Source organism: Cyrtonyx montezumae, unplaced genomic scaffold (genome assembly GCF_038088225.1).
Source record: "Cyrtonyx montezumae isolate F1298 unplaced genomic scaffold, pur_monq_1.0 scaffold_17, whole genome shotgun sequence".
Lineage (NCBI taxonomy): Eukaryota > Metazoa > Chordata > Aves > Galliformes > Odontophoridae > Cyrtonyx > Cyrtonyx montezumae.
Genome location: NW_027071903.1, coordinates 24,988,658 through 25,059,436, shown reverse-complemented (window position 1 = coordinate 25,059,436; position 70,779 = coordinate 24,988,658). Strand labels below are relative to the sequence as shown.

The following is a 70,779-nucleotide window of genomic DNA, read 5'->3' as shown; positions in this document are numbered from 1 at the left end:
ACTGGTAATTTAACCCAGCAATAGCAAGGGGAAACTGGCTTGAAAATGAGAAGGTCATGTTGAGTTGCTTCTCTGGTTTCCCAGGCTAAGGCCCCCTGTGTGTCCCTGAAAGACCTAGGTACAGCTAAAATTAAGTCACTCCGATATTTTTTTATAGTAGATATGTTTGGGTATAATCCTCAAGGGATCCACTTGCTTTCTCTGTGCACTGAAATGTACTACTGCGGGAAATAATAGCACTATAAATACAGCCTTGTTTAGCTAGGTCATTACCTTAGGGGTATTACTGATAGTTCTCTAGGGACTAGAGTTGCAGCAATGAAAAATCTAGCAGGGAAAGGAAAACGCAGCGCAGGGTGATCCCTTTGGAAATGATGCTTTGGTTACGAACTTTGAGTTATGCAGCGGCCCGTCATGACAGCAGCAATCAGGTTTAAAGAGCTCGCGTGTACAGGCCATGGTAGTAATTAGTGCAGCATTCATACAGCCTGATCAAATGCTTTGTTGCAGATTTCTTTTGACCAGCTTTTGCCATCAGTTCTTTGTTTGCTTCCCTGTATTTATTTTTCCTTATGCTGGAAAATAGAACAGCACACAAGACTTTGATGATTCAGACAAAAAAAACATAATTTTGTTATATTTCAACCAACAAATTTCCATGCCAATGTATTTAGACATCTTCCAGAGTATTTAATATCCTTGGTACTCTGTATTCAGACAAAAATGTCACTCTTTGAAGAGCATTAATCTCTTTTATTTGATTTTCTCTTACCCTTTGTAGGAACAAAACTCAGTGAGCTGCTGACTCTGTTTCCCCTGTGAGAGGCTGCTCCAACTTAGTAAGAAAGTGGGCAAAGTGTGCAAGAATTGAGAATGGTTTCTACAGAAAGTTAAAGGGCCTAAGTATCACAAATCCAAGATCCCAAGTTTCTGTGGGAAAAACTTCAAGCTTAATGTGCTGCTCCTTTAGCCAAGGAGTTCTCACAATGTGAAAGCCTTAAAAGGGATTTTGAGCTTTGTGTTTTGTGTGATCACCTCTCCAGGTTGGGAGTGGAGATGCATTCTGCCCTGGGCTGCACGGGCCTTTCTGCTTGCGTGTTGGGAAGCTCTGTGTCCAAAGCAGTCAGGAGGGAGTTGTGCAAAAGGATGCGTGTTGTATTTTCCGAAGAGGAAGCCAGCTTACGTGCTGGGACTCTTTATCCATCCTCTTTCCTGTCTGGTAATTTGAGCCCGTGTTATCTCCTTAATGTCACTTAGTCTGTGCTGGTTAGACAGGAGCAGCTTTGCTTCTTGAATTCCTCTTTCTTTGTAAATTTTGCTCTGAAATGCAGTTTCTGCATTGTGGCAGTGTTGAACAAGCAGGTACTGTTTATCCTCTGCATACACCAGTGCTGATATAAACCTACCGAGCTGCTCCACGTGCAGTGTTTTATGCTGTGCAGACAGCACGTGGGGTGCATTTAGGGTCATTACTATCCTTAGCATGTGGTTCTGAAACATCTGACAGCCAGCAGGTCTGGACTGCGGCACCTTTGACTTCTAATTATTTACAGCAACTGAAGCTGTGCTGCTGAAACTTCCTCGTGAGTAGTCAGTGTCTGGGCCCCATAAACAGCAAGGAATTGATTCTCTGTGAATTTGTCATTGTCCTGCTGTTGCTTCTCAGCTGTTACTGTTCTAGGACAATAGGAACTCGGGGAATGAAAATAGCTTTCCACTGCTGCAAGCAATGTAGTAATGCTGATGTGGAAGAAGCGAGTGGACAAAGTGTGCTGTGAACAGTGTCTGAACATGCATAAGCTCTCAGCCACCTAGAGAAATACTCTGTGACAGTGACAAATCTACTTGCTCTGACCCCCAAAGAGATCCCTTATCACATTTTTCTGAGATTCCCTTGTTTCTTTCCCAGGTGTCAGTACCTTTTGACTCTCAGGCTGTTACCCAGTTGCTAGCAATAGGTTGATGGGCCACAGTATGCAACTACAGACACTTGCAGGCTTGTCCACAGCACATGTCCTGCACAGGATTCAGGTCTTGAATTACCAAGTTTGTTTTCTCATCAGTGGCCTCTTGAGTGCTTCTTTCTAAGTTCTTCATTCGAGGAACTAACCAGCACAAAGAAGAGCAGAAATCATTTTACCATTGTGCAAACACAAATCCAGCCTCTGTGAGAAATGCGTTTTAAGGATCTTTACAATCCTAGCACAAACAAGAGTCACTTCTCTATGGTAAATCATATTTGGCACAAGCATTATCTAGTTTCATTGTTCACATCTGACCTCATACGTTTTTTTCCTTTGGCCTCTGTTTCAGATCCCTCACTCGTGGCTGCCTGCTGCTGTTCCGAATGGGTGGCTGCACTCACTCCCCAAACACCTGCTGAGCTCTGAAAGTTTTATCACAGATCAGTCAGCATCATGTGGAGGGACTGGATTATACCCAAACCAAACCACTTCATTTCTCTATTTTTTCCAGGTGGATTGTTGAAAAAAGCCTTCCTCAAACAGGCCTCCCACAGCCATCTGTAAGAATCTAGCAGAGACCAGAGATTAAGTAAGTCTGCTTTGGTTTTAACTTAATAGTTTACAGAAACCCCAACCACAACAATAGAAAAAACACTGCTCCTCTTCATTGAAAAGCTTTCAGCTTTGTGCCTAAAGACTCCATTTATCTGATCATGTGCAATTAGGCTGACTTTCATGCGCTTTCCTTCTTGTGTCAAAGCCATAAGACAGCCCAGAGTCTGATACCAGCAGACCTCACCCAGTACTGTCTGCCAGCCACAGCAAACTGTGATTTCTTGCAAATAATTAAATCCCTGGGGAGAATCAATAACTGTCTGCCTAATACTGCATTTAGATAAGAAGGAAGAACTGTAACATAATGCAGGAGAATTCCTTTGAAGAATCTGCGTCTCTCTAAAAGCATTTTCTACTGAGGGCAGATGGCTATCAAATCTGCCTCTCACCAATTAAACTGAGGGCTGAAGTTGCTGCTACAAGAGCTTCAAGAGGTCCAACCCTTCATCAGCTTGTTGCCCCAACCTTCTGCCTGATTGTTCAGGCTGAGGCTGTGACCAGGCACGTCCCAAAGTGCCACAGATCTGGTGTGCCCCTCGTACCCCTGGCCCCCCTTCTTACCTGTATAGGAACAAGAGATGAAGGCAAAGCTTTCTCCACATGGTCCCCATTGCCACCCCTGCATGCAGAAGGTCCACTGTCACAGCGTGCAATCATCCCCACTCAGCACATATTCACACATTGCCCTTACATCAGGAGAAGATGCTTACTGGATGCACCCTGAGACTGCAGTAGAGCTGGGGGTGCTTAACCCCTCTGTGTACATCAAACTGCTCTATCTTGAAAGAGATGAGCACTTGCAGCCTCTGGCACACTTAATGGGAGCTGTGGTAAGAGCTTAGTAATCATGGAAATTAAGCCTTGAGTTGTACTCTTGGGAAAGAAAGGAAGTATCTTACCCTACTGTGAATCTTTAAAAGCCTCAGTGGAAGTGGTCTGTAATAGCAGGAATTCATTTGTTAATAATTTTTTCCTTGCTTGTCCTGTCACTTAATTCAGTGTGATGCCAGTGCTGGTGCTCAGGTTGGGGAAAAGCAGCTCAGTGACTCGGGAAATTGGGTAGTATCACAGGTTCTTAAAAAAGCTTCCTAGCTCACTTCAGTAAAGATATGATAACAGATGTACCTGTTTATTAGCTTGACTAGCAGCTTGCTTCCTTTGGAGTATGTGCTGTACATAAAGAATAGCAGCTGAGATATTTTTAGGAGAGGAAGTTCAGAGAAAACATATAGGAAAGAGGGCTTAGCTATATAAAACACCAATAAGCAACAATTTTGCACTGTCAGGGAGAAGAAAAATGTTTTAATGGGTTTCCCAGGTTACCAAGAAAATACAGAACTATGCCTTGCTGTTCTGTATGTCTGGAAGGCAGAGGGCTCTGCTGTTCTTCAGCCTCACCTGGCTCCTGGTGGCAGCACTGGTAGCTCTGGTGCACAATGGCAGTGTCCTGTACATGTCCCTCTGCCTTCAATGGCTGGCTTTCCTACAGCTGTTCTCAGCACACGATTGACCAGCCATTGCTGGTCAATAATTAAGTGGTTTGACAAGGCAGGCAATGTTCCAGTGGTTGAGGAAAAAGGGTGGGAGGCTCCGGTGTAGCCATCACCTACTCTGAAGCCCATTGCCAGAACAGATGGTATGATTGCCGAGTACTTTGCACTTTTCATCTTCAAAGCACCTTGCAAGCATAAACTGCCTTATTAATGTGACTTCAGGTGAAATCAGGGTGAGTTTTAGCAGCAGAATGGGTCCTCAGGAGAGAGTTAAGTGGCACGAGAGGCAATGTTCTGTCACACTACCATTCTAGCACAATGTCAGAGCACAGATGAACTGTGTGAGTTGGACCAATGCATCCTTTGCACGATAACTTGCCAGGCAAGGTGGGAGGCTGGAGCACACCAAGTTCAGCCAAGGTCTTGGCCCACCTGCAGCAGGGCCCTTCAGCAGCAGGGAAGTTTTGCAGAAGTCCTCTGTGGTTAGAGAAGAGGACAGGTAAAGAGGAGAGAGATACAAGGGAGAGAGCTTGGAGTTGTGCAGCTCTCAGTTGTTTTTGGTGCTGGTAAGTTCCTGTTTCTGCAGTAGTATTATTGAGTATTATTAATTAAACTTTATTTTTAAATTAAGTCATTAAACATTAAAGGGATGACTTCTACAGTCAGATCAGATTGTTTATGTGAAGGCCCCTACCATTCCCAATGCTCAGCTGGCTGTTTGACCTAAGACCTTTACAAAGAGGAATGACAGCAGCCACCCAAGTCCCCTGCGGTCACAGTTACAGTTTGAAGGAAATGCCAGTGTGATTTGTCTGTGCTGTCATAGAAAGTTCAGAGCTCCTAATCCTGGAGCAGATCCAAGTTCTCTCATGCTTTGTGCACAAGCCCATCCTCATAAGGGCTTGCTGTTTCCTGATGCTCCTGGAAAGTTGTCCCCTGCACTGATGTAACCAGCAGTCATTAGCCTTCACTAGGCTTCATTCAGGCTTCAATTTCCTATCAGTAGAGTTCTAGGAACAGATAAGGTTGTTGATGTGCCAAATTCTTCCATGGGTCTTTTCAAGCCAGAATTGGATCGGCATTCTCTGCTTAGCCCGCATTATTCAAGGAAGGAGAGGAAGAAAGGGAAGGCAGAAAGCAGCAGTCTGTCTCATCTTTCTTTCCTTTGCATGTATTTTCTGGACAAACGTTCCTACTCTGACTCAACATTAGTAAACTCCTGTCTCCCAGTGTGTAATTGTTCTCTGCTGATAGAGAAGGAAGAAGGCTGTCGTCATAGGCAGCTGGTGAAATGGCCTCTGACATCTCTGTTAACTTGTTTAAACAAATACATCTTGAAACCAGTTCTGTTCAAGAGGGCAGTGAGCAGACGTTAACCCTGTGAGTGCTAGTAAGTTGTTGTGTGCTGTGTTCTACTTACTTGAGGAGGTGTAGATACGTTTTCAGAGAGCTCAAGCTCCAGTCAGCAGCTAATCTTTGGTTAGCAAGATGTAGCTCCAATGCAGTAAGGTAATGTGCAGGCACTGTGTGCTGCTCTTTAGCTGAATATAATTCAATTCACCAATCCACATTTTCCAGTATTTTCATGAGTGTGGTCTCCTTTGGGCAAATGGTAAGATTATTCCCTTAGTGCTCTTTTTTGTTTGAGAGGGCCATGATACAGAACTAATATGAGTAGATAAAAATGTCCAAGGAAACCCACGATGGTGTTTAATAGCAGTATCCTCATTCATTATGCAGGCATACTCTGCTTTCTCCCAGCAAATTCATGGCACCCTTTGGTCAACCCCTTGGACTGCGCACATTCTAATTGCATCTTCACGTGTGTCTCAGAAGGTGAAAGAACTGTCATTTGTGAAGAAGCAGCTGAAAGTCAGGAGGGATTTCGTGAATTGTTTTCTGCTACTTCTGTTTCACTGACCTGTTCCAGCTTACCTGAGAGATCTGCTGCCAGTTCTCCAGGACCACATACAGGTGGGATAGGAGGGGCAGCGTCCTCCTTTGGAAGTCCTTTGTTTTCCAGGCTTCTAGAACAATGTGATGAGTTTCCAAATGACTGGCAGAAGATTTCAAAGTGAAGCAATGTCCAGGCTTGTTCTGTGCCTGACATCCAACCAACCAGTTCTCACTGGCATCTCAGGCGTCCTGTGAAATTCAGAGGCCTGTGCTGTACCCTGTTTGCTGAGGGCTTTTGGAAAGTCCCTGACAAAGACCTTCCTTGGTGTATTGAGATACAGTGGTCTTTTAAGGATTGAGGTTAGCTAAGTTGTAATAAGCCACCGGAAAAGATTTTTGGGTTCTGTTGAGTTCAAGGGAAAAAAAAACAACTTTAATCCACAAATCATATCCCACTGAAGGAGTTTTTTGTTCTGCTTAATTGGTGAAATGGCAGTTTGACTGTGTTTTCATTTCTGTTCAGTGCTTAGGAAAAACACAGGCCTGCCTGAACTCTGGGAAGGGCTGCAGAGGAGCTGATTAAAGGAAAGACCTCCTCCCTTAGCAGGAGGAGCCGCCAGGATACTGTCTGTGAGCACAGGATGGTAACTGCTGTGTGGCACGCTGAGTAGGTCTTGGATGGGTTATAGGCAGCCTCTGGGCTTTGAGAGCCCTAGCTTGCATTTTTGCAAACGCTTTGCATTCAGTAGCTCTGTTTGTGCCCACAGGATCAATTTACATGAGATACTCAACAGTTGGTATGCTTTGCTCCTGTAGGAATCTGTCTCTTTGATTCCTTTCCAATGCCCATCGGCATAACTGGAGAATCTCTCCAAGAATCTCCTTGTTACATTACCATACTTTTAGTGCTAAATTGCACTTTCTTCTCTTTCAGGTCAGAAATCCTTCCCAGAATGCATCCTCATTCTTTTTCTTAAAATGTAATTTTTATTTTTATTTCATGCAAACATGACCTGCAAGCTTTTCAGCTAATAGAAATGACTCCTGTGACCTTGACATCAGAAAGAAGCTCTTGTGTTGCTTATGGTTTTGCACAGAAACAGTTTACACAGTTTGTTTTTCTGAAGCTTGAGATTAAAAGGAATCATAGTAGCAGAGCCTTCCTTAAATCAATTTGGATTAGTTTGCTTTGGATGAATTGCCACGGGGGAGCACAGTGTGTCCAGGTTACTGTCTGTGATCCAGGCAAATACAGCTAAGCAGCCACTGAAGTGCCCCACACTTTGAAGCTAACAGGCAGACACAGCTTTCTTAAAGCACTTCCAAGGTTCAAAGCTCAGCTGGTGTGAACTGGCCTCAGCCCATCTCACATGGCTTTCCATTCCCAACGTGACCTCTGTGCTTGGAAGGGAGAGTTGCTCTCAGGAAGCTGGCTGCCAGCTGACAGCCCACCCTGCACACTGCAGGAAAGCATCAGCCCCTCTCAAGCAATATCAGCCCTGGAGAGATCTAGGTGAGGAGCAGCTGGCCATCTGGAGATAATAAATCTGTTCCTCACAAACAGCATGAGGTGATGTGCTCCTGTCCAGGCTGCTCCTGTGCCCATTGGGAGCACTGGTGGGCTCCAGGAGCCCTGCTTGCAGCTGGAAAGCTGTAGAAGTGTTCTGTGGCAATCAGTTTTGAAATTTGTGCTTGAATATCTCATTTCCTGTCACTGCACAGAGGTTTTGCACTTAGTGGAAACAATCATGGCTTGTATTTGATCTGTGCTTCAAAGCAAGCATTGTGCTGCCACAAAGAAAAGTCCTGTTTCTGCTGCAGAGCCTGTCCAGGCCTGGCACCCAGTGGGGACAAACATTGGCACTGACCTGGGTTGTTCTGCCTGGTGCAAGCAACATCTGCAGGGTAGAGGGGAGGCTTTGGTGCAAAACAGTATGTAGGGTGAGTGGCCCTGAACTGGTAGGTCTTGGTTGGCGAATGAGTTCACATCCTACCCATAATCCCTGAAAAGTTTGTTGCTAACACACTCTTTCCACCAAAGTGGTCACTGGTTTCAGTGCATAGCCTTGGGGAAGAGATGACTGTCTTGACTCATGACTGTCTTGGTTTCCCTTTCACTAAAGAAGCACAGTGATGCCTCCTTCACTGTCACACTGAATCTGCTCTGTAGATGATGATGAACTCCGAGGTGGTGGTTTGTAAGTACAGAGTCTGTCACAGTGGGATGAACTCACATGAGGCTCCTAAGAAAAGGAAACCAATTAATCTCTGATTTCACCATTGTGAAGAATCTTTTTGGATAATATGTCAAATCAGGAGGGTTACGCTGAGCCAAGAGCAGTCTTTTCCAGACCTTACGAAAGCTCCTTTTTTGCTGTTACAGCCCCATCTGAAGCTGCATGAAATACAGCAAGTCACTTCCAGCATGTCTGAGCAGGCAAAAGACCAGTGTTCTTATAAGCCAGGAGCCGTCAGACTGGCAGCTATAAGTGCAGGCACAGCTCAGCTGCTCTGTGCTGCCTGTGCAGGCAGGATAGCACTGTAGCTCATGTGGACAGCATGGTGTTCTGCACAGGTGATGGGAATTGGCCTCAATAGCTGAATAATTACATGCACACTTGCTGCAGTAAGTTTCTACTGTAACCCCAGCAGCTGTGCTTGTGTGAGAGGTGCCTGCAGTGTAAGTGAACCCTAGTGCACCATGCCCTGTAAAAGAAGTTCTATTTTGAGCTTACTGCTCCTTTAGTTGTCTTTGCATCCAGTTATGTTGGTGCCTGTGAGTATTCTATAGCCCTCTGATCACTGCTTTCTTCTGGTAGGTGTTTTAGCTCTTTGGAATTTTAGCAGAAAACTAAAATGAGTTGACATATTACTTGGAGGTAATTTTGAGAGGTAAAAGCACCAGATAAGGCAATTTATTGTTCCTGTCCTAACTAGCCAAGCATTATTCTACTCAGTCATCCTTCACAGCCGCCGCTGGATGCAGCCCAGCACTCCCACCCAGCCGCAGTTACTGTACAAACCCATTGTTCCCAGCTAATTGCTTCTGCCTGTAACAAAGTCGACTTTCACTGAACGGCAACACAACGTGACACCTAGCATCACGTTGCCTTCTGCCTCGTTCTTCCGTGGCATGTAGCAACCTGATACGGCTACGAGCAAGATAAATGCACGTGGCTGCTAAAGTCAGCAGGACTTTCCATTAAACAGAAAAAATGCTAACATGATGTGGTTTTGCCTGAGCCTTCACTGCTGTTTGAATTAACAAGACCAAGCTCGGTGCACCTGGTCTTCTTCTCTGCCTTTAGACAAGCTGAGTGGTATGAATTGCCTTATGAAGAACCAGCACAAGGCAGTGGGGTAAGCTTTCTGTAGGGTTGGAAGCACAGGAGAAAAAGCAGTTTAAATGGATCTTGGGAAACCTTTGTCTTAGTTCAAGCTGGGCTGAACTAGCTCTGTTGCAGACAACTTTTTTTTTTTTTTTTGGCTTTCTACCTTACCTTACCTTACCTTGGTGACTAGTAACTCCCAGGCTTTCTTGGTTTCTCTGCTTCCCCATGCCAACAGCTGATCAGCAGTGAGGTTCCCTTTGGACTTGCAAGTCATAAAATCATCAGGTCATCCTTGAGCAACTTTTCCCTCTGGTTGCTCTCACTACCCTCCAAGGCTCTTGCTTGACAACTACAGCATGTCAGCATGTAAATTACCGTCCCATTGTCCAGCACTTTCCTTAGGCTCTGGCAATGTATTTGCAATATGAGTGGAGTGGGAGCGTTTAGAGAACCTCCAGGCACACCCCTTCCCCAGCAGAGCACTGCCCTGTCTGTCCCAGCCTGCTCTGGCACGTGCAGGTGAAATTAAAGCATTTTCACTGGAATTCCCAGGTTGTCAGGTTTTATGTGTTTTGTTTTGAAGGATTACAACACAGGACCAAGACGTGATTGCAACGTGATTTGTTCTCTGCAGCAGAACCACTGCTGCTGTAAGTCACTTCCCTTGCGGGGAAAATAACTTGCAGATGGGCCCACAGTCTTTTGAGAGCCATTTGCATCTCGCAGCTCATATGACATCCATCAGCAGCGGGTATCTGTTCAAGTGAAAAAGGGAGTGTTCCTTTTGTGTGTCTGTATGCAAATCTCTAATAAAAGAAATGCTGGGGAGTCCCTGGCACGTGACTCCTTGTGACTCACAGCATATTTCTCATTTTAGTATTGTTTCCTTTTAGGCTGGGGTTGTAGATTTTTTTCCACTTCGTCTCTAAAAGCAGAAATTATTTTTCTCCATTCTGTGAGATGGTGTGTGCAGTAGCAGTGGAAGTTTCTTATGCAAAAAACTTTTCCAGTTTCTTTGTAATTGGAGTGAAATTTGGATGCACAGAAGAATGATTCATCAGTTGGGTAGGAAGTGATTGGACAAGGTTCACAAAATTCTCATACTGAGTATGAGTATCAAAATGTCCTTAACTTCATGAGCAAATTTGGAAGAAGAAGCAAACCTGTGTTGCCTGCCTTGCTACCAGCTCCCTACAGACAGCTCTCGGCACATTTTTCTTTCCAGACTCTACAACACAACCCAAGTCCAAGCCTTCTGCTCTCAGCTGCTCTGAATCTGCTTGTACCCACGTTTTTGGTCAGGCTGCTTGCTGTCTGGAAGAGTTTGATTTTAAGTTGTGTTGAGCTGTGGTTTGGTGCTGCTGGTGCCTTCAAATGAGGTTAATGTTAGCTTCCTCACTCCATATTCTGTGCATATGTTACTACTCAGTATTTGGTCTGTAGCAGATTATTTTCATCTTCAAATATCCCCAAGTGCTTCAAAATTTCCTATGAATGTTGATTTCAAAAATGAGTTCAGATTGTTAGCACAAGTAACTTGTTAAAGTATTTACCAAGGAACAAAGACAGGAGGGTGGTAATCCTGATTGACGTCAGTTTGTTGTGTCATTTTATGTAAACTGAATTTATGAAATCTCTATTTCCTCCTGTTAATACTGGAGCACTGCTAGTGCTCTGCCTCAAGAGAAACATTGTCATTGTCCATTGAGAAGGCTGTAGGGAATAGTTCAACTCCTGTAGGATGCAGTAGTTGATCCCTTTACATAACACCACACAAAAAATCACGACAGGTCAGCGGAAACAATTTGTGGGGTGCTGTGTGTGTATTCTGTATGCTTGAAGGAGAGAACCACAGAGAAGTGGCAGAGAAAAAGAACTAGTAAAGTAACCACAGCTGGAGTAGGAGTTCAAAGGGTTATTCTGCAAGGACCATCCCACTGAAACTATTGCTGATTAACTGGTCTTATTGCCATTTTCTGGCTTGTGTGGCTTTTGTTTCTGATTAGCCTGGAACTTGTCCTCTAAGACAAGAGGGAATGGCTTTAAGTTGTGCCAGGGTAGGTTCAGGTTGGATAGTAGGAACAAGTTCTTCTCAGAAAGAGTGGTGAGGCGTCAGAACAGGCTGCTCAGTGAGTGGTGGTCACTGTCCCTGAAGGTGTTCAAGAAAAGGGTAAATGTGGCACTGAGGGACGTGGTGGGGATGAGTGGATAGCTGGACGAGATGATCTTAGTGGTCTTCCAACCTTAATGATTCTGTGTGTTTCCAGAGGTATTTTCCCTCTAGGACAGCAATCTCTTTCCCATTGATCCGAAATAACAATTTCACTTTACAACTGTAGTGTTCCTTAATTTAAATCACCTTTCCCAAAGAATGAAAGAGAATTCCTTGGGTTAACTGGTAACTTTCAGAAAGCATGTTGGAGTAAAGAATCTGGCTACTGCCGCCAAGTTCCTTTTACATGCGTGGAAACATGACTTCCTATGTTTCTTATAGATAAATTTTAGGAAGTTGCAATTCTTTCTCTCACTATGCTGTGCTCTGCTTATTCTGGAAGTTGTAGTAGCTCCAGATTGGTTATGTTAAGGCTGCTGACAGCTGCAGAGGATCCTTTCTCTGTGTCCCTACGGGGATGATCTTTACACAGTGTTGAAAATAATCCACTGATGATGCTGATTTGTGTAACCTGAAGCAAACAAAGGAGAACACAAATACAAAGCAGGCAGAAGTCCTGCTTCTTACAGAAATGCACTCAAAGTTTGAACATCCCGTGCCTTTGTTCTCCACTGAAGGATGGCCAAATAGCTGATTAAGAAGTTATTTATTTTCTAAAGATGGATGTCTATGCCTTGGTGAGAGAACATAAATCCTATCCTATTACACTTGCTAGGTAGACCTGATAGTGACCATATTTTTTTTAATTCTGTTTGCCTGAGACTTTTTAAATAGCCCTTTGGAGAGCTGATCTACTTTGGCTAGAGCAGTATATCAGACTGCCAGCTCAACTTTTGTCCTTGACTGTGGATGGTCAGGGTTGAAGCTGGAATAAACTGGAGAGATTTTGTCTTCCCTCACTGCTGGGTCCCATGTGCTGCAGCAAGTAACTCCTATAAAGAGAATTATCTTGGGGCTAATAGGCACTCAGTAGCTACACTGGGCATCATATCCCCCTCAGCAAAGCCTTGGCCGCAGGGCAATGCAAGTAGCAGTGTGTGATATCACTGATTTGTGCACGCAAAGTCTACAAATAGTCTGAGCTATGACTTCCTATTTCTTCCCTCATCTGGAAGCATGATATATGAAATCAGTGCATTACTTTCTCTGCTGCAGAGCTTATGTGTTTTAGAGAAATGTGTCTCTTGCAGCATGCTTCATGAGGCGTGCTTGGTGAGGAGTGATGGAGCTGGAGCACAAGAGATGTGGCAATCAATGGTGAGTGCTGTAGCTGGATGAGGCCCTCGGTTCTCCCTGCTGCTGGTTTTGGAGGTATGTAGGCTAAAATAGGAAAGAATGTGACTTCTGTGTGGTTTGTAGTGTAGCTGTCCTATCCGAGGCAAGGGAAGGCTATTTCAAGATGGACCTTAAATGTTGGTGGGTGGGGTCTGGGACAATGGCTGGCAGCAAAAGGGCTTCGTGTGCTTAGAGGGTGTGTGGGAGGACAGTGGAGTGGCATCAGATATAAAGCTACATCTGTTATAATGAATTTCTATAATGTTATGTTAGTAGTGGTTTTCTTTTTTAAAACTCTTCTTTTTACTTTGAAATGTCATAGTGTTTAATATTCTGGTATGTAACTCGGGATATAAATTAGTGATTTGTTTGGGAATTTCTTCAGATCTTTAGGGATGCTGCAATTTTTCCTTGACAACATAATAATACATAAGAGTCCATCTTGGATGCAGACTGTGGTAATTAGCTCGTTTGGGTATAAAGTTTTTCTATTAGTTCTTTGAAGCTCTGCCAGCTGACAGGGCCCTGCAACTCAGAGGGCAGTGTGAGAAGTAGAGCACTGCAGGTTACTTTTGTGTATGTTAGTCTCTAAAACTACGTGTGGCAAATGTTGCAGGCAGCAGAGATCCAGCTGGATTCTGTGGGTTCAAAGACGGTATCAAGAAGCCCTGTGTAAACACTGCAGTTTTGTCAAAATATTCCGATTCAGTCCTCCTTCCTGAGGGCAATGCCGGATAAGCTAGGCCACCATGGTCTAAACAAAAGAAGTGAATGTGAGGATGATTAATGATTGCCTAAATCAGAAATGGATAGGATCTGTATTTTCTTTTGACTATATTGTTGCTCCTGTGGTGATCACAAAACTGGATTATTTCCAAAAGCATATATCTTTCAGGGGCTTGGGATGTTTACTTTATTTTTACAGAAATCTAGAAGGGTGCTGATCAGAAGGTACTTCACATAGGGAAGAATATACCTGGAGAAGACAGTGAAAAAGGGATTGGAAGTCAGCTCTGGTAGAACATTCAAAGAATCAGGTTCCTCAATTATCTGATGCATTTGTGAGCATGTTTCTGATAGTCTTTCAGAAAATGCTTCAAGATTTAGGCTCCTTTTCTTGTAGCAATGCAAGTCTTTTCTAACTATTCAGATATATTTCCTTTATTTATTATTACCAGCATATGGTTTTCCTTACTATGCATGCTTTCTCCCTGTAAGTAACGCCTCATAAGTATTCAAGATTATATCTTTAAATGAAAATATAATATCCCATGTTTGTCCTAAAGAACAAATGGCTACAGCACAACATATTATTTACCTCTCCGTTTGAGACAACAAAGCTGGAAAAGAGCTTTGATGTTCAGTAGTAACTACAAGCAAATGGAAGGAATTTTTAGAACTGCTTCTTTCTTGACTTTTATTATCTGACTGTTTATTTGCATTATGTTTCTTAAGACAGTTCTGACTTTTATAGTCAGCATTTGTCTCCTCAAAATGTTGCAGACCTACCAGCTCCTTTCCACATTAGTGACTTTAAGAGCTGAGTTAGTTTTCAGCATTGTCACCAGCCACTGGCTGAGCTGGTATGGGGATCTTCACTCATATGCCAGTAAGAGTACACTGAGAGGTTGCTGTGGTTATTCTTCATTATGTTTGACCACATCACAACCCCAGAGAGGCTACAGCTTGGATGAAATCAGCTCATGGAGGAAGAAAAGCTGCAAAGGCAGACAGAGTGTTATCCTGGACAGAAGGAAGTGCTGTGCAGGCAAGGTGTGGTGTCTCTTGGATGAAAGTGCAAAGCTGTAATTGCCAAATTCCATCTGTAAGGAGTACTGTTGGGTCTCTGGGTGCTGCTAAACTTTCTCACAGTAGTATCCACTTGTCACTTTTTTTTGTATCTAGAGTTGGCTCAAAGTCTTGACCCATTTCACGAATTTTGCCCGAATGCTCCCACAAATACATCAAGGTCTATGACATCGTGCTGTTTGATGTCTGCTGGATGCTTTCTGCCACTCCTAGTAGCACCTATTGGAGACAGGCAGGGTGAAAATGGAGGATCTGACTACCTTCGTGGTTAGTGTGCCTTCTCTGTGGACCTTCTTCTGTAGTCCAGTCTTTGTGAATCATCTCCAAGAGAATGATGAAACCCTTCACTGAATTAATTGAGAATTCAGAAGGAGTACTATAGTGCTCATCCTCCTCTCCTGCTCTTTCCTTGGTGTCCTTGTGCCAGCAAGTGTCAGAAAAGGGTTAGACTACACTGATCATCAGTCTAACTCAGCTGGACCCTCTGTGGCTGAGTGCTGTTAAAGTCACACGCTTTCCTCCTGTCCTGGAAATCCTCACATACTAGCATTGTCATACCAGAATTTGTGAAGAATTTGATTTTTTCCTTAATGTGAAGCTAACTCTGGAGAAAATTAGGTATTCACATGGCCCACAGAGAAAGCAGAGCTTATGAGGACTTCTGGGAGCAGAGAGCAGCAGCAACAAGTTTGCCTGATGTAGCAGCACAGCTTGGTTCTGCTATTCAGATCTCAGAGCCTGCTGCTGTAGGAAGAACAGTGCAGTACCTCAGCCCTGCCCTGCTCTTCTGCTCGGGTTCTGCTCAGCTTTCCAGTGTGCCTTGCTGGCTCCTGACACACCTCACAATGGAAAATTCTTCCATGAGCACGGCCTCACGGGGAGGAAACAGCTCATTTTGTGAAGTATACTGTTTACCGGAAAGCAGATGGATCATCTCCAAAATACACTTCACCAAAAGGAAGAAAAATACTTGAGGTGTTTCAGTTTTTATACCAGTGCCCAAATGTTATGTAGTTTGTAGCTAACAAAAACACATATTTTAAGTGGGCTAAAAGTGTCCTATCCTGCACCAGGAAATTGGTAAAACTGAGTTTCAAATTGAAGTAAAAATATCCTAAGTGTGTAGGGCTCGCCAAGATTCATTTTACTGTGGTACTCTATAGACACACTGCACTGCCCTGTGCTTTGTGGTGGGAGTGTGAAACAAAGGCAACGTCTCCAGTGACGCTGATAAATTCTGTGCTCCTTTTCCCCAATCATTATAATGCAGCGGCCACTTAAAGGCTGGAGCATGGTCTGGTTCTTACACAGGGCTGGTTTCATGATGGCTTCATCTGTAATTACAGTTTCTGCTGGCGTCTCTTTGGTGTATCAGACTTTTTGGTCAGACCTCAGGCTGAAGGGAAAGTGGCTCGCTCCTTAACTCAGGAGATGTGAGTAGGAGTGTTTACATGGACTCAGTGCAAGATTAGCACTGCTTTTGATTTAGATTATCTACATCAGATGGTGTCCTGTAACGTGACACTCATTCGTTCAAATTCAAAGCATTGTGATTTGGCAAAAACAAAATGCAGCTGCATACAGTACTGAATGAGGAGCTTAGGCCAATTCTTGCCACAGCAAGGAAGCTACGCTGCAAGGACAAGTGAACGTGTGCAATTGAAGTTCTGCCCGGCCGTGGGAGCAGCAAGCAGCACAGAAATGCTTGTAATGTTCATTAAGTAGATGCTCCTTGCTTTATACTGTTTAACTATCTTCTTTTGATGTGTGAAATGTAATAGGAAACAGAGAAAAGGCAACAGAAACCTCTGGGGACTGAGTCCAAGGACAGGGAGAGCAAGTAGGAAAGTGTGTGCTTCTCTAAAGGTTGGTGAAATACCTGGGGGACATCCAGCACTTCATAGGCATCATTTCACACCATACCAGAACACAGAGGATCCTGCATGTGTCTGTGTCTGAATCAGCTCTTTAATCTCTATCAGATTTGGCAGAGTTAGCCAACTCTAACATTTCCAAAGAGTAGGTGTTCTCATAGTGGATAAAAGCCTTCATTGTCAATCCACAGACATCCATCTGTCTGCTCCAGAGGTCAAATCCTCAAACAGTTTGGTAATTCTAGCATCATCATCTTCATGTGATTCCAGTGCAGTGTGGTTAGTTTCAGGTTATGACTTTCACTTGAAAGGGCATCCAGGGCTATGGCCAATTCCTCTGAACTATTTTGTTAAGCAAACTCTCATATCACTCAACTCTGCTTGCAAAATGTTCAGCCAGTTAATATTTATCCTATTGTTACTAAAACTCACAATTCAGTGTGTCTTAATTCAGAGTATCTATGTCAGTAGTAATTGCTGGCTACTTCCTGGAGCTAAATTAAAAGCAGCTGTTGCTTGATCTAAATGGCTAACGGACATATTTCCAAAGGCAGCCAATCACTTAAAGATGCAGCTAAATTCAGCTCATATCATCTACCTGTTTGGATGGCAGTTTCAGAGGTGTTCTACCAGCTGTAGGCTTTCCTAGGCTTTGAGAATGTTTTTGGTGCTCTGCGTTAAGGGCAAGGTTTGTGTCAAGCTGTCTGCAACAGAGTCTGAGTAAGCCCAGGCCACAGTGTGAAGAAGGGAGAGATGTTTTACATTTGTCTGCCCTGGCTCTGGAGCATAGTGCAGGAGAAGACCTGCAACCGATGTCTACCTCCTGAATGCTTCCTGCTCCTCACTCCCTATCTCTTTGCTCCGGCCTTCATCGGGTCAGGAGTCACAGACACATCCCTGCCATGATGCCCATGTCCACAGCTCACACGTTTCCCCTGCAGACACCCCTTGGCACAGCTCCTGGGAGGAGGAGGCAGCACCCCTGCCCACCCCCAGCTCGGAGAGGTGTTGCAGCAAGGTCAGGCGTGCACGGCCATGTGATGTGGTTCCTGCACTGAACAATTGGAAAAAAATGACTGCCATAATGGGATGCAGGCTCATGAGCTGAATCAGCCTCAGCAGGGCTTTTGTTGTTTCAACTGTTTCTTGTATTGAAAACTCAATTCTGTGACCATCTGTGAAGGCTGGCTGAGGACCAGCGGTGAGGAACCCATGCTGACAGTCGGTGCTAACCGGGAGCAAGCCCTGCTGCCAGACAGGGGGAGCTGGGTAGGCTGAGCCCTGCCCCTGCCCCCGAGGTGCTGGATGCAGGGGAAGGGAGATGGGCAGCTTCGCCACTGTGTGTCACCGCCGCCAGCCAGCACTGCTCCAACAGTGCGTTACTGTGGGGGAAAGAGAGATGGCGAGAAGGTGGCAGCTGTCAGCCCACTCTTCGTGCTTTGTCTATTATGGTTTATGCCTATCAAATGCACGCAGGCTCTGCTGCCTCAGAGTATCACTTGCAGCCGCAGCCATCGCTGCCCTTTGTCTGGTGCGGCAACTGTGCTGTGCTGAGCTCTCCAGGGGCTTTCAGCAATGGGCAGCTCGCACAGGGCTCATCCCCTCCTAAGTGGGAAAATGGTGGTGTGATCATGGAGCAGCCCATGCACCTGCCTGTGGGAGCTCCCCACTGCCTTCACCGCCATGCAGTGGAACTGGATATTTACTTGCTGCACAGAGCCCGTGGCGCAGCAGGGACAGCTGGTACAGGCTGCCAGCAGCGGGGCAGGTCAGAATCAGATGAGTGATTCTCCTGCCCTGTTTAGCCAAAGGAAATGAGTTAGCCAGCCTCACCCCTGAGAGAAAGCAGACTAAGTTTGCAGTTAGAGTTATACAGAAAGTCTTGCTCTGCAAATATGTGGTGGGTGCAATGGGCAGAAGGGGCAGCAGGAGGGACTGACGTGTTCAGGGGCAGCCAGGATCTGCCACTCCTGGTTTTCTGCCTCCGCTGCCGCAGGACACGCACTCTGTGAGGGCTGTGCAAAGTGCTGGTTTCCTTCACGTGAGGAACGGGCACAGATGCTTCTCCCTGTGCGTGACTGTCTCTGTAGCACTCGGAGGCCCCACGGGAAGGAGCGCTGCAAATGTCAGGTATTAAAACTGCAGGAGGAGGCCCGCAGCAGAAGAAATGATGGCTGGTTGCTTTTATCCCAGCAATCTGCCTGTTTCTGAAACACTGGAGTGAAATAGAGGTGGAAGCTCAGCCAAGCATTGCACTCGAGTAGCAGCTTGTGTTTACAGTTTAAGACTGTAGATGGGGAGTGTGTGCACATGAAGTGTGTGTGCATGTGCAGAGCCGGCAGTGCCAGGTACACACACAGCAGATGCTCCCTGGGTGTGCAGCCACACTGCTTTGTGCCTGAGTCCTGGCGAGCCGCCGGTGCTTTGCCTTGGGACCGTATTGGAGTGGCTTTGAAGCACAGCAGAGGGAAAGTGATGTACACAGGCAAGAATTTGTTTTTGTTGTCTGCAGGCTCCTGTGCCGAGCTCCTTGGGGCCATGAGAATTTTTCTTCTGCAGGTGTCATGGATGGTAGAAATAAGGTGCAGAGCAGGGAGATGCCTTTGACTTTAATCTTCTGGAGCTTCTGCTGCCATGAGCACAGGCAGTTTTAGCAGCTCTTGAGAATGCACTGTGGGACTCAAGGTACTTGGTGGCTTTGCAGAGTTCAGAGGAACTTCAGTATGTTTCTTTAAAGTGAGAAGGGGCAGGAGGGATGTTCCAGGCCCTTGTGCTTGCTGAAAGAAACTTGAACATGTGAAGGGATATAAGCAGAAAGCTGGGAGCCAAAGAAAAATTCACTGTTGTTCTGTAGAGCTGTAACCACTTCTGGAATAGGGTGGGTACCAGTAGAAAGACTCAGAAAAACCACACAAAGGGTGATAATCCCCTTTTCATGCTGAGCATTAGTATTGAATTCTGATCCATGCAAAGTTTTGTGTTGGTTGTCTTTTCCATGCAAAGTGTGCTGGTACTGCTGCCTCTCAAAGAATCACCTGTCTCAGAGTACTCTGCTCCCAGGCATTGTGCAGGGCTAAGGAACAGCATTGCATGGAGACAGCTTCTAAAGCAGCCACACAGTGCCTTCTCTGGTTAAGGCTGTCCATGATTTCTGGCCCTGAGAGCCTTGCCATGACCTGGCTGCAGTTGGGCTCTTCTGATGGCTGTGGGGCACCTCAGAAGGACATTTCAGCACAACTCTGCTTCCGTGGAGGAGCTGGAAGCTCTGTGCAGCTTGCTCATTGAAATGCAAACCTCATCACAGCGCAGCTCTGCTGGCATCCCCTTTGACAAACCAATAATCCATGATAATAGGGAATTTCATCTCCATCCTTAACCACTGCCAGGCACAACTATTAGTGTCTTCTTATTGCACATGGTTACATGGAGCCCTCAGCATTTCTGAAAGCAGGAGGCATGCAGGTTACATCTGCACTGTGGGTGAGCTGTACATTCACCGCTCCTGCAGTCAGCCAACAAACCCCTCCAGATCCAAGGCCAGAATGTTGCTGCTGGCACCTTCTCTCTTTACTCAACACTGGAGCAGACTGTCAGGGTGAAAAGCTGGGCCTGCTGGAATCAGCGGACAAAGTCCTGCTCATTGTACTACAGTCAGGATTTTGTGGTTGAGCTCTTCATTTCTGAGTGGGCAGATGAAAAGGGCCTTTCTTCTCTGAGAGCCTTTTTTGGAGCACAGACCATGTAGACGTTCTGCTTTTGATTGCTCAAAGGGTAGTGCACTGCTGGCTGCTGCAGTCTCTTGGTAAAACTCACTTGTGCCCTCATCTGATGAAGCAAACAGTGCTGCAAGAACCAAACTCCTCATTCTCTTCGCCAAGCATGAGCTCTCCTACAGGCAGCCCTGATTTGTTCGCAGGTGTGTGGGTAGAGCACTGCTCATGCATATAATAGCAATATAAAAGTATTGCATACTGTCAAAATACAAAGGTTTGTGTCCCCATCCTGGCAGCTGCAGCAGGCCGCGACACTGCGAGATCAGCCACAACAGTCTCCTAAAACTATAGCAGCTGTCACACAAGATGCATGGTCAATTCTGAATCAGGAGAAGCCCTGGAACTAGCAGCTCAAAGGAGATTTCTGACCAAGTACAGACAGAACAGCTGCTATGCCTTATCTACTTCGAAATAAAAACTTGTATCACTTTAAACACTGTTGCTCATCATGATGCAATCGTGGCATGAGCATTGCAAGGCACAGTGAGGAGTACAGCTCTGCCTCACGAGGGATGTGCTGCACTGCCCGTTGGCCTCTCCTGCTCCTGCGCTCAGAGCAGAGCCGTCGGAGCCAACTGTTCTGGAGGGCAAAGACCCCACACCTTGCTGGTGTCACTGCAGCAAGAAGGGTTGGCTTTCCTTCCACCGGGACCTGCCCTGATTTGCTCTCACTGTCTAAAGAGCAATTACACAACCCTTTATCTCGCCTCTTTTCTGATGAAGACCTCAGCTGTACCTGTCTGGGGGAGGGGTTGGGTTTTTTTGTTTGTTCTTGGGGTTTGGTGGTTTTTCTGCTCTTCAGAACCCCTTTATTTCCTAGAGTCTGTGATGTGTCTGGCCGCTTGTTTTTAAGAAAGACAACACCTTGATCACAGGGAACCTTAGAGATAAGTCCAGTCATGTTGTTTCAAGTGATTTCCTCTTACTCTTTTTGTGGTAAATGTTGGTAGACCCCCCCACTGAAACACTGGCTGAACCTCTAGCCTGGTACATACTTTTTCCACCGGAGAAATCCTTCTAAAATGTCTTTCCTTGTGCTCCTGAAGTGCCAGCAATGACAGCCCAGGTGAGGGGGAGGTGGCTGGAGCTCAGCTGTGCGCTGGCAGCGCAGTGGGGCTGCTCGTTGGGACCTGAATGCCGCCTGGTGCTACATGCCCATGCTGTGCCTTGCGGGGCTGACGCGCACTTGAGTCATTGCTCAGATCTGCTCCTGGCACAGCCTGTGTCAGCCTCCATCAAATACAGAGAAAGTAGGAGCAGAGGACAGAGGCTGTCTCCTCTGCAGCCAAGGCATTACAGAGTCAGGTACTTTTTAGCAGTGCCTGAAGCAAGCAGAAGGCCGTAGCTGGGGCATGCTGGAGAGAGGCTCTGCCAGGGGCTGCTGTACTGCAAAGGGAATGCTGGACTGGCAGTGCCCAGGTCCCAGAAGGGCAGGCTGTGCCCCTCACTGCTTCCCTGCACTGGCATATGGATGACCCCTGCCTGCTTCTTTGTGTGGGGGCTGCTCCACACAGCCCCATGGTGCTGCACTTGTGCTGTGCAGGCACTTTCCCTAAGTTTCCCATCGCAGGATGGCTTCTGGATTGAACTCAGGCTTCAGTAAAGGTTCTGTCTCTGTTGCCCTGTTTTAGTAAACCAACCAGCACAGCCCGAGCCTTTCATTTTCTTCCCCAGCACGTTTCCCCCCTCTTCCTTTCTGCTGTCATTTGGCTGAGCAGAGCTCTGCTCAGTCACATGCTTCCATGGATCTTCCTGTGTGCCTTCTGTTTTGATAGCGGTAATTCAAGGCCAGGAATTCCCATCCCTCTCACTCCTGCACTCATATCTCTCTGCCCCCCAGGCTCTGTGCAGATGGAGGGCAATGCCCATTAGAAGTTCCCCTGAACAGCCCCACAAAGTATTCCAGCATGAACTGGGTGCCACAGGAGGTCCATTCCCACTCATTCCCACTGCACAGGCTGTGTTCTGGTCACCACGGTACATGGCAGTGGGGACGTGTGGCCCTGCTTATAGTACCAATCTCACCATCACTTCTTCTGAATGGCATCATCCCTAATATGCAAAGGTGATGAGGTGTGGTCTGAGAAGTTGGCAGGAGGGCTCCAGCCAGACAAGGATTCTGGGTCCCTAGTCTTTGTTGTCACAGGGTCACTGTCATAGGCTTTGTCTGTTCACCTCTCCTTAGCTACTGCTGGGGAAACTGGAGTTATGCTGGCAGAAATCCGAATAAGCTCAGCTCATGAAACCTGGGCCTTTTGTGCCTCCAGTTGGGAATCTGCCCAGCTGCTGTCTTGGTGTTCAGGAGCAGGCTCCTGAAGCAGACAGGACTTTGGCTATGATCCAGAGTGCAGGAAAGAGTGAATTATATGCAAATGGTCAACAGCTCCTCCACAGTACAGCTTGTTCAGCAGGGGTTGGCAGGCTCTGATCCCTTGGTCCTCTGGGAGGAAGGCACACAGTGTTTGGCTGCAATGGGAGGGCTAGGTGCTCCCCATGGCACAGCTGGCTGCTGGGGTGCAGGAAGCAGCTGCAGACCTCCATGGGCCACGAGCAGGGGAAGTGAAGGCTCAGTGCTTAGTTCTGCTCTAGGCACAAGGCAGCAGCACATAGGCAAGCCAAGCATTTGCTGGAGCAGTGCTCAGCGTGGTGCCAGCTGCAGCAGGAGCTGCCTTCACAAAGAAAAATGTGCATTCATGCATGTCTGTGTGTGCACTTGCATGACCAAGACATCAAATTGGATAATTTATATTTGGCTTATGACCTGTTTTCTTGCATTTAAACATTGCCAGCTGTGTTAATTGTGACTGCATCACACTGAACACTTCTGTTTCTCCCTAACCTGTTATTTCACCCACTGGTTGTTCTGCCGAGTTCACAGGAGTGTCAGAATACAGTCTCTTCCACACAGCACTCTCAGGTAGGAAATTGTTCAGTAGAATATACATATTTTTAGCACTTCTTACTTTGGAATGGCAACGTCTTGGGTTTGTTAGAGCAGAAAGATCACCTGGCTGCCATCAGTTACTGGGGCTGAGATGGGCTGAAGAGCAGGGAAGCAAGTAGATAAACAAATAAATGCATGTTATCGTCCTTGGGAGCTTTAAAAAACATATGCCTTCCCTTCAGTCCTCCAGACTACTGAGCTTTATCAGTTTTTACTGCACACTACAAATGCTTTTTGTGTAATGACAGCTCTTTAATTAGAACTTGGAAGCAATAGCATCTGCTGATGATAGCGTGGTCCCGCACGTTCATATTCCTCAGTTTTATTTCCAGCTCTGCAACTAAACTGCTGCATGCCTCAAGGCAAGTGACTTCACTTCTCCATATCTTTTCTTCCATGAATGGGTTTAAAAACTCCATTGGAGACTGAGGGACAGAATAACGGCACAATCTCGGGTTACTTTTCCAACCCTGTACCCACATATCAGTGCAGCTGATGGAGGTCTGGAAATCACCTTGTCCATGAATACTCCTGTGAGATAATCCAGGTCTGAACAATGGAAATTTTATAGGCTTTAATTAAATGTCTGGGCAAGAAACAACAGCTTCGTAGTCATGAGTCCTCACTTGCACGGAATGCCATTTAATGCACAATCTCTCCTTACCACAGAGATATTGAAATCTGTCAATCCAGAGTGCATTGCTGCAGTGACAAAGAAGAAGAAAAAGCCTTCTCGTTCTGAAAGCAGTGCTGAGTTCTGTTTGTAGAAGGATTCATTTCCCAAGAGGGATATTATATACTAACGATTATGGAAAAAAACAGCCATACAGTTCAGAAAAAGACGCTGTGACTGATTCTGCAGTCTGCATTCTCTCTCCTCACCTCAGTGGGGGCAATGGCTGTTGATGCAGGAAGATGACGGTGGTTGCTGTGATACCTTTCCTTAAACACTTTGTTTGAGGATTGCCAGCTTGAACAACAGGAATAGAGCATTTATCCCTATAGAGAAAGGTAGCAGAGTGTTGTGCAGTCTCTGACAAAGTCCCCACAGTCTCTGTTGGGAGGGATTTCAAATGAAGCCACAGGAAGGTTTTTAAGCAGCTTCAGTCAGCTCCAACTGAAGCAGTGTCAGAGGTGAAGTGCCCAAGAAAAGGAAGGTCGGATCAGTGCCAAAAAGTGGCAGAAAGGAGAGTAGCTTGGTATTACGTATGCTTACAGACAAGCGATGGAGTACATCACAAGCAAGTTTCCTTTTTTTTTATTCTTGCGTTAAAATGTTCCCAAAATCTGTGAGCGCTGCGTAGCAGAACGCCTGATATTTTGTAATGCTGCAAAAGCTGACCTTAAACGACACCAGAAATCTCACTGGGAGCTTTATCCGTTTGCAGTGGAAACATAAGGTCTTTAATACTAAGAATGTTTCAACAACTTTCTGGGATTTTTTCCACTTTGGCACAGCTGCTCCCTGACAGATTGCAAAAGAGAGGAATGCAGTAGCAGCAGTGCGGTGCTGCAGGACGTCAGAGCACGTCCGTGCACCCACCCCGTGCACGGGGTGCCAGCCCCTCGCAGGGCTGCTCAGCTTTGTGCAGCCCGCAGCCTCGCTTACCCCCTCGGCCTCACCACTGCCTCTTCTGTTTCTATTTCTGTGGAAGTGAGCCAAAACCCGTGCCTTTCTCTGAGGGGGCTCCTTAGCCTTTCCGTCTAAGAAAGGGCTCCTTGTAGTTATGTGGAAGCGATAATGCTACCGGAAAATTTATGCCCGGATTTTTCCCTCATAGAGAAGGAGCATCTAGGTGCCAGATTTAGTAACAGCAGCACTGTAACTGAACTGTTTATCATGGTGTATTAAGGTTATGTAGAGGAAATGTCAAGGGAGACGGCTTCCCCCCCTTTCTAAAACTACGAGTAGGTTTCAAATTGGCGTTTGTCTAACAGAGCTTAACATTTTAGGAAGGGATGATTTCTTGAATCAATTAAAGAGAAAATGCTATCTTTGCTGCAGTTGGCACAGCCAACATTGACGAAACCCCTTGTTCAGCACCAAAACATCTCCTGTTGTACAAACAGTCCCCGGGTTTCCCTATGGAGCAGGGTCATGGTGATGTTCTGGCCAGCTGCAGCAGCCAGGGGAGAGCAGGCTGTTCCAGGCCTTCCTGGGACCCAGTACTCCCTGTCTCGCAGAGCAGCAGATTGCAGAATCAATCCTCTGTTGTTCAAAAGGCAGAAAACATGTTTTCCCTCCTTTTAGCCTTGCCTTTCCTTCATCCCCTGGTGATTCTTAATCAGTTTATCAGTGACCAATGCTAAGCCAGGCTTGAGGTCCTCAGGAATCAGCTCCTCATAGGATTTCCTGGGCCTCGTGTGCTTATTTTGAAGCTGTATGCAAAGGTCTTCTATTGTAAGAAAAACAAATCAAGTGAGCCGTTGCCCCTTTATAAACAAACAACCAAAGCAAGTGTTTGTGTTGTGTAGTGGGGAGCACTGCCTTCTGCATCTGCTAGGGATAACGGTTACAGATATTTACAGCATAAAGAGACTTGCAGCTTCAATTCATGGAACCATGGAATGGTTGGGTTGGAAGGGACCTATAAGAACATGTAGTTCCAATCCCCTGCTATAGGCAGGGACACCTCCCAAGTTGTTCACATCCCCATCCAGCCTGGCACTGAGCACCTCCAGGGAGGGGAAATCCACAGCTGCTCTGGGCAACCCGTTCCACTATCTCACCGGCCTCACAGTAAATAATTTCTTCCTAATATCTAGTCTAAATCTACTCTCTTCCAGTTTAAAGCCATTTCTTCTCATCCTGTTCCTACATTCCCCTATAAGAAGTCCCTCCCCAGTTTTCCTGTAAGCTGCCTTTGGGTACTTTGTTCCTCCGGTCCCTAAGGCCAGGCCTACATCAGAAGCTCATGACAATAAGGAAATGCTGGTTAAAGACAAGGTTTCTTTTATGCCATTTCTGAATCATCAAAATCCCATTGTAGGTGTGTAATTAATTCAACATATTTTTATCCTGTTTGAGTTATTTTACTTTGTGAAGCAGAAGATGCTTTCCAGGAAAAGTACCCTTACTCAAAAGATCATCATTTTACTGCACCGGGTGTTAGAGACAAAGCAGCTGCATCAAAGCTTTCTGTATCCTAAACTGAATCTTCAGGCCAGGGAAGTGAAAGTGTTTCGGAAGCAGGTAGCTGGCAAACTGCCTGCAGTTGTTGGGAACTGAAGTCCCATCCATTGCCATTGTCACTTCTGACAGTGTGACGGCCTGCTCTTTGTCCCCCAGGCCAGCAGCCTCTGCCTTTCTGATAAAAAAGAATTTGGTTAGAAGCAGCATGCACGTTCTTTCCCAGGAAAAAAAGATATCTTTCACTTACATGTACTGTTTAAGTGAATAGCATAACTGAGGTATAAAAGCAAGTCTTCAGTAGAGAATCTAAGTGCTTTTTTGATTCCGACTCAGCAAAATGTTCAAGCATGTGCTTATCCACGCTATAGATCTGACTGGTTTAAAAATGAAAGAGAGAAATGAAGCATAGTAGCTGGTTCTCCAGTGATGATTTAAAGCCTTTCTTCCCTCTGTGATTTTCTTCTGTCTATGGTTTGTGGAGGGAAGAAACCAAACCAACACAGATGAGTAGCTGGTGGCCTCTCTGGCAGTGCTGAGCTTCTCCCGGGTAGAGCCAAGCAGCCTTTCAAACTAGGAGGAGAGCAGCAGGCACCAGTCACAGGAGGGCCTTGCAGTGGTGTTTGTCAAGCAAGGTTTTGACATGGACCCTGCTGGCCACATTTGGTCTACTGTGCTTTTGAAGTCAACGTGTCGACCTTCAGACAGCACTGAAAAGGGCTGGGAGAACTATTCTGACTCCCATGCTGGGGCCAAGTGCCATTGTGTCCTACATTTCTGACATTGCTGAGCTTGAAGCAGACAGGGAGAACAAGCTGCTAAAAAGAGTAAGCACAATAGGTGCCCAGCTCGGGTTACAGCATTTCCAGGAAGGAAGGCACAAAAGTGGTGGCTGAGCAAGCAGACCACAGGGTGCTCAACCCACCACCCCCACCTATGGGGGTGTATCAGACAGCTGTACATGCATTGGAAACGTTCACGGTTCTTAGTCCTGTCTGGCAGCAAGCAGCTGCAGTAATTAAGGCAAATAATGTCATCATCATGTACAGGCTGTGTGGAAAACAGACTGAGAGCCCTTCTGAAAGCTGGGGAGGGATTTTTTCAAGGGAGTGTAGTGACAGAACAAGGAGTAATGGTTTTAAACAGAAAAAGACTATATGTGTATTAAATATGAGGAAGAAATTCTTCACTGTGAATGGGGTGAGGCCCAGGCCTGGGCTGCCCAGAGACCTGTGGGTGCCCCATCCCTAGAGGTGCTCCAGGCCAGGCTGGATGGGGCCCTGGGCAGCTGAGCTGGGGGGAGGTGTCCCTGCCCCTGTAGGTAGGGTAGGAACCACATATCTTTGAGGTCTATTCTAATACAAACCACCCTATGATTCTTCCACTGCTACCAGAAATTTGGACAGCTCAGAAATAGGTTGTTACAGCAATGGATGTCCAGGGTTTCTGTTCTGTGCTAGACAGTTTCTGCTACTCTGAGAAGCAGGACGAGACTTGTGGCTTGCCCATTTTCTCCTTGTTTCAGCTCTTCCCACGGTGCTGACTGGCTCTGGGCTGGGAGAGGCACTGGGAGCCAGCGGCTGTTTTCCTCTCAGTCTGAACCTTGATGCCTTGCCCACGGAGATTTGAATTTTGAGCAAAACCTGGACTAAGGTAGTTATTTTGGGTGGAGATTCTGTAAAAGTCTGTGGTTTCAGCAGTTTTGCTTTGAGTTTTGGGTGAAAGCCTGCACTCCAAGCGAGGTTCATGTGCTGCCAAGGAACCTGCAAAGGCAGAAACATTGTCATGAACTTCTGAAAATCATGCTTCCTTCTGCTCCTCACCATTTTTAAATCCAAGCACCGGTGCTGGTTCTCAGGTAGTTACAGGTCCTCCTGTGTGAGTGGTAACTGGTCTCTTACCAAGCTCAGATTTTGAGAGGGCTGTATATTATTACTAAGCTCCATCTTTATTTAAATGCTTATTTGTCTTGCATGCTGTATCCTGGAGAATTTTGCTTCATCCTATGAAGGATAAGGCTGTGGCTGAGCCTCTATTCCATGGCAATTTCAGAGTCTTTTGGAAGTGTCCAGGCTGAGGTTCATGCATAAGGAAAGGGGGGACCCATATGTACATGGTGGACTTCCTTCCCCAGGGAGAAACTGCTCAATCACAGCTTTGTTCCGTAAAAGGTTAAATGAAATACCAAATACTAATCCTACAAAATACTGGGGGAGCCTGCTGATACAAGATCCACATTTGTGGCATCTTATTAATTGTCACTGCATCTTATTAATTGTCATCCCTAAAGCCTCCCCACATATGCATCTAGAATAAAAGAACTCTGTAACTTCCCAGGCTGAGGGCAGAGACACTGCTCCATTTGTACTCATCCAGTATGCTCTCCATGCTGGAGCTGGAAGTCATAAGCTGGCATGTGTCCATCTAGTTTGGACTCTGATCTAAGCTTATTACGGCAGTTTCCTCTGTAGCTGTGTACAGTGCTGATTTCACTGCTGCCTTGATGAAAGAATATCTGCTTGGCAGCTTAAACACTACCTCTTTGCTTCCAAAATGCCCTTGTGACCTTCTCAGAAGATACGGGCTAATAAGGCAGGACTGTAGGTACTTGCTGATCCCCACCTGTGCTGTGGGAAGGAAGCGTGTGCCTGTTTCAATGGGAAGTCGTCTGGGATGCAGGAAGCCTGCTCCAGAGCAGGCATAGCTGGAAGGCCCTGGGAGCATCTATGAGCCATATGTAACTTGGAGCACTACTGAGTGTGTTTCTTGTCCCAGGAGAGAAAATGAGGAAATGAGCTCCATTCATCTTTGCAACCAGTGAGATTTTGTCTTGGGTAAGTGGGGTAGGATTCCTTGTGTTGACAAACCTCTTGGCGAAAGCAGGGATTAAAATGAAGCTTAATGCCTTGCTAACTCTGCTTATAGTGAACTCAATAGACAGAGACAAAGGGTTTTGAGAATAGGGTATCAAAAGCAAATCTGTGACTAGGTGGTCCTGGAGAGATTCAACTGAGGGATATCTAAACTGTTTATTCTTTCCCTGGGGTAAGGAGAGTCATGAATAAACCAGTGTGTGTTTTGATTGATAGTTAATGGCTTCATTCAGTTCTGTCCCTTATCTCTCCATGAGAAATCATTCCTGAACAAAACCCTGTCCAGACTGAGTGTATAAATGTATTAAACAGTTTCTGTTTGAACATGATATGCTGATCTGAAGTACTCTGTAAGCATACAGGTACATTCCAGTAATGATAGCATCTGGTTCAAAACGAAAGGAATACCATGCTATTTTGGCTGTTTGTAATAATCACTAAGGGCAGCCACCGTTTCCCTGAGAACAGCTGCTATTTCATTTTACTGCAAGAGCATTTATACAAAGGACTTGATGGCACTTTAATCTGCCTGATCCCCAGATACAATGCAACTTCTGTTGAATAGTTTCCCTTCCCTCTTTGCTCTATTCCCCCTCCTTCTAACAGTTGTTCAGCTGCTTGAGCTCCTGAGAGAGGTCTTGCTGCCTTCACCAGTCCTTGGCACTGTTCATACACAGCACCAAGACTGAGACAGACAAGGTGACAATGTCACAAGAGTATTTCCGTGTTTGGGGTGGCATATCTGTTCTGGCCTTTATGCTTCTAGACTCTGATCCAAACCTCTTGAGTTAGACTGATAACTAAAAATCAAGACAATTGGCAGCAGGGTGAATTGCTGCTTATGGAATTGCCTCTGATAGACAGGCATGTGCAGTGGGCACTTATCTTCACAAAACCTGTAAGTCTCTACCAGGGCAGTCACATCTGTGCTGCCAGGTGTCAGCTGCCTCTCAGCTGTGACCTGAAGGCTTCAGTGTTTTACTGTCCAAGCTGCTGAGATGACTCTTGCTGGGCCAAGGAAGGGAGGCTGAGCAGGTAGAGCAGGTAAAGCAGGGAGGTGAGTTTCTCAAGCAATAGCTAAGCCTGCTTTAGCATCTCTGTTGAAAGTATCAGAGCTGTCGGTACTGATGACAAAACAAGAGCCAGCCACGAGCTCTGGAGGGAGATGCCAGCCAAGAGAACATCCCACAGAGAACTTCTCTCACAGCTCCTGCGTGCTGAGCTGGCAGAAGGCTGCGGGCTGCTGGGGGCCTGTGCTTGCAGGCAGGGCAGTCCTCGCAGGTGGCAGCACCAAGGCCAGGTGCCAAGCTGCAGCATTATCAGCATCATCAGGTGGGTGCTCCAGGCTGAAGTGCCTGGCCTGCGTGCAGCTGCTCTTACAAGGAGAGGTGCTGTTTGTATACCAGGGCTGCCAAGGGCCATGTGGCTTTTGAGTTTCTTCTGCTGAGTTTTGCAGACTGACCACGGGTGCTTCTTGCTGATCATGCAAATGGACAGCCCAAAACCTGAGTCTCAAGTCCAGAAGCACAGGACAGCTTAGGACCCTTTGTTACCCCATGCCCAGCAGAACTTGAACAAGGCATGGTGTGCTTTGTTCCCCAAGTCCCTCAAGAGTTGCCCTGGGAGCACAAGTACCCAAGGGAAGCTGGGCCACAAAGAGGAGAAAGGGAGCGGGATGTTCAGGCTTGGCCAGCCCTGATGGCAGCTTGGGGCCTCCTGGGAGCTGTGGGCTCTGCTATGAGTGCTCATTCCCGTAAACTGACCTAATCTCTCCTTGGCCCTACCCGCTGTGCTGTGACTAACGTGTGCAGGTTGCAGTTAGAGGGCTGATGTCTGAGTAAGAGTGGGGTTTTTCTGTTTGTTTGGTTTGGCTTTTTTTTTTTTTTTTTTTGTCTTAATGAGGCACTGTTAAGTCTGGGCCAGCTACTCGGGGTGTGGGAGCCTTTCTTCAGGAGGCCATGCAGTCTACTTGCACTGAAGGTAAAAGGGTCTTTTTGTTGTTTTGCTTGTGCGGGTTTTTTTTTTGTTTGTTTGTTTGTTTAGTGGAAACCAACACCTTTTCTCGGCTTTTTTTCTGGATTAATACTCGTTGTTGGAACATTAAACTGGTTTATTTTTTCCTTACCCAGCCCTTTCCGCAAAATATTAGACTTGTCCTTAACAACTCCTCTTGCTTGGGTGAAGCATCCTGAGTACAAAGCAGCTCTGGACTGCAGGCGGAGGTTTGGCAAAGTCACAAAGCCCCCTGAATGGGCAACTGTGCAGGGCAGTTCCACTGTGTGTAAACCTCTTCCAGAGAAGAGACAGGAAGGGGGATCCTGTGCTCAATTTCTTTTGTACCTCAAGAGCAGGGTCCTGAACAAGACTGCCTTTTTTGTCCCTACTGACAAGGGGGTGAGTAGTGTGGCGTGGGCTTGTCAGCACAGCCAGGCTGCACGTTGTGACAGATGGAGGGAATGAGAATCGTAGGTGTGGAGAACTGTGGGTGTAGAGAAACTGTTCATAGAGGGGTGAGGCTGGAGGGAGTGGATAGGGAAGAGCCAGAGGCATAGGTGTTGATCAGGATACTGCAAAGGCCACTCCTGCTGCTGTGGCAAACCATATAACCTGCTGAGCAAACCCTCTCTGTTGGGGCTTTTGCAGTGAGGAAGGGTCTCCCTGAGCATCTCATCTTCTGAATCCCTCAGCAACTTACCATGGGGTTCTACAGCTCTGTCAAAGGACAACCCTGGTGTCTCTAGTGTCATAGGTCCCGGCCAGCAGCAACGGGCATGTATTTGTGCCAGCTGTAGCTGCTAGAGCAGCCAAATGATGAATGACATTCAAGTATGTGCTGTCCATGTCACTCACTGATTCCCACAAAAAAAAAAAACAACAAAAAAACACCAGAATCAAACTTTAAACTAGGCTCCCCTGTTTCTCATTCTTTCCTTGACTACAGCAACGGAAGACATGTGATTTAAACTTCCAGAGTGAAAACGATGGCAGAAAACCTGGGATGTAGAATGGTATTGTCTGTCCCCTTTCTCTACAAACAACACCAGCAGATAAGAGGAAGAAATGAAAGTTGCCTTTTCCTATCTGCTTCTTTAAGTGTAGGTGCAACTCAATAGCAAACCTGAAGGAGTTATGCTGAAAATGAGCTGGTCCTAAGCAAGGTCACTCATGGGTCAGGAAGCAGCAAAACAGAGTCAGTGCCACCCTGGGCAAGGAAGGAAGTTATTGTTTCACGATACCGTCAGCTGAGTGGAGTAGCTCTGTTAATGTTTCACTCAGTAGAAATTATGTATTGACAGGGAGGATTTCCACACCTTCCTGAGGAAAATTCCTTGGGATTCTGTTGGGGTTTCTTCCAGGTTAAGAAGAACTATTTGGATCATGAACTGAAAACTGACCCGCAGATGCACATTCCTGCTGATCAGTTACATTTAGGGAAGAAAAGATTAAAAACTCCAAGGCAGAGACGAACACTTAAAAGTCAGAATTCTTTGCATTGATTCCCGTGGAAAAAATGCCAAGCCTTGTGTTTGTTTTTGGGTTTTTTTGGACTAATTGCAGAGAAATGGTGACTATGAAAAGGCTGAATACTGAAATGCTTATTACAGAAAAGACCACCTGAGAGTGCCTAAGGTTTGGGCTTTCATTGGAGGATACAATTATTGAGGAAGCTCTCATGGCAGTCCCAAGTGCTTTGTGCTCAGCATTCTCAGCAGCCTTCTTCTTCATCATATGTCATCTTTCTTTTTGCTTCCATACAAAAAAGAAAAAAAAAAAAAAGAGACGAAACTACCTGCTCTATTTTTAATCCTATTTGTCTGTAGATAAACAGCATGCTAGATGATTCATAGATTTTTATCACTTCATAAAGTTTAGACTATAAAAAGCCTACCCCTCTTTTCCGACTGGTAAACAACTATGTAAGCCTTGCTGCTGTTACTCAAAATCTAAGCTACACGCAGCACTGCTGAGATCATTTGTTAATTCCCTAACAAATAGCTTCCCATTGTGAACTCCATGGCTGTTGCAGAGCCAGCTTTGTGTATGTCCACTCGTGTGGCCTTCAGGAAGCACAGCTGCCTGGTTTCATCCAAAGGCCAAGCCGTGGATCCCAGCTAGTTGGGAAATGTTTGGCCGTGAGCGTACTGTGTTCAGCTCTCAGTGGCAGGCCCAGCGGCCTTCATCTGATGGTTCTAACTTCAACTCCTAGTGCTGCTGCTGCTAATTAATGAAGAATTTGCATGTGATGAGGGCTAGGTGGTTTGGTGCTAGCAAGGCTCTTCACACTGATCTCTTCGCTCTTAGGACAAGTGTGGTGGCCAGCCTTGCAGTGAACACTTCCATTTCTGTCATTTGTTCAGCAACTGTGGCAGAGACTTGATGTTTGGCTGTGAGAGGAATGAATGAGCGATATGATGCCTCTTGAGTGAGGAGTTAGCCTTCTTTTGAAATGACACTCATCAGTGGAGCTAATTGATACTGACCAGGGTTTGAATTTCTTTCTTCAGTTGGCATGTCTTCTCCAAGGTGAATGGAGATTACCCCGAAGCCCCAGGAGAGAAGTTTCAGTGCCAAAGTACACCCAACAGCATTTGTGAAATTAGTGGTATCCTTCCTGGGCAGGATTTCCCTTATCAATATTGGGTTTTAGAAACAAAAGAATTGGGTCAATTTATTTGTTTCCTTTCTATTTACGTAAGAGCATGGGCAGGAATTAAATGAGATTTGAGTATACCTTGGACAAAGCCTGAAAAAGCTTTATTCTTGAGGGTACTTGTCAACAGAGGCTCTTCTGAATTTGTATTAAGCTAGCAACTTCTTCTATGGCTGGCAGAAGAGGCAATCTGAGCGTGGGCTTCTGGGCCTCCTCAAACTTTGCGTATAAATCTAGTTGCCACCTAGCCCAGCTGGAAGCTGGTGGTTGCCCTTACAGACAGTATGATGTTGCAATGCAGTGTTTTATGGAACCTATTAAATCCATCAGCTGACCCAATCTGTACCTGAAGGTGTTTATCTTCTATCACACTTTCACCTTCAATTAGCAATTCAGCAGTTGCAAAGTCTGTTTAACCTTTGTCTGCAATTTTTCTTCCAACTTAAAATCATACATTTACTCTTTTCTCCTTGTTAATGTGTATTAATACGTTTTGTGCAGTTGGTTTTTAAAATGCAGACTAAAAGGGAGGAGGGTAGTGCAGTGAGCCCTCTCTGCCTTGCTAACCTTTTCAGCCCACTGAATATCAGTGGATAAACTGGACACTGCTCTGTAGATTTTAACAATTGTATATGGATGCTTTGAAATCTGGGCAACAGCTTGCATGAGGAAGATCTTAGTTCCGAAACAGTATATGTATGTATATAGTGTGGAGGAGGCTGAACTAGGAGGAGCAATTTTGAATTCTTATAACATGTTTGGTACTACTAACAGAAAGCAGAAAATATTTTACATTCTTGTTCAACACCACAGAACCAGACCCAACCTCATCACAGAGGAAGAGGGGGTTTTGATGCTTCTTTTGCTTCTTCCAGCATTTTCCCACAACTCTTTTGTAACCAGTGACACAACATCCAAACTGAAGGGCTGAAAACTGAGCCCTCTAAAAGCTGAAATACTCATGAGGGTGCATCAGAGAGAGTATAGATGGTCTTCAACCGCACGGATGCCAGATGATGCTTGTTATGGCTGGAGCTGTCACCGGAGGGTGACACAGAAGTTCAAGGAACTGGAGGATGGCTGAGAATGTGTGGGTCAGGTGGGGTAGGTGGCTAATTCTAGCCTTGTATTATCAGTATCCACACTGGTTGGAGCTCCTGTCCACGAGGCAGCAGTGTTGGCGGAGCTGGAAGGAGGCCTCTATCAGTAATTAAGGCTAGGTTGGGCAGGAGGAGCCCAACTCCTCCAGCCTTAGTGTAATTACTAACACAGAGAGGAGGTCATCTGCTTGGAGACCTCTGCTGTCCACTGTTGTTAGCAGTTTATGTACTCTCTGTTCCTCCAGTGTGACCTGGGGGTCGATCCTCCTTTGTGCACAAATCTTTGTGGCTATTTATGGAGACCAGTTTTATGCGTTCACTCAATGGGGACACTATCAGTGGGTATGGAGAAACTCTGAAGAACTGTGTTTCCTGCACGTGTTTATAACACAAATCCTGTTGTGCAGGATGAAGCAAATAAAATCTCTGTACTGATCAGCTAAAATGAATATCAGCACCAACTCAGGTGCTTGGCAGAGCTCATCTTGCAGGATTATGCTAATGAAATGAAAGAGAGAAATGTCTCTGCTTGAATAGGAGAAAATAGAAAATTTCTGACGAAGAACTGATCTTGGAGTGCTGGAAGCTGATGTTACTGCGTTAGTTTGGCGTCTCTTAGTGATTTTACTTTGCGTACTTTCTGCGCTGAATCTCTCTCTGTGGATTTGTTCTAAGCTATTTGTTATTTAGCACCACAGTAATTTCTGGAGTTTGTGGCTGTATTCCTGGTTAAATGGTTGCTTATTACCTTTATGCATTTGTATAGCCAACAATGCAATGCTCAGCCAGGGGTGTCATAGTAACACATTTTCTGCTGACAAGGAGTTGCACCGAATTTGAAAAGAAACCCAACACCTCAAAGACTGGCATGTGAGAGGTGGCGTTTATGCTGCAGTTGTGCAAGCCTACACGCAACCAAGCGTGGCCAGGTTGCCTCTCCTGCCAGGGATGCCACCCACATCTGTCTGGGTTGTGCCTGCATCAGCTGTTTCCTGCAGCCCCGTGCTGTTGCTGGGTGTAGCTCTGCCCGCAGCTCGCTGCAGCTCTCGGCACCCTGTCCTGCAGGCAGGCACTGCTGCTCGGCTCCAGCTGCCGGCAGCGGTTTCCCGAGCCTGCATGTGCGAGAGACCCTGATGGGCTGAGGTGGTGGCAGAAGCCTGGAGGTAAGTGAGTGCTGATTGGAGAGAGGGTTTTTATCAACGTGACGGTAGAAAAAATGGCAAAGCACAGCAGCGGTTCTGCAGTTCCCTGTGTCAGGCAAGGCTCCTGCGGGCAGCTCTTTGCAGGAAGCGAAGCTCTCTGGAAACAAACTGAAATCTTAGAAAACACGTGTGCAGACCTAGCATGCTAATCCCCTGATCAATTTGGTCCTTAGGCAATGGCTTCTACTGGAAGCAGAAACAGAATTTAGCTTTCAGTAGTAAAAGCAGTGTAGTTTGCAGATTGATTCAGGGACCAGTATGCCCACTTTTATTCAAGAGGAAATAAAAACAAACCTTCCCACTCCGTAGTTCCTAATGCTCTGTCCGTATTGGTGGCCTATTTTTCTGCTTAAGGACAGGGAGGGACCGTTGAGTCACACACAATCTCATGCTCTCCTCCTCCTCTCATTTAAATATTAATGTGATGAATTATTACTAGAGTAACAGCTGAGCACTGCTCGTGTCACAGAAACATAACCTTCTCCTCCTCATCAGATCACGGCTATTCCTGACTAGCATTTTCTGGTCGACCTCTTCACTTGTTCTGTATGGCTTTTTACAAATCATTTTGTTAGTTCTGGTGTGGTGTCGTTAGGATAATTGTTTTGCTGTGTTCTTTCTGCTTAAATATTAATGATACTGAGGAAGTCAAAAGATAGCTTCAATAATGGTAAGTTAAATGTCTGTGTGTATTCTCCTATGAGGTCTGTGTGTTTAGAGGGAAAAGTATAAAGGATTAAGATCAAGTTTGCTACCTAACATTTAAAAACCTCTCTCTTGAGAATAACCCAAATAACAATAGATGGTCTTTTATGCAAATGAAACGTTGTACTTTAGTCAGCTAATGCCTCTAGATAATTCAGAGGAATAACTAACGTTCCAAGAAGTATTAACACATTGCATCCTCTGTAGATAAAGCGCTGTAAGACAGACTGCTAATTAATAGGAGACAATCTGCAAAGAGTGCTTAAAATAATTATTTAGCATCAAAGAAAGGGAGGGGATAGGAAAGAAATACAACACTACGAGTTATCTCAGTAGGATCGGGAACACCGAGGTAAAGTAAAGTAGGTAAAAGAAAATGTTCGGTCCTGTGAGTAAAGGTCCTCCTCTGCTGAACACCTTTAGAATGTGTGTGTGTGCGTGTGTGAGTGGTTTGACAAACCCACGTGCTCTTTCTCATTTCAAGTGTCACTTCTTGTAGTGCCTTCACGCTGCAGAAGGGGTGGCTGGTTTTGTTGGTGCCAGGACCGTGGCTGGGGAGGGCTTGGTGGCAACAGGAGTGTGTAGAAGGTGGTTTTCCTGCATTTTCCCTATTGCTAACTTAGAATTGTATGAAATTTTTCCCAGACCTCCTTGAATTTTAACTCACCGCTCTCGTCACTTAGGGAGAAAAATCTCAAATACTGTTACGAAGATTTTTAAATGAAATGTCCATATTTTGATCTGCAAATCCTCACTTCGAATTTTTTCCCTTAAGTGATCAGTGTTCCAAAGTCAAACAAAATGCTTTCAATTTGAATAAAATGTCATTAAATTTGTTTGTTGTTTTTATTTTTTAAAGCTGTTCATAAAATGAATGGGAAACCTAAAAAAAAAAAAAAGGGAGTGTGACCCAATTTATAAATTGTGCCCTTTTCCTACTCCTGAAGAAATTGTTAGAAACTCAGTGCCCCAGTCTGCCTGACCGGTGTCTGGAGGAAGGAAGGAGGGACACTGTACTGCCTGTGACCTTTTCCCATTCCAAATTCTCTGATTAGGAGGGGTGCTGAGAAGGAAGAGTTCAAACAGGACTACTAAAAAGTATCTTTCTTCAGTCACAGAGCCTTTTAATGCCGCGCTAAAAGTAGTGCTGGTGCTTCTTGAATAACTTTTCTATTCTGTGCTTTACTGAGCAAGTATTTAACTGGATGCAAAGTGCCCAATCCTGACTGCTCTCGATTCCCACTGTAGCCAACGAGGATAAGCTCAGGGGCTGGGACACGCTCGGTGCCAGGCAGCACTCACTGGCAGGGAGCTGTGTGCTCTCTCTGTGTTTATATAGGCAAACAGATATTTTTTCCCATCTGTCTTCTGTTCCTCCTAAAGTTTATGGGAATCAGAAATGATTTTTTCTTTCTTAACTTACCATTCATATCTGGGGTTTTTTGTTTGTTTGTTTGTTTTTAATTTGTGTGAAGGTTACTGTATTGCAAATTATTTGTCAAATATGCTGCTTTTATAAAAGCTCTTATACCTGACTATCCTTAGGTAAGATCCCATTCCAAACAGTGCCTTCAGATGATTATTCGCTGTGATTGCAAATGAACCCTGTAGCAATTTCCTAACAGCCGTCCGTCCTTGTGGATGGAAAAGAAACCTGCTGTCAGAACTACAAATAATTTACGTAACCCAATTTAAAGCTCTAACAAAATGTTCCCTTGTTAAGAGGATTGCTATACTTAATGTGTGAGATGGAAATACTTTCTGAAGGTCAGGAATGCACAGAAGATAGATTAGATCTCTGGAAAAGACAAAAAAGAGATTTTTAACAGAAGACTTTCCCCTGTCAGACATTCAACTCGGCATTGTCTGAGGCCTTATGTAAGCACACTCCGTTGCTGTAAATGTAAACGCTGTGCAGAGGGAGAGGAGTGTCAAAGCTTCATCTTGGCACGTGGGAAAGCATGAGTGAGTGAGACTGGCTGCCATCATCCATGGCACAAATAAACACTGTTTTTAAAGAACAGAAGGGTGAATTCAGGGATGTATTTCCTAGGTTCTGCTTGTCCTAACTGTGAGCATTTTGCTGAAGGGTCACAAGCAGTGCCTTCTTCAGGTGATACTGGCAGCCCTGAGTGAAGCCCTGTGGGGGTGGCAGTGGATGGCTCATGTGAGCAAGGGCAGCAGGAGGGAGATGTCTCATTTTGGATCTCCGCTCATGTCCCTCGCTCAGTAAAGATCCCAGGAGCAGACCCAACACTGAATGACAGACAGGTGGAACAGCATCCACGAAAGCCAGAGAGCAGGCTCCAGGAAGGGCCTGTGGGCCAGGCCAGGCCCTGGCTTATGCTCCTCAGCTGTGACCTGTTTGTGAGAAACTGTCAGGGGAAGACACAGAACCTGGGTATGACATGTTGGAAAACAGCTTTGTGAAATCTAGCTTTTCATAATAGGATTGGTGTGGGGGTGTCTAGGAGTGCTTGTCATATGGAGATAATAACAAGTTACAGCCGCTGTCACCACCTGAGAGCCAAGCTAACGCTGCCTGCTTGCTGTCGCTTCCTATCCTCTGAGCACATTCCCTCCTCACAGCCAAAAGCTCAGGTTACGGAGAAGCTGATGATGGAGATCAGTTCACAGAATCATGGGATATTTCTATGGAACAGGGAATCACAGGGTGTATAGAAGAGAGCCCTCCACAGCCTCCCCATGCCCCCACACCTCTCTCCATCCCCGAGCACAGTGCCAGTGCTCCTTTGGTCTCAGAAACACTGATCCTCCCTTTTTCAGCTCTAATATGCTCTCATGTAGGAAGGCCTTCATACCACCATCTTCCTTAGCATCCCTAGTGGCTTTCCAGCTCCCAGGGCGTGCCTAGAAATGCATTGCAGCCAGATAGGGGTCTGGGTATGGAAAAGCATCTGTGTGTCTGTTTCTTTGCCCACGTGGAGAAATGATAGGGAGCAACTTTTGGGCAGTGGCACAGCAAAGCACAGGGTGGCTCTGGAGAGCCCAGGGAGCTCCTGCATTGCCACATTCTGGGAGAGTACATGCCTCTTTTTGGCCTGACTGCTAAGTCTTTGGATAGAAAGATTTTGGAAGTTACACTTCTAATTCTGAACTTTGCTGGAAAATTTAGCTCAACTGCTTTGTCATTTTACAAGAACTGGGCTGGAGGAAAGCATTGATTTTGCCCTACTTTTAAAACAGGTGAACAAAGAGAGTCTTTAGATGTCCCTTTCCTGTTCCAGAACAGGAGGACATTCTTGAAATCTGGAATCAAAGCTGAGTTTTATATCTGTGGAAAAACTCTTAATGTATATGAACTTGAGACCTCATGTTTTGTAGGCTGGATAGATGTGGTAGCAGACGAATTCCCCAAGCAGACTGTCAGTACCGGGTGTGTTCCAGACAAGAAAACTTCTAAACATTCTAAACAGTGAATTCTCTTGTGACTGTATCTGTGGGCCACTGCAGGCTTTGTTGGGTTTGGGCACCTTAACAGGATGTAAGTGGACCGTTCTTCCCATGTGCTGCTTTCAATGGCTCCTGCAGGTAAGAAGCTGGAAGCAGCTGCTTGGCTCAAATGCAGAAGAAATAATGACTAAATGAGTTGGGAATTTTTAAGGAATAGGTTGTGGGGAAAAATGTAAAAAAAACCTGTTACTTGAATTTGAAAGGAGAAAACCAAATAGCAAGTGGGAATTGAATGGGCAGTGGGAGGAGAGTTGGAGAAATCAGTTGAGCAGCTGGAAGGGGGTGGAGAGGCTGGGATGGAGGGTGTGCAAACACAGCTACATGGGGGTGTTCTGGTGCTGGGGAAAATTCAACCTGGACAAAGCCTAGAATTATCTGCGAAAACATAAAATCCAGAACTTTGGCGATCTGCAGTTGGTGAAAGAAGTACCAATCTCTTTGAAAACCTGAATGGTAGAATGAAGTACCAATCACTTTGAATGTTCTGGGAATTTCAAATTGGCCACTATTAACGGTTACTGTGACCTTGATCTTTGTGACTCAGTTCAGGAGAGTGGAAATGATAATATCCTGGTAGCTTTGCAGATTGTAGAAATAAAATTAATGGATATTTGCAGAACTCTTAAGCCCTGCAAAGTAAAAAATTCCTCTGTGATTCTGTCCTCAGACCAGGGCAGGGCGTGATGAATACGACATAGGGCAGTACATGGATTTTATTTTTCCTGGTATCCAATTACTGCTAATCAGGTGAGCACTATCTGTCTTGTACAATGAATGAAGCAAAGCACTGAACACTTGTGGAGGGGAAAAGAGGTATCTGCTCATGCAGCCAACCTGTGCCAGAGCAGATAGAGCTTGCTCTGATTACTGTGATCATCATGGCAGATATAGCTCCCTTGAAAGGTCACAGAAGTTTACTAGCTGACATTAAGGCCATATTCCCATGTTCTCCTGCTATCTGAAACATTAGAGCAATCAGGAAGATAAATTTTTTGCTCCTCTGTGTAAAAAGGTTCAAAAGTTTCAATTACTGCTCTGCTTTCTCATTTGATTTCAGCACTTACTGCAGATTCTTGGCTGAAGTTTTCCAACTTGACAATGGCCTGTTCAAGCCTTGCCCCTGATTTACTATTACTCCTAGCAATGATTACATCCATTTTGTTTACTAACAAGTATCATTGGACCAAGGATGATAAACACTGGGTACAGGCTAGTACTTTGAACGCAAATTGTACATACAGTCCTTGAATCAATTTTACTACAAGTAAATGAATTGCCCTAATTATTTAAACAGGGATATTATCACAGACCATAATAATCTGATTTTTCTCAAGTATTTAGACAGTCCATCCATGCAGCTGTGGAAATACCAGCCTGGGTAGTCTGACAGGAAAAAATAAATAGCTGACATCCTGAAACTTTTGCTGGGCTGGGGCAGAAAACAGCAATTCCATTTAGTGAATTTTAGTGAATATTGCGTTGCGTTTTGAAGACTGTGTGTGTACCAGGTCAACCTGAAGGTTAAGTCTTCCTTGGAGTTGTCCTTGAAGAAGGATGCTGGCATAGCACAATGGAAACTCTTTGTCCAGCCCTGTCAAGATGGCTGGACTCTGATGGCAAGGGATGAGACTTGTACCCATCCTTGGCTTAAAGGGTGTGTCTTTTCCGAAACAATCTGTAGCTTAGACATGCTGTTTGTTTTGGATAATTTAATAACAAGGAAAAGATGAGAGGTTTGTAAGCTGCAGTCTCCCTCTGGGCTGCTCTTTCAAGACTGACTTCCAGGAAGAGTCTTCCCACTGTTTAGTGGCTGAAGCCTAATACTTCATTGCTTTGGGTGACCAAGTGCAATCTCATACTGAGTAGCCTGGCCTTGTCACAAGTATTGCTGAACAGGAATGAATGGACTTGTGCATTTGTTTCCTATGATAACGGGTGCAAGGGAACAGAGACTGGGCTTTCACCTGGATTGTGAGTTTCCAGGGACATTAGACATAGTGTTGATATTTGCTCAGTTACAATGCCCTTGATGACAGCAAGAGCAGCCATGCAATTTCTATTATGACATCAAGGTCCGTCGAATTGCAGCAATCATGGGAATGAAGCACTGCAATTAGAGCTGATCCAAAGGTTGAAACTCTCCTTCTTTGATTGATCTCAGATGCCTTTGTTTTGGGAGTGTCCAGATTAAACAATAAGAAGAAATTTGAGATAAGGATTAGCAACATTTCTGTTTATTAAAATAGCCTTATCAGTAATTGATTTTACCTGGGGCTTAAATGCTTCTCCAGTGTTTCGTAAAACAGAAAAAATGAGGGCAGAATATCTTTCCCCCTGCCACAAAATACAGCTTTAGATGAATGTGGTGTCTCATAAGTTTTGGTTCTAACAGCTTTGTGCCAAAGATGATTGTATGTGATGTGGCTGGGCTGCTTCAAAGTGATTTCTCAGCACTGAAATGTCCTGTGGAGATATTTCTGCAAAGCAGTCTGCACTAGCTCTGCACAAGAAGAGCATGTCTTTGTGGAGCAGGCTGCTCAATGAATAGGCATGTAGACACCTTTTCTTGCAGGTCAAGACGCAAATAATGTATACAGGTTTTCTTTCCAAGTGCAGAAAATAATGAAGTCCAGATTTACAGATCTAGGTTTTTTATGCTGGTGATCACTAAGAGCAGTTGGATCTCATGTCCTGGCATTCTCATTGAGCTCTACAGAGGCCAACAGCCCTGCCCACCTTCTCCTGTACTCTCTCAGTCTCTTTCTTTCGTGCACGCACACCATGTGTGAACATCATTAACAAGTGGATTTGCTTTAATTCCTGTTATTTATACATAGATGGATTCCGTTTCTGGTTGCACAGCCTTTAATGTAGAAGGTTTGGGATAGTTCTGTTTCAACACTGCCTGATAGAGGTAATAAATACCAAAAATTCAGTCAGTAATGCTTTCAGAGCAAAAAAAAAAGAAAAAAGAAAGAAAAGAAAAATTAAGTTTTTCTTTAGAGTTTTATAAATTCACATCATTGGTAAAGCCAGTTACTCAGTACAGAAGCTTAAGAAATGTGTCATGTATTATGTATTCCTGCCATAGGTAGGCAGTGCTTCTAGGCTGTTTTGTCTGTCATGGGAACAGATCAGTAAAAAATGATGAGCAGAAGCTCCACTTCTGAAAGCAGGGCCACCAGAAGGATCAAATGTTAACTCTTTGTTAAAGAAAAACACCAGCAGAAGCCTCATGCCTGGGGCTAACTGTGCATGAGATGGCACTGTGGGTGGTAGTGGGTATGCTGCTGGGCAGAGGAGCTGTGTGCGAACGCACCTGCGTGCTTGGTGCCCCTCCAAAGACAGCTCTTCTGCATGCCAACGCCGTGCTGCTCTCTGCACCGCGTGACTCAGCAGCCATGTCTGCTGGGTAGGTCACTGTGTCTCAGTGACACTTGTAGCCTGCTGTACGTAGCACACCGTCAGTCTGCAGTGGTGTGAAAGTGTGGCAAGGAATGGGCTGAGCGGGGCTTGCTGGTGTTAGGAAGAGCAGTGCCTGGGTAGGGAGCACTGGGGGAAGGCCGCAGTTAACGTGCTGAAGTTCAGCCTGTTGGGAATTCTACCATGGACTTTGCGTAAGCATTTATCTGGGGATAAGTGGTTGAGTTTTACCTTTGTGGAGGCTGATAGAAACAAAATGAGACAGTGAATTGCTTCTCCATTCTGTACTAATATTGCAAAGAGGAACAGGTAGTTATTTGGATCAAATGAATAGATAAAGATTAACTTCTAAGCAGCTATTATTGGAGCACACTTAAAGCACTTTGAATTGGAAGAGACTTTGCTGAAGCTGATGGTAAATGCCAGGGTAAGAAGATGATCCTGCTGTTTGGCACCAGTCACAGTCTGGAGAATCTCCAATGCCCACTGGCATTTAGAGCATGTCAGGAGCAGAAAGCTCCTCCTTGTTAGTAAAAGACAAAGCGAGTTTAGACAATTCTGCTTAAATTTTTCCTCTTCAAAGGAAAATTTAATTGCCTTGGTTTTCATTGTAGTGTAGTTGCAAGCAAATACTTTTTTTTTTTTTTGGCTTAAACTGTAATGTGGAGGCGAGAGATCTTGTGCTTCATAAGCCTGAAACCCTCCACAGTAAGTGATGCTTTTCTGCAGTTGTTTTTCTTTTTTTTCTATGTAATTGTCAATGGTGCCAGTCCCTTTCCTGGGCACTGCAGACAGTTGCCCTCTGTGGAGTGGACTGATACCTTGCATCATTTCCTGTTATCTGTCCAAACCTATTTATAAAACGTCTGCTGATCCTGGCATCCAGGCAAAACTCAGTTTTCATGAGAAAACAAATAGTTTGGAAATGCATTCCCTCCCAGCAAGTGTCTCAAAACTGTTGAAAAAGACTTGAAGCATATTTGACAATCATAGTAAAAGATGAGATTTAATGGGCTTGGAGAATGGAGGGAAATGAATAATCTCATATAGTTATACTGAAAACCTTTAGAAATAGATAGTAGAATGTGAACTGAGAAGGAGTTATGGATTAAACGGGAGAGGGGCTGGTTCCAGAGCTCTCTGCTATGAAAGTCTTTCAGTTTTGATGTCTGAAGGTGTATCAAAAGCAACTTAAGCTAGTTTCTGCAGTGCTGAATACTTGTACAATTGGATGGTAGAAGTTCTATAGGAAGTTTCTACTTACATCGGCCGGAGGCAAAAAATAAAATAAAATAAAATAAATAAATAATAAGAAAAAGATGAGAGAATGCAGTTAGCACTTTTAATGACACTTGAGCTCTCTCTCCAGCTTCAGGAGGCTGGTGGGAGTAGGAGGCTGACAGTGGCTGTAGGAGGCACTGAGGGAAGCAGTGTGCATCCATGCAGGCCTGCTCTGCTATTTTAGGAATCCTGAATGAGAGCGTTGGCCGCGGCCTACACACACCCCAAGCAGCAGCACTCCCACCTGCTGCCCGCCTGCCCTGGCCCTGGGCACAGTGCTTCTCGCCTGCTGGCCTTTCACCATCCTCTGTTGCATCCCTGAGCTCTGGTGCAGGCACCGACGTATGCAGGGCAAAGTGAGCACAGAATGGTCCCTGCCCGGTGGGCTGTGAATTAGTTCCAAAGGTACTCCGTGTGACTCAAAGTCCAACTGATGTCACCCCATTGCGCTGCTCTGGAAGGCTCCGCAGTGACACGGGTGACCGAGGCTGGATCCGAGCCCACGGGGCTCTGCAGGGGCTAAGTCTGTATCTCTGAGTATGAGACTCCTTCAACACAACCAGTTAGCATTGTTTTTCCAGTCCCAAATGTCTCGTGGCAGCGCCGCATCTCCTCCTGATTGCTCACAAAGATTTCCTCCTGGCTGTGAGCCAGTCCATGTGCAGTTTATTGCAAAGCAATCTCTGAAAGTGTTTGAAATGCCTCAGCTTGCTCACTGCTCCTCCTCTTATGAGCCTGTAGATAACATTTGTTGCTATTTGATATGTAAAAGTTGCATAGCCTCAGGCTGAAAGAAGCGTATCAGCTGCTGCACATGTATTTGCACTGAGCTTTGCCCCCTGTAAATGTATTTCAAGAGGATTCTGGGGCTGGTGAACATGTTAGCAAATGTTGGTTGGATTTTTCTTCTCTCTGACAATGACAAGCACTGCAGCACCAGCTGTATTTACAATCATACAGCAGACACTTCATCTCTGTATTGCAATAGCAATTAAAATGCTGCAAAAAGCTGCAAGTAGGAAGGTTTACTGTTCTATAGGAATGAACAGGAGTAGTTCTGCAAGAAAACATGTATAGTTCTACAACAAAATGCAGTAGCTCTGCAATGGAATTGTTCTAGGTAAATCCATCATCGGGCCCTTATAACTTCCACTGAATTGTTAATGTATTTTCAGGTAGCTATACAAAAACAAAGGGGTTTTTTTGCTGACATTGCCCTACCCTACTCCCAGGGCATCTCTCCTCTTTGGAGTGACCAAGGTATTGTACATAACATCTGTACAGTGATATATTTCCTTATGACACTGGCAGCACTGTGGCTGCTGCAAGGACCAGTACAGAGTTGTGCCAGGATAGCTGTACAGAGATGCCCTTGACAATTGCCTTTGTGCCACTTCTGCACGTGGATGTTCTCTAAACTGCTTTGCTTGAGGCTTTGGATGTGGGGATCAGAGCAGCACTGTAGTGCAGTCAGAAGAAGCAGGACTGAATGGGGGAGGACTGTCACACACAGAATTCCCTCGTTCCTAAGGGCTGAAAATAGAGCCCAACATTTGTTGCTTCTTGTTTCCACTTCATCCTATGCCTTGCATTGCACAACAGTCCTATTCCTCTTTCTGAGACTATTTTTCAGCTGTAGATTCATCCACTGACAGGATCTGCGCATTGCTACAGCACAGCTCCCATGTCCTGTGCTGGGAAGTTAGAAGAAACTCAGGTCACATGGAGCATACGGGCATGAACCCACTGCTACTAGTAAAATGTGCTTAAACCTACAAGTGCTTTGGTCTCCTGCCTTCATTGCCTACCTTGGTAAATTTTTCAATGTTTACTATTGTGTGCATGAAATAGTAATATCTAACCTCTGTGCAAGATTAGATAACAAGGAATGAGAAAGAAAGGTCCCAAAATCTGGAAGAGCTCCTGCCTTGCAACTGAATCTCACACCCCGAGGCTGCTTTCAGTATTGCCATAGCTCCATCAGCTGCTGCTTTAGGCAGCTGCCGTGTCCGTGTGCTAGGTGTTGGTAAAGACACAGAGAAAGTAGGCAATGGAATTGCCTGTCTTAAAATAAATGTGTGCTATTAAGAGGGAAGTCTGGATGCAGTTAAGCTGTACTGAAGTGTCCTAGATTGCTGATCATCTACCAAGGGGGAAGAATGACTTGTTCAGTTTTAAGTTTTTAATGACTTTTTTTTTTCCTGCAGAATCACAGAATTTCCGAAGTATGTCACAGCAGCATTTATTTCTAACCTCAAAGTTAAACATGTTCTGTGAGTGACTTTCTTTTTCCACCTTCATCTGCCCTTTGTTCATTGCTGCCTTTGGTTTGAATTGGGCTCTTTGTCAATAGTCTGTTCTCCTCCATTTTCCATTGTTTCACGCAGGGATGAAGATTTTAGGGTTCACCTCATTCCTTTCTTCTCACTCCTCTAATGTTCTCGTATCTTTTTGATATGATCATGCTGTAGATGGGTACAAAGTTTGCTCCAGCAAACTCAGTTCTACCTAGCAAGTGCACAAGGTGATGTTCTATTGTCTGTGCCATGATAGCTTTGGCTATTTAGCAGAAAGTAACTCAGAAAGGAAAAAAGTACAGCGGTGACTTGTATATGAGTACCTGCTGATAATGGTGGTGTGAAAAGAATGCTGTCAGTGAACCCAGAGAGTTTGCATTACAAAAATGTGTCTGTGTAAAATAAAAAGAGAAAGGAAAAAAAAAAAAGAGAAAAAAGAAAAAATATTAAAAAACCTATATCCAATATGGCAAGGTGCAGACTAACTTTACAGTGAAACTCAGCTATACGTGGTCTGCTGTGCTGAATGGCAGCACCATAAGCTGTGCGCTGGCAGAGCGAGGGGTTTGCAACCCCAATGGGCTGCAGGACCTGTGACATGCCAGTGTCACCTTCAGTGGTAGCTGAGTCTGCTTGGTGTCAGGTAGCTCAGATCGTGAGAGGGAGTTGTGCAGGCCCAGGAAGCAGTGATTTCCCACAGAAAAACTGAGACAAAAGCTTAGAGCTGCCAAGTTACCTTGGGCAACCTTTTCATGCCTTCTCTTAATCTTTCTTCCATTGCCAATCGCAATGGGTGTGGCTGCTGAAAAAAAATGCTTTATTCCCTTTTGTGCCACAGTTGCAATTCACACTTAGACTGAAATAGTACACTGGAATTTACTGTTTGATATTTTTGAACTTGGATCTAATAAAAGACTCATTGTTTCTGTTCTAATTATTTTTTAATTGCTGGGCTTTATGGCCTTGTAAGACCAATTCTTTTCTTACTCTGCAGTTAATATCTGCAAATGTTTTTGAATTGAATGGTATCATATAATGTATCATCTACAAGCAATGTAATTGTGTTCTTAGGGGAGTGGGGAAACAATGCAATGCAGGAATTTATAGCTAATGAACAGGCTGTCAACCACTCAGGTATGGATTAGCAATTTGGCTGATTAGATAGATAAAAATTGCAGAACGAGGCTCCCCTGGATGGAAGGATCTCATTCACTACATTTACTCTGTGCTCTTAGAATGGCAGAGAATAGATTTCGGGGGGGGGAAGGGGGGGAGATATTGATTTATTAATAAGAAACCCAGAAAAGTAGTGGTACATCTGGGCTACATGAGGTTTGTGAGTGAGCCTGTAGCTCGCTCTGCTTTCACTGCACTACTTGCAGATGTACTCAGCTGCTGTGCAGCAAACTCCATGGATGCATGACTTTCCCACCTGGCTGAAATGGCAGTGTGGCATTGGCAAGCAGAGCAATGGACATAGTATGATGGTAGGGTCTCCAGCTGCTGTTGCAAGGCTGTAGTATATTATTTTTCCTGCTGCAGTGCCCTAAGATCAGCTCGATTTTTTTGTCTCCCATAATGAGAATACTTTGTATGGGTGGAAGGATTCTTTAATTAAGTAAATAGCTCGGTCTTTCAGACACTGAAGCCACTGGTGCTCCTGCTTTTTTTTTTTTTTTTTTTTGTCCCAAATCTCTCCTTTTAATGCAAACAAATTTTCCTTTGTGGCTTGGCTATGAGTGCTGTCCTAACATCACCTCTTCCAAGTATGCACTCTTGCAGTTTTTTATAGTCAGTATTTAAATACAGGCCTCTGTAGCAGCCAGTGCTGCAATCCTCCAGCACTGTTGTGCTGGGCTGCTGGATGCCACTGTGTTTCTGACTTTTGTCCACCATTGGCAGCATAGCTGGCTGCCTATAAATTACCAAATATCGTAATGAACAGCAACAGCTTGGTTACTGACTTCTGTGTTACTTGTTCAGCACCAAGTTAGCAAATGTCCCAGTCACCTCTTCTCTGCTCCCAGTAAGAGGGGACAGCTGGCTGGGGAGCAGGCGTGCTCATGCATGTGAGCAGCACCAGGCAGTGCCCGTGGGGCTGTGTGAGTTCCCCTCCTGTGGTCCCAGTGCCATGGAACAAGCTTTTTCCTCTCTTCCCTTTCTCAAAGCGATGCTGATTCTTCCTGCACCCGTCACTGCCAAGACTTTTATTGTTATGAATTGGTGTGATGTGGTGGAACGTTTAACAAAAAATCAAGTTCTGTGAGGATGCTGCTGTCAGGGTGGGAGCAGAGGGAGGCACAGAGCCCTATGCTATGCAGTGTGAGTAACTTCTGCACTACCTCTAGCCAGAAATAATCGTTTGAACCAGTAAAAATGAGCATTAATTGTTCTATCTTCTTTTGAGTCATCGTGTGCTGACAGGGCTGTGTGGGACCCAGGGAACGAGCTGAACCTCCCTCAGTGGAACCTCAGCTTTCCTTCTGCTGCATGCAGCGCTGCAGTTTTCCTGCATCTTTCTAAGTCCGAGAACATCTCACCTCACACTGAGATGTCTGCCTAGAAGTGTTGCGGGGAAAATGTCTAAGGTTTGAATTATTTCACTTTATTTTGTTGCATTCGTTGTGACTTACAGGGGAAAAAAAGTAGAGTTAAGTCTGCTAAGAGGGATATAATTGCAGGCGAGAACAGAGAGCGAGTGACTGTTGGGGAGCAGCGTGCAGGTATTCGTGGGGAAAACATTCAGGGCCGCAATAACACAGGGACCGCAGGCCTATGGCCACAGGTAACCGCCGTGGCTGGAGCTGGGCCTGCTGGCTCTGCTCCCCGTGCAGGTCAGCATCGTCCCCCCGCGTGCCGTGCCCAGATCCGCGCTCGGGCTTTGGGTGTGCGGTGTCCCCGCAACGACCCCTCGGGTCTCGCCCATCGATTCGCTCCCGGCTCAAACGCGCGATACCGGAGGTGTGACGGCAGCGCGGCGATAGGACGGGGCGGACGCCGCACCGGAGGAGGAAGGGGCAGCAGTTCACTGAAGCTCGGAGCGTAACGGTATCAACACGACGCCGTCTGACGGCAGCGACGCCACCGCGGGTCCGTCCCGAAGGTGCCCGCAACCGCCGCACGGGCCGAGGCCACCAGCACCGCCGGAGGCTGCGGGGTCCGCCCCGCTCCGAGACCCCGCGGTCCCGGCCCCGCCCGACCGAGGCGGAGCCGTTGCCGTCCCCGCCCCCGCCTGCCCTCCGCGCCGGGTTACATGGCGGCGGTTGCGGCGGCGGCGACTGCGGCGAGGCGGGCGGGCGCCGGGCGGGAGGCGGTGGTGGGGCCGCGGGGCCCGGCCGTGTGAGCAGCGCAGCGCCCGATGAGCCCGGGGAGGCCCGTGAGTGGGGTCGGGGGGCTCGGGGGAAGGCGGGGCAGGGCGCGGGGCTGGCGGCGGCCCGGCCCTCCGCACAAAGGCGCTTTGTTCCCTCCCGCCGCGGCGCCCCCTGCCCGGCCCGGCCCGGCCCGCTCCGCTCCGCTCCGCTCGTCCGGCGCGGTTCTGCGCACTGCGGCGGCGGGAGGCGGGCGGGCTGCGCCGCGCTCCGGGAACGGCCACCTCGGCGCCTCCCGGGGTGGGTGCGGGGTGCGGGACTCCCCTCCGCCGTGCCGGGGGCGGCCTGAAGGGCGTTTGAAGGTAGGGCCGGGCCGGGCCTCGCGCGGAGCTCCCCTCGGTTCGTTGTGGGGTGGGCCCGGCCTCGTGGAGTCGGCGGAAGTTTGGCGGCACCGCCCGGGGCGCTGCGTCGGCGGCCGTGGCCGGAGCTGAGGGCCGCGCACCGCCCCGGGGCGGCGCCGAGCGGAGCGCCCGCTCCCTAGGAACCCGGAGCCGTTTGCGGCCGGCGGACGCCGCGGGTCATTGTCTGTCGTGTGCCCGGAGCGTCGCCGGGCTCGTGTCTGTGAGTGCCTGGCGGAGCACTGTGATAGCGCGGAGTGTTTCTAAACCAACTGCGCGCCGCAGAAAGCGGCGGCTTAAAGTTGAGACGAGTTCTGGCTTGGTAGGGGGTCAGGAAGTGCGCTACACAGCCAGCACGGGGGATGGGAGCTCTGCGTCTCGCCCAGCCCTGCGCTGACGCTGGAGCCGGCGGGCCTTGCGTTTCTCAAGCAGCGGTAAGGAGTACCGGCAGCTTCCATCCCGTTCCCCAGCGCTGCGGATCGCCGGGCTCCGTGTGCTCCCGCATCTCCTCCAGGAGACCCGCGGCCCGGGAGCGGTGGGAGGCAGCGAGCAGCGGTTCTGAGCTGGCGATGACTCACTGCCTACTGACTGCAACGTGGCTGCTCCGAAACAGCGCTGCTGCCCTGTGTTTTTGTAGTCAAAAGATAGCACTTAGCAGGTTGTATAATGCGCCGTTAGTCATTCCTGGGCTTTCTGTTGTGAGTAATGATTTGATCGTTATGCGGTCTGCGTAATTAAATTAACGCATATCTTCCCGTCCTGTTTGGATTTCAGAAGAAGTAAACCTCTCGTGCTTGCCCCGTGTCACACATCCTGCTTCCTGAAAGCAGCAGGAGAGCCCCGCACACAAGCTGAACACGGAGCCGGGCAGCTGCTCACATGGTGCGTGGGGCTGCCGTGTGCGAGGGCACCCTCTGCCAGCAGCAGTCTGCTGGGGGAGCGTGGCTGGGCTGCTCGCTGAGCTCTGGAGGAAGGAACAAAAATCCCCTTTAAAAGTGGTGATAATAACTTGAAAAGGACTCTTGGAGAGGTGAGAGATGACTTAGGCAGAGCCATCGGTGCCCAAGCGAACAGCACGAGTCAGGGTGATTAACCCCTGCCTGTAACGTGCTGCCATGTGGCGCGCTTTGGATTTAGATTTGTTACGTGGCCGAGGAGGGGTGATGAGGTTCTTTATTGTTTGTTTTCAAGGCAGGTGCTTGGGCTAGTGGCCGTGGCTGACAGTGAAACTGAAAATGTGTCAAGTGTGCTGGTGTTTCTCTTTCAAGTATGAGTGTCAGAAAAACAAACTGCAATTTTTCTAAAGTTACAAGCAGCTCTGAAATGCAAGGAGGAAAAGTTGTTACTTCGACCTTGTTTTGGTTTAAAAAGGTCATGATTTATTCTTGATTACCCTTTAAGTAATTCTTATTTTAGTTTGAGTGAAAGGAAGTTTAGGGTTAACTTCTTATTTTCCATCCCTCCTACCCGCATCTGGTTGCAGAACTGCTGGTGAGGTGTCTGTTTGCCATTAACTAGATGGAGAACCACAAGCAGTGTTTCCAACCCGGGGCAGGGCCCTGGGGCTGTGTGGGGCAGCAGGAAGGGCAGAGTACAGCTGTAGTGCTGCTTTTGAGAGGGGGTGGGCTGAAGTAGTGCAGAAACATGTTTTGTGGTTCAGACATGGGTCCGCATGAACCTGCTGCACACCTGTTGTGTGTTACGATAAAAGCTCGCTCTCAAATTACTGAATCTTAATTTTAGTTACTTTAAAATGGGCCGTTTCTGCTAGGGCAGTCTCTGCTTGTCCTTACCCCGTGAGGTGCCGTCTCTGGGTGTCCAGTTCCCAGCATGTTCTCCTGGTCCAAGTGGTGGCTGTGTGTTTGAGAGCAGGCTGCTTGCTCAGAGCAACACAGAGCTGGCTGCAGGATGGGGTCAGGCTGAAGGCTGCAGCAGGTTGCTTGTGTTATCAGCAGATGCTTCCTTGGCTAAGTCGCTCTGATTCTGAAAGTGATGATAATCCTTCTGAAAATGCCTTAATTAGCGGACGGTGCACTAGAAGCTGGTGACTAGCAGTGCACCATTTGGGAGTTTCAGAGTGAAAGCATTAGGACCCCCAGCTGGGTGAGCAGTTCTGTCGCTGTTCTCCTGGGGGAGAGCAGCAGTGCTGTTCTCTTCTGGTGCTGCTGCTCTCACGGTGTTAGGGGTAGTGGCTGGGCTAGCAAGGACTCCCTGCTGCTGGAGGGTCAGTTCTTGTTTGAATTGGTTCCCGTGTTCTTAAAGGGAACTGGCTGAAGTAGAGGTTCCAGATGGGTCACAGCTGCTGCAAACCAGCAGTTGCTGAATGTTGAAGGCATCAGCGATGTGAGACTAGGCTTACTTAGAGGGGGAAAATAAAACTGTATGAGATGGTCCTAAGGGTGTAAAACACAACGTAGTTGAGGGTGTTGGGGCAGAGGCTTGGACCTGGGGTAAGTGTGAGATGTGATGTGTGGGAGCTCCATAAGGGATTTCTGTGTCAGTCTGGGGGATATGAGGAATGGAAGGGAAAATGAAGTGAACTAGTTTACCAGCAGGCAGCAGCTCAACATGAGTGAGCCTGAAACTGATGCATGTGACAGAGAAAATATTTTTAGGCTTTTGTTTAAAAAGAAAAATGAAGAGGCTGGGCAGCAAAGCGAAGCTTAACGCTTTGGTATAGGAGTACTACGTTCGGCAGTCTCAATTTAAACAACAAAAGCAGCAGAGGGTGTTTCCTTTCCTTCCTCCTTGCTGTGGGCTGTCCTGGCTGAGCACACCTGGCTGCGGGGATGGGGCTGCTAATGCTGAATGCTGGGGTAGTTTGGGGAACCTTTGTTTGTGTGGAGGGCTGGCTGAAGAGCTCAGATGTGTTCAGTGATTAAATATGTTGAAGATTGAAGCTAGGACATCCTGTGGCTTGCTGCCACTGCGGTCATTGAGGAAGAGCATCCAAGTGGATCTGGCCAGAGCTTGCCTCTCTGTGCAGGGTGGACCTTCCAACTCTTCTGCACATGCTGGCTGAGCTTTTAGAGGAAACAGTGAGGATATTCTGCAGAAATATCATGTGGTCTTCCTGACAGCTGCTGCAGACAAGGAAACCTACTGAGAAAATTGCTACTTTTGTTTTCATAACTAGTAATTGCATTTATTAGGCTATTATTAAAATTAATGATGTCTGAAAGTGCCTGTACATTAGAGGAAACAGAGACCGTGTTGGTTGTTAAGTGACATGTTGTCCTCGTGATTTCTGTCTTTCTATAACCTAGCTTGACTGAATGCGGAAGAAGTTGATAAATAGTAATTTATGTAATATCTAGGAGGTGTCCTTGTGGTCTTTGTGACAATCTGTAGAGGTAAAACGGGGCTTTGAGTAAGCTTCGTGCAAAGTCACAAGGATTTAAGGCGATGGATGTGTGCTGCACATTCTGGAAATGCAGGGAGTCTTGGAAGCACGCTCCTGCAGAAACCTTCACCCTTTTTTGTGAACAGTACTCGGTTGTGTGTCATGGCAGAACAGTTAAATACCGTGTTGGCTTTGAGTAAAAATAGAGTGGGAAGAATGACTTCAAAACTGGTGACTGAGGTACAGGATATTATTGTTGCTGGCTTGTGTCTAGCAGCTGTCGTGGAGAATTCCAGGTTCTGCGTGGTGCTTCCTTTCTTAAAACTCTGTGCCTTACGTTCTCACTAGATTACATACACAGAGCTTCACAACGTGTGTTTAGAAGTGGTGGTCCGGTGATTGTTGCCAAGTCCTTCTTGAAAGAAGTATGAAAAGAGTTTGTCCCTTCTAGTAGTTCAGCTTTCATGGTGACCTGGTGTTTTGCGGGTGAATGCTGAGTTGTACGCCAAGGACAGCTTTAGGAACTGGGAGAGGAAAAGGAGTTCTGTGGTTCTGGAGCACTGATCTCTTTTTGTCTTCTTTTCAGGTTGCCACGGAGTAAGATGGATGGTAGCTTTGATTGTGATTGTGGTGAGCTGGAGCCACCTGATCATTAACAGAAGGCATCTTTTGTAAATCAAGAGCTGCCAGTTTCCTGTTTAACCAGACTGTAAACAAAGGAGAGGAAAGAGGAGGAAGAAGGAAAAAATAGTGCTTACCAGCACCATAGAATGACGCTGCTCAGGACCAGTCCAACACTGAATGTATCTGCACTGTGAGGAGGAGGATGTTAATAGAAGCCTATTATGTGCATATTTATTCACATTTTTGTTAAATGTTAACCAGTTTAGCACAGTAGAGCTGAGTGCATAGTATGTCATTTCATTCCGTTTGAGTTTCTTGTGAGTATTTTCTTTAATGTCTGCAGAAATGCTGCACCTTTCTTGAACTATGAATGCTGCAATCTTTCTATCTTATGCTCGGTTTGAGTTCTAGAGCTGATAGGCTCTAAATTCAAGGGGACACAACAGGCCTGGCTGGCTTATAATGAAATGAGAGTGTCAAGAAACCATCTTGCAGTCGAAGCCAAGTGTTTCTTCTCCCTTTCCGTAAGACCTTTCCTTCAGATACCAGTGGAAGTGTCTCTGTGTGTTTACAGAAGCTTAGTAGTTTGAGGAAAAAGAAAACGTAAAGAATTTTAAAATGGCAGAAAAATTTGAAAGTCTCATGAACATTCATGGTTTTGATCTGGGCTCTCGATATATGGACTTAAAACCACTGGGCTGCGGTGGAAACGGCTTAGTTTTTTCTGCTGTCGACAATGACTGTGACAAGAGAGTGGCTGTCAAGAAAATTGTCCTTACAGATCCCCAGAGTGTTAAACATGCTCTACGTGAGATCAAAATTATTAGAAGACTTGACCACGATAACATTGTCAAAGTATTTGAAATTCTTGGTCCTAGTGGAAGCCAGTTAACAGATGATGTGGGCTCCCTGACAGAGCTGAACTGTGTTTACATTGTCCAGGAATACATGGAGACGGATCTGGCTAATCTGCTAGAGCAAGGCCCTTTACTGGAAGATCATGCCAGACTTTTCATGTACCAGCTGCTACGTGGGCTCAAGTATATCCACTCTGCGAATGTTCTGCACAGAGATCTCAAACCAGCTAACCTTTTCATTAATACCGAAGACTTGGTGCTGAAGATTGGGGACTTCGGTCTTGCACGAATCATGGATCCCCACTATTCCCACAAGGTGTGTGAGGAGGGGAAATATTTGTGATACGTTGGCGACTGTGCCTCCTTAAAATACTATCTTTCTTGCAGAATTAAATAAAGTTGCTGGTTCTTGTCAACGTGCTTAGAGTAAAATCTAGTCCATAGCAGGCTTCTTTAGCAGTGGGGTGTCAGATGAGGGGTCGTACACACAGTAGAAATGAAATACGCTCAAATCAAATGAAACGGGTCCCTAGGTGACTTCTTTCATCTCCAGTAGGGGCAATTAACAATTACTGCAGCATAAAGTATAACTTAATTAGATGCATTCAGAAAAAGCAGCCTATTTTTAGCTGTGGATATAGAACTTGGGATTTTTTTAAGAGCATCCTGTAGAGGCATTACAGAATAAGCCTTAGGTAAGATTATGAATGGTACATGCGTAGCATATGAGTGGCCATTTCCTGGGATTTGTTCAGAGATGCTGTGATCCTGGTTCAGGTGATGTCTCCTCAGAGAGTTAATTATTTTGTCTGCATTTATTTGGCACCTGGGAATTACAAAGTTTCAGTGTAGTATCTGACTAATAAATAGAATCACATTGTCTGTTGTTACTTTTCATTCATAAAAATAGTGCTGTGCCATTTTAAAAGGTAAGACGTGGTATTACAGTGCTATTCCTGAGGCCACAGGACCAGAATCTTCAAGTACTGCACTAGAACCTAAGGAAAAAAATTAATTAAAACACACATCTCTTAAAAATGTGAGTAAGCATTTTCTTTGTCTGTTTTTGTCTCTTTGCTAGGGCCATCTTTCTGAAGGATTGGTTACTAAATGGTACAGATCACCCCGGCTTTTACTTTCTCCTAACAACTACACTAAAGCCATTGACATGTGGGCTGCAGGTTGCATCTTTGCTGAAATGCTGACTGGGAAAACCCTCTTTGCAGGTGAGTAGGAAAGAAATGCTGTCTGCACTCCTAAAATGAGTGGTATTGCCTAATTGTATCCCTAAGGAAGGGTTGGTTCTCATGGTTAGTGTTAATTCTCTTACAGTCAGGACAGTGCTGTATTATCATACAGTTGTATAATACAGTTGTATAAGTGTGCATTAAATTGATGCATTTGTATATCTTAGTTGTGAATTCAGGTAAATAGCAGAATTTAACTAAGCGAGCACACACGTGCTAAATCTTCCTGTTAGGGTTAAGCTCTATTTATCGGGTACATAAGAAGTGCTCTAAACACACGTTTCAGTGAATTGGTATCTCCAGGGAGTGTTTCAGGGTTATGAATGGTCTGAGTACTTTTTAATTTAGTCAAACTAATCCCATCTTGCTTCTTTATATTTTAAATGGTGAAAGAGTAGATTGTTTCCCCCTCCTCCTCTTTCTTTTGTTTTGGTGCACACAATTTTGACCTGAGAAAATTTCCAGCTTTGATAATCCTCAGATTTTCTTGTGTTTCAGTGGTATAAACAGGACTTCAGGACTTTGAAATTCAGTATAGCATCCCAAGGAGACGTGTCACCTCCAAATGCTTCTGGTGAAATAGGAACAAGGCTCTAGTCTTGGGTGCTTTAGTTAGGATGAGGAGTGCTTTTTTTGAGGCAGATCTCTGGATAGCTTTCCTGACTGTATCACTGATGTAGCACAGTGCACAGACAGGACTCAGATAAGCCCAAACCACTGTTTGCACTGTTGGGTTGACTCAGGGTGCTCCCCCTGCTGATGGGCATTCAGTCCCTGGGGCAGATGAGCAAGTGTAGAGCAGTCCCTTGAAACGCTGATTTTTGTGTGGCTTCTGGGCCTTCAGCAGTAGCTGTTCCATTGCAGCTGGCTCCTGCTAGCCCAGCATACTGGGGTGATGCAGAGAAAATGCCTGAAGATCTGAGCTTGTGGCTCAGAGTTCACATTCCTCCTAGATACATGTGGACTAAAACCTCTGCAGTAATTCTTACCTTTATACACCAAGATAAAGAGAAAGCGTTTCCTCAGTAAGTAATATTAAAGGAATATTGTCACCTTGAAATCATAATTTTATAGAAGACACTTATTAATATGCAAAGAGGATTTTCTTAGATTGTACTGAGTTGCTAACTCTGAGCTAATAATCACTGGGGTAATGATGAGTGTAATAAAGGCCCAACTGATGAGAGATGTATTAGATTCCTTTACCTTGAATATTCCTACTGAAAAATAGTGAAATGTGGGAGAGAATCTGGATTTCAGCACTGCTGTAGATGGGTTGCAGTTGCTGTGTAATGACACTAGTAACTCTTCGGCTTTTGTTCCCTGAATGGCATTAGTACTTACTAAAGTGTACAGTGATTTAGATTTTTTTTAAACTGTTTTGATAACCAAAATCTTGCGTTTCCAGACTGCCTTATGTACCCCAGTTGCATTGCATGGACACAAAAAAATGAGGTGATTTAGGTATGGGTGTGCCCTTCTAATTAATTTAGCACAGCCTATGATTTCCAATTTGAAGAAGAATGGGCTTCGTAAAGTCACACATTCAGAAAGGGAACATGTTTGGAGATACTCCAATTAACCTGTCCTGACACTCTGAGCCAAGTTATTCTGCAGGTGTTTGGAGGGCTTGTTTTGGTCAGCCTGTAACTTGTGCTTGAAGTTGAAATGACAGCTTGTGTCTTCTCTTGATCTTTAGGTGCGCATGAACTTGAACAGATGCAGTTGATTCTAGAGTCAATTCCTGTCGTACATGAGGAGGACCGTCAGGAGCTTCTCAATGTAATTCCAGTTTACATTAGAAATGATATGACTGAGCCACACAAACCTTTAACTCAGTTGCTTCCAGGCATCAGTCCTGAAGGTAAGCAATTCCAAAAGCATATTTCTGATATTTAAGAAGTCATAGAGTAGTGGTGATGAACATAGCAGTGCACGTCTGTAACTGTTACGTGGAACTTTCACTTGGAAGAATGTGTGTTCTCTGAAGAAGTGTCATCTACAACGACACAATTTGCTGACTTGAAAGATACTTGGTCATCTTCAGAGTAGAATTATGCATCTGTGCTGGACCTGCTAACGCTGGGAGACTGACAAAACTGCTCTATTTTGAGACACTAGCATTCTAAATATAATGTTGGCATTGAGTCAGTTTAAAATGACTCTTGCAAATGTTGGTTTGTTTTTTTTTGTTTTTCTAAGTCTCCAAAACAATCTGTTTTGAATCTTGGTTACTGACAGCAGTGTTTCATGACAGTTGGTACTGATTCCATTTGAAACGTTCTGTCTTGTAGTATTTTTTCCTTCTGTTTTAGGCTAAATTATTGTAGATCCTAGGTTTGACCTCTACTCTTCTGTTTACTATGGTTGCCAGATGGTGGTTGGTTTGGGTTTGGTCTTTTTTTTGGCAGATAAATGCTAGCAATAGATACCTTGCAGGTGGCAGGGTATCATCTTCTAAGCAGATGCACACCTCCAGAGCTGAGCACTACGCTGTAATCTTCAGTTCTAGATGTCTGAAATGTCATTTTTCTACTTTTAAATACCTTTTACTCTGCAGCACTGGACTTCCTGGAGCAAATTTTGACATTTAGTCCCATGGATCGATTGACAGCAGAAGAAGCTTTGTCCCATCCTTACATGAGCATTTATTCCTTTCCAACGGATGAGCCTATTTCAAGTCATCCTTTTCACATTGAAGACGAGGTCGATGATATTCTGCTGATGGATGAAAGTCACAGCCATATTTATAATTGGGAAAGGTAAATTAGTTGCTTACTGTGGCATGTAGCATGACTGAGCTTTTTCCTATTTGAAGTCATGTTGCTTCTTGGGCATTGTTTCCTTTTCTGCTCCTTTCTTAGGAAAGAATCACTGGGCTTATGACTCATAAGACTGACTTGGAGATGCTGATATATTCCTGAGATATGTTCGGGAATCTGAAGTTTAATCTCTCTATTACTGTTTAGTTGTTTGGTTTTTTTTCCTCCCCCCTTTTTTTTAATCTTGCTCTTGTCCAATGCTTGGTACATGCAGCAATAAAGAGAATTACAGTAGCAGTATTTGAAGTGCGTTAAGCTTTACGGAAGAGCTCTGTAGACGGAGTGAGCTTTTGTACGTAATTCTGGATTTGAATCTTTCAGATGTGGAAATGAGGATTGCTTTATGCCAGATTAAACTAAACAGAACAACCTGGAAGAGATACCTGATGTGATTGATGAGAAACTCATATCATCTGTATTGAATTGTCATGATTCTGTGAGGGAATTTCTAAATGTAACTGTCTCTGTCTTGGGAGCTAGAAGACTGTTTTTAGCTGCTAACACTCAGGAAATTGTTTTGCAGATACCATGAAAGTCAGTTTTCAGACCATGACTGGCCTATTCATAATAACTATGAAGCTGATGAAGTTCAGCGTGATCCAAGGGCTCTTTCTGATGTTACTGATGAGGAAGAAGTGCAAGTAGATCCTCGCAAATATTTGGATGGAGATCGTGAAAAGTATCTGGAGGATCCTGCTTTTGACACCCACTTCTCTACTGAGCCTTGCTGGCAGTATTCAGATCACCATGAAAACAAATACTGTGATCTGGAATGTAGTCACACTTGTAATTACAAAATGAGGTCATCTTCATACCTAGATAATTTAGTTTGGCGAGACAGTGAAGTAAACCATTACTATGAGCCCAAGCTTATTATAGATCTTTCAAACTGGAAGGAACAGAGCAAAGAGAAGTCTGATAAGAAAGGCAAGTCTAAATGTGAAAAGAATGGATTGGTGAAAGCCCAGATAGCGCTTGAGGAAGCGTCACAGCAACTTGTTGAAAAAGAAAGGGAGAAGAATCAAGGATTTGACTTTGATTCGTTTATAGCAGAAACCATTCAGCTTAGTTTACAACACGAGCCTACTGATGTTGACAAATTAAATGACTTGAATAGCTCGGTGTCTCAAATGGAGTTGAAAGGATTAATATCTAAGTCAGTAAGCAGAGAGAAGCAGGAGAAGGGAATGGCTAACTTGGCACAGTTAGGAGCTCTGTACCAAACTTCTTGGGACAGCCAGTTTGTAAGCAACGGGGAGGAGTGCTTCCTCATAGACCAGTTCTGTTGTGAGGTGAGGAAAGATGAACAAGTTGAAAAAGAAAATACTTACACCAGTTATTTGGACAAGTTCTTTAGTAAGAAAGAAGATGCTGAAATGCTAGAACCTGAGCCAGTAGAAGAGGGGAAGCTTGGGGAGAAGGAGAGGGGGGAGAGCTTTCTCAGTAACAGTGGAGAACTCCTCTTCAACAAGCAGCTCGAGGCTATAGGTATTCCTCAGTTTCATAGCCCCGTTGGTTCGCCACTGAAATCCATACAGGCCACGCTAACGCCTTCTGCTATGAAATCATCTCCCCAGATTCCCCACAAAACGTACAGCAGCATTCTGAAACACCTAAATTAAAACACTCAGCAGACATTTCTTTTATATTCATGAGCTGTGTTTGTCTTTTTTTATTACTAGTGTAAGTAATTTTTTTACTTGAATCAGACAGTGTAATTTTGGTATGGACTTCATTAGCTTTCTGTTTAGCATTGTTTTTACAATCCAGAATTACTTTCTATACATGAGTTAGTTTTGTTTTTAAACTGGCATGTCGTTTGCACACAGAATTAAAGAATAGAGCAAAATAATGCAAAATGCAGGAGGTAACAAAAAATGCACTAAACCAAGTTAAACAAAGCCCCGTTCTCTCAGTAAAACAGTGTCCATGTTTTGCAGGAAAAAAAAGAAAAAAAAAGAATCTTGCCTTGAAATTTACACAGTGAGACTGTACAGAACTGCATGGAAATATCTATTTTTCCCAAAAGGTTTTTTTCCTTCATGCGTCTTTTAGAGGTTTTCATACTGTACACATTTCTTAGACACATGATACCAGCAGCAACTGAAACGAATGCAGAATTTGGTACGCATGTGTTATCTACCTCAAGGTAACAGCAGTATGTGGCAAAACATTAACCACCCGTAGTGCTTCTCACCACGCACTTCTATTTAGCCAGCATTATCGTAGTAGCTATTCTTCCTGAAAACCATTCAATATTTATAAATGTTCTGGTATGCATTCTTTATAGTGAAGTGTTAATATGCAGCACTTTTATTTATTTTAGCAAATAAGTATATTTCTGTAATTATAGAAAGTCAATTTTTGAGTTACGTTTCAGATATGGAAAGTTTTTGTTTAGCACTATGGTTTGATTGCCTACATAGCTGGATATGTATTAACATCAGCTTGTTCTGAGGCTATCCAATACGGTTTTTTTTCCTAGTTTTCATTTCAAGTAAAGCACTCACTGTGTATAGGAATTTGTAATTGGAGGTGCTTGATCTCTACAAAAGAAATTAGGAATCGCTTTATTATAAAATGCTCCTAGAAGTCTTAATTGTGTTCATTTCTAAAAGATTTTGTAACGTTAGTTGTGTGCATGGAAATAATTAAGGTACAACATTACTGTAGGTTCAAGTTCTATATGGTGAGACATTTTGTTTTTACTGTATGTTTTTACTGAATGATTCCTGCCCCCTCCCTCTCCCCCAAAGCAAGCATGAATTAAAATTAGGTTAAATATAGCATGTAGCATCTCGGTCTTCTGAAAATTTGTTTTACCTTCTGATTTTTATTTTTATTTTTGAAATACTGGATGTATCATTGGCTCCCCTGTTTCAAACGAAAGACAAATAAAAACATGGCCAGCAAAAAATGCCTGTTGTTTCCTGGTGCTTTGTTGGAGGAGAAGCAAGCAGCTCCAGCTGTGCTGTGAGGGCAGGGCTGCTGCTGCAGGGAGCTCGGGGCAGCCGTGTTGAGCCAGAACGGGTTATGCCCATGGCTGTACCCATCCAAAGTGCGATTGAATGTCAGTGTTTAAAGTGAGCAGCAATGTTTTATTCACTTTTTAGACTTGTTAGTGAAGTGGAGAGAGCAGTGCACCTGTGTGTGAGTGCCTTCGTGTCACCAGCGACCTGGAGCAAAGGTAAGCAGCCGAGAAACCCGCTGGTGTTCTCTTGTAAAGAGATTTCAGGTGTGGGACTGGGTCACTATTGTGGGGTGTTTGGAAATGCGTAGACCAAGTCTCTGCTGCAGCACACTTTAAGAGCAGCAGTGTTTATTTCTCTAGTTGTTCCCATCAGAGCCCATCCTGAGCTAGCTCATTAGCTGTACAATAAAACTGCATCTCCTGGCAAACGTTTTCCGCAGCGTTTCCATCTCTGCTTCTCTGGCAGCCACTCTTTGTTAGAATGAGGCTGCAGTGTGTTTCACTGAGCTCTGGCATAGTGCCTTCCTTTGTGCGGACGGGGCTGGGACAGGAGGAAGGATGTTGGCCCTTTCCCATAAGGGAGGGAGCGGACTGGAATGCAGCAGCATCTCCACAGGAATAGAGGGAAGCGCTTAGGAACTGCAGGCTAAAAGCACACCATGTGCAGAAGTGTGCTTAAATAGTCTCAGTCAGGTGCTGGGGCTGTGTGCTGCGTCTCTCCTCTGACTTGCAGCTGTGCTCCAGGTGCTGTGCTGGCTGCTGTGGTCCAAGTCCTGCTCGGAGAGGTCGCACACACTGGTAATTGGAGGGTACGGCCTCGTGCTTATTAAGGAGGAGTAATCCCCTATGCAGGGAAGATTAAAGAAAGTGGAAGTGCTCTGTAAGGATCGTGCGGAGTTAAATCTACTGCTAGGAAATGATGATAACCCAAGTGTGGAGTTGGGAGTTCTTCCTGGGAGAGGCAGAAGCCCTGTGGGATGAGAATGGTCAAGTGGGGTTCTGGGGAATGCCCTGGGGAGAGGTGGGGGGGTCGTACTGCACTCGTGGCCCTGCCCATCCCTGGAGGGAAAGTAGGACAGTTCCACTCACGGGCCTCGGGCTGTGACCTAACAACTGAATTATCTTTTAAAACAAATTACAGAAAAGGCTTAAATTGTAAGCCAGGGGAAGAGGTGACTGTTCATTGGCAAGGTGCTTGCCAAGTAAAATGGAACGCCCTTGTTTAACAGAAAAGCAAGAAATGAGGACACTAACCATCTTCTTAAAGTACCTTTTCTTCTCTACGCAGCCTTTAATTAAAAGGCATCATTTAAAGTGTATCTAACAATGACTTCAGCTAGAAGGGATGTTTACCCTTATGTAACATCCAGGACAGAGCACGGTGCGTGTACTGTCATCACATGGCATCTCATAGATGGAAACCAGCACAATGCTGAACAGTTTGTTCTGACCAAGAGTTCTCGGTCATGGTCAGCTAATGCTCACGATTGTATTTAATTTGAACTCAAAAAGATCTATAATCTCATAGGTGGCTATAGGAGGGCCCATGCTGCAGTTAGTGGTGCTCCTGCAGCACAGCTCCAGGCAGGCAGCACCTTGCCCCCTGCTCTGCTCGTTCTGGGTGCAGGGAATTGCAGCTGTGCTCCTGGGGAGCTGGTGCCCTGCTGTTCTTCAGGCTCTTGATTGCGTGGGGGAAATTGGTCCCAAACCTAAATCTGCTCCCAGAAATCTTTATTTACAAGAAGTGGCTTTTCAGTTGGTGAGATTTGAAGTGCTTGTCAGGTGCTTACGTACTAAACGATCCAATGTCCTTGTTCTTCAAAAGATGTGGTCCTGGGCAGCAGCCAGGACCCCAACCCACGTCACTCCCTGTTCCTTGAGCCGCTTTGGTGCCGACATAAGCTTGTGAACTCCTGTTGGCTGTTCTGCTGCTACTTGCATCAGGCTGCAGCTGCTCTGTGAGGTAACACAGCGTGCTCAGGGCTGTGCCCGGGCTTCCTGTGCTTCCATTCTCCATGTCTGCAGTGCTTATCTGCTATTTGAGAACTCCTTCAAGTTTTGACTGGAGATAAGTTCAGCATCTGAGAGTTGGTGTTACCCACAGCGTGGTGTGGGGCTGCTCCAGTGCACAGCACCGTTCTGTCATGCTTCTGTCTGTCAGCTGTTGCACAAAGCGATTGTCCGCTGGCATCTGGCTGTCGCGTCCCGGCTGCGAAGCAGACCTTCTATAGCGATCTCTGTTCATAACATTCCTCTCCTAATCTATGCGCTGTTCCACTGCAGCCAGATTTACTTTTAACTTTTGTGTCACCCGTCCAGAATGTTATGTGTGGTGAGAAGTGAGAAGGGCTGCGGGGCAGGGACCGTGTGACTTGCCTGCATTCACAGCCGAGCATCAATTGTACAGTTTTCCCCTTGGCCAAACGAAGGGCCCTGGTGGCTGCGGGCTCGAGGAGCTCTCAGGAAGCACTTCTGTGCTGCCTTCACACTTTTATGTGTGGGTCGCACTTCTGTCCAATGGAGGCACCAGCCAAGGTCCTTCTGTACCCTGGCATGCAATGGTACGCTTGCACTACATCTCCATCCATCGTGTCCTTTGCTCCAGCAGGGATATGGTTGGATTTGGTTGGGGTCAGCTGGAAGCACGGGGCTGCTGATGAGAGCCTGGCCTTGTGGAGGAGACAAGGGGAAGGGCTTTTCCCATCTCTATTTTTGCATTGGGTTAACCTGCCTTTACTGTTATGGGCTTTTTTGCTGTGTTTAGAGTACATCACCAAATTGGTGGTTGGTGTGTGTTTGGTTTTTTTTCCTAGTTTTCGGATTTGGTTCCTAATCAGCAGAACACTAATTGTTTTGTCCTGCTCTGATACACTTCCACAGTACATACTTCCACTTACACCTTCAATTAAACCTTTGATTTTTTTCCATCTTTTCACAACTTCTGGATCAGAACTAGTGCATTCTCCCAGCAGTCTGTTGCAGCGCAGGACGTAGGCTGATGTCCCACTCGCTGAGCACACTGAGGTGAGGCCTGGTGAGACTCAGGCTTCCCCTGGTGCACTAGTTCCTCTGCCCTCCTCAAGCTGTGCCCCGGGTGCTGTGCAGCACGAAGCACTCATGGCCTCCCTGCTCCCAGCACGGCAGGTACAAGGTAAGGATAAATCCACACAGCATCTGTCCATAAAGGTGCCCACACCTCCAGGCTGGGGCTGAGGGAAGTCAGCATGGTTGCCTGGGCCCAGGCTGGTGGTAAGAGGACATATTTCCATCCCCTTCCTTGGGGATGCCATTCAGAGGGGATTAGCAGTTATATCCCCACTGTTACGAGCTGAACAGAGACAACATTTCCATTTAATGTTGTTCTTGAATTTTATCATTTTTAATCACTTAAAGCCACGGAACTGAATGACAGATTTATTGTGGCTTCTGTGTTTGTTTGGATATAGATTTGAAGAGTACAGTTCTTGAAATAGATGTGTAGCTAGCAGAGACATTTTTAAAGCCACGATTTATAAAGCAGATGGGTTTGTTTTTTATTTTGTATTATGTCTGCCTCTCAGAATTCATTCTGCTAATACTACAGAGTTTCATAGCAAATATGGTGTTGACACTGAACTGAAAGATTGTTACTTCTATATGTGCAATTATCACGCGGATGCTCACATGTGATGCTGTGCTGATTTTTCCATGGTTCTTGAGCCCCAAAATGTGCGACCATTTACACGGTGCGCTCCTTCTCCCGCTCTCAGCACTGCTGTTCCTCTTTTCCATCAGATGAAGGCCATAAACTATCGCTTACTCCCCATCAACCTGGCTCCACATCTATTGAACTGATGCGGCCTCGGAGGCAGAGCCGAGCAGCGGGATGAGGCGTGGGGGCCTCCGGGGAGCTGTATTTCTCTTGTGCTGCTCTCAGGCTGATTGCAGATCTGCAGTGTACGGCTTCCTCCCAGCTAAAGCTATGTGAAAACCAAGCCACGTATCTCTCAGCTAACTGCCTGCCTTCAAACAGCCAGCAGCTGCTAGTGCCAGTGTGCGTTTGCTGCAGGCTGTTGTGTCCCCCAGCTGTGGGGATGCTCGCGGGCGATGGTGGTGGCACCAACCCAGCCTTGTGCACCCACTGCCAGGGAATGCCCACCGCCTTGAACGCTCCTCTGCTCTCCAGTGGGAGGTTTTGCCCTGTGGGAGCAGCCCTGTGCCCGCCAGCAGCCACAGGAACCCCCTGACCATTGGGCAGCCCATAGGCTACTTTCCTATTAGTGCTAGTTTTAAATATTTCCCTCTAGAAATCTCTCCCAGCACCACATTAATCCAATTTACAGCATCTGGCTCGAGTGAAGTATGACAAGAATTTGCTTAAGGCATATGATCCGAGATGGGGAGCGAGGGGCCTGGGTCACATGGCCCGTGGGAGACAGTGCCATGGGACAGCCACCACCACTGCTCACAGGGGATGGGGCTCCAGTGCCATCCTGCCCACCCTGTGGGAGTGGGACAACAAGCAGCACAGGGACATGTCCTGCTGTGGTCAAGGTGCCGTGGAGCGAGCAGAGAGGAGCCCAGCTGCTGGTGGCACACTCAGGCTCTGGTTACAAAACGAATCTGAATGCCCCATGCACCAAATGCTCCCTCCCCCTGCTGAAACACTAAGCCAAAGGATTTATTAGGCTCTTATGTAACGCGCTTTTAGGGTTTCCAGCAGAAATAGGTGCTCTAAATATAAATGATTTGCAGATAAAATAGGCTTATATAAACCACTTCTGCTTTATATAACCCCTTGCTGATACTGTTGCTGACGTTCACACCAGCACAGGGCTGGCAGCAGTGGGTCCAGGATGGGCTGAGCCCAATGGGAGCCTCCACGCAGGCACAGCCGTGGCTCCTCCAGGAGCAGAAGACAACGGAAGGATGCGGGCACTGGCTCAGGAAGGAGCTCCCTTAAGGAGTCACTGCACTAAGACTGACCACCAGCTCTGGCAGCAGTAGTTGCAGCAGCTGCAGAGCAGGGACAAAAATGCTTCACAGTTCCTCCACTGCAGCCACATCCACCGCCTGGGAAAGGACAGTTCAGTTGCACACCAAGAGCTAGCACTGCTTCGCACCTGTCAGCTCTCAGGGGCGTGTGTCTGTCTGCTGCACACCTCCCTGCCCTGCAAGGCTGCTCCAAGGGCTCTGCTGATAAACCTGTTTCCTAGCCTGGTTCAGCACGTGCCAGGAGCCACGGCAGTGGCCATTAATGAGGGCAGCAGCAATTAGCTCTGAGATATGGCCTCCCTGGCACCAAGCATGGTTGCTAAGTTACACCCTGAGCAGGAGGGATCCAGCCAGACCTCGCACAGGAGCTCTGTGCCCCACACCAAGCACATCTTGGGCAGGGGAACCAACTGCCAGGCAGCTCTGGCTGCTGATTTGAGTACAGTGCATGCATATAATTACGTATAAATATAGAAAGACATAGCTATGCATATCCATCTTTTATCTATTCTTCCGTCCTCACACCTATGTCTTCATACATTCGAGAAATAAGGACGCATTTCTAAGCTGCGGCATATTTTTTACAGCAGAGCAATGTGATGTATATCTCTGCCCTTAACATTTTCATTCAAGTAATTGCTTATTTATTCTTACAGCAGAGCTGTGCAACGTGGGAAGGTGCTGTTTATCAGCAGCCGGGGCTCTCCGCGGCTCCGCTGGCGCACGCAGCGCGGGCCCGCGGCGGCGGCACTGCAGCGCCCCCTGGCGGCGGCGGCGCGGCCCCGCGGGTGCGGAGCGGTGCGGGCGGGAGGGTGCGCTGCTGCTCCGGGCGGGCGCGGAGGGGGACGGCCGCTGTGCGGCTTTTCCGCTGCACTTTCGTGTCCCGAGGTGCGCTCACTTGACCCCTGGCGCAGCTGATAGCGCCGTGTGACGCGGGGGCTGTCGCGGCCGTGACTCAGTGCCTCGTGTCGGCCCCATCTGCTGACTGCCCGCGGGAAACCACCCGCGCCCGCCAAGGGCAGCCTTCCCCCGGCTGTGCCGTGCCCCGGACCCCGCCGCACAGTGCCTGCGGTTACAGCTTTAATTCACCTCTGGGTGCGGCACCCCGTCCGAAAGCCCGTCCGTGATGGGCTGTGCCGCGGTCCCATCCACGCCCTCGCCGTGGAGCGCGGCGGTGGCACGCAGCCCGACCCCGTGCACGCAGCTGCCCGCAGCTCTGTGGGGTTCGCTGTAGCACATCTGCATGGGGAAAGGCCATGCCAGCCCTCGGCAAGCAGCGCTGTCCCGGCCTCAGCCCACTGCAGCACGGAACGATTCTGCCAGCCAGGGGCGAGGGCTCTGCAAACCATACATAAATCTGAAAGTAGCAGACCCGAGCATCTCTGAGGCGTGACTGTGCCACCAGCTGACCGGACGCGCCGCAGTCATCGCTCTGAGCGGATGAGGATAGGGCTGGTTTGTGCAATTCATGATAACAGCATTTTGCAAACGTGATGAAAATGTGTGGTAAACCCCAGGCAAACTGCAGCAGCCTGTGCACACAGCCCATGCCAAGCGGGTGTGTCAGCGCGGCCTGGCCGAGCTCTCCAGCTCCGCTGAGCTGCTGCCCACAGTGTGGCACGGACCCAAACAGGATCCAGGGCTGGGCAGCACGAGGCCACTGCTCGCCCCATCAGGTCCCCAGCTAACACTCCCGCCGTTTCCAGCCCAGTCCATGGGTGCACAGCTGGGTGGCACCAGCCCCGGGGTGGGGGCAGTGACAGATGTCCCCATGAGCTGTGCCTGCAGCACTGGGGCCGCACCATTCCATTGCCAGCAGCCTCCTGCCCTCAGGCTGCAGCTTCTGGCACCAAGATACATGACAGCTTTTGGAGTGCTGGGCGGTGACAGTGAATGCCCATCTGGCCCAGAGGCTGCTTCCAAGGTTCAGAAATAAATGCTTTTGGACTTTTTTTTTTTTTTTTTTTTTGTTATCTTCTTGAGGACACTTCAAAAACTTCAGATAAGATTATGGCCAGTTATGAAGGGAAGAAAGAGTTCACCTCGCAGTATCTTTTCGGACAAACAATCCAAGGCAAACAAGGTTTAGCAACCTCTCTGGTTTAGGATCCCTATAACTCACGCGGGCAGATCAGCTCAGTGTCTGGGCAGAGTCCCACCTGCCCCAATCACCCACTGGCCAAGGCCCCCAGGGTCCCTTTCCACACCCTGCCCAGGATGAATGTGGGATGGCCCTGACTCCTGCGAGAAGTCTCTCCTGCACGGAGCTGCTATTTCAGGCCGCCCTCCTGACCCCGCAGCCATCACTGCCTGCTGGCCATGTACCTGGCGCCGCCGCGGCGCTGCCCGGCTGCAAGAAAAGGAGGGGAAGGTAAAATTCCTGTGCCCACACAGCAGTGTCTTTTTATAGCCTAGGGATGAGGTTTTGCACTCTGCTCCTATTTTCCATGCAGACAGTAAACAGGAAAACCAGGCTGACCTGGCTGAGTGGCTCATTTAGGAGTGTGGCATGGACACCTGCGTGGGATGTACCCACCGGGCCTTGCTTACCCCACCTGTCCTGAGCTCTGGGTGCCACTTGGTGGGCACCAGAACAGCTCCACAGCATCTGCAGGAGAGGACAAAAACAAGTGAGCACGTGACCAGCAGAGCAGCAGCGGGATGCAGGGTGCACCACGGGGCTTGGTGGCCTTCCTGTCACAGTCACAAGGCTCAGGCCAACAGGGGAAGCTTTCTCAAGTGCCTCATAGGAACGTCTCACAGCTGATGTCCAGATCCATTGGATGGTGCTGACTTGCCCCTGACAGCAGAAGGACACCCCGTGTGTGGATTCCCTGCCCTGATGCTCAGTGGGGTGGGAGCATTTTCCAAAAACCACAGCCTGCAATCAGCAGGCAGCTTTGAAGCTGCCCATTGAGAGATCGTGAGCTGGTGCCTAAGGGGAGGGCAGG

The 70,779-nt window shown here is 46.3% G+C and overlaps 1 protein-coding gene across 7 annotated transcripts; it reads left to right on the top strand.

Moving 5' to 3' along the window:
- The first annotated feature begins 29,093 nt into the window (after positions 1-29,093).
- On the top strand, positions 29,094-62,800 carry MAPK6 (mitogen-activated protein kinase 6). Of its 7 annotated transcripts, none has more exons than XM_065733842.1 (6): positions 29,094-29,112; positions 54,920-56,130; positions 56,896-57,040; positions 58,761-58,925; positions 59,622-59,823; positions 60,407-62,800. In XM_065733842.1, the coding sequence occupies exons 2-6, from the start codon at positions 55,576-55,578 to the stop codon at positions 61,503-61,505; spliced, it is 2,166 nt and encodes a 721-aa protein (XP_065589914.1). In that variant the 5' UTR covers positions 29,094-29,112; positions 54,920-55,575; the 3' UTR covers positions 61,506-62,800. The 7 variants fall into 7 exon arrangements, with proteins under 7 accessions (XP_065589914.1, XP_065589910.1, XP_065589909.1 ...); XM_065733838.1 differs by lacking the exon at positions 29,094-29,112 and adding an exon at positions 35,963-36,065; XM_065733837.1 differs by lacking the exon at positions 29,094-29,112 and adding an exon at positions 36,575-36,774.
- The last annotated feature ends 7,979 nt before the right edge of the window (positions 62,801-70,779 follow it).

Coding starts and splice junctions, on each gene's coding strand:
- MAPK6 (XM_065733842.1), top strand. CDS start 55,576: ATGGCAGAAAAATTTGAAAGTCTCATGAACATTCATGGTTTTGATCTG. Junction 58,926..59,621: donor TCCAGGCATCAGTCCTGAAG/GTAAGCAATTCC, acceptor TTTACTCTGCAG/CACTGGACTTCCTGGAGCAA. Junction 59,824..60,406: donor CATATTTATAATTGGGAAAG/GTAAATTAGTTG, acceptor ATTGTTTTGCAG/ATACCATGAAAGTCAGTTTT.